A 71,503-nucleotide genomic window follows, 5' to 3' on the forward strand; every position below is an offset into this window, starting at 1 on the left:
GCAGCCACGAGTGGGTCCTCGCGCCATTGCTTCTTGTTTTTCCTTTTGGCGAAACGGTTGGAGGTGCCTTCGTCGGCACCCTCGTCCCGCCATGCCTTGCTATTGGAACGATCGAAGATTGCTCTGACCGCCTCTTCTCCTGAGGCATGGCTGGTGACGATGTCTAGAAGCTCCTTGGTGGTCCACGGACCCTTGCATCCCAGCTTGTGGACTAGAGACTCGTAGGTCGTCCTAGACAGGAAGGCTCCTATCACATCGGCGTTGGCGACGTTAGGGAGCTCGTTGCACTATCGGGAGAAGCGCCTGATGTACCCACGGAGGGTTTCGCCGGCCTTCTGGTGATAGTTTTTTAGGTCCTAGGGGTTTCCAGAATGTTTGTACGTGCCCTAGGAAGTTCCCCACAAAGATCTCCCTTAAGTCCACCCATCCTTGGATGGCGTCGGATGGGAGGTGTTCCAACCACGCTCGTGCCGAATCGGCAAGGAACAGTGGAAGGTTACGGATAATAAAATCATCATTATCTGCACCATCGGCTTGGCAGGCAAGCCTGATAGTCTTTAAGCCAAAGTCCGGGGTTTGTCTCCCTAGAGTACTTAGGGATGTTGGTAGGTGGTCGATACCTCAGTGGAAACGCGACGTTGAGGATGTGACGGCCAAAGGCCTGAGGGGCCAGTAGGCCGGGGCTCGAGCTCCGGTCCTCGCTGTTGTCGTAGCGTCCGCCGCATCGAGGATGATAGCCGAGATGGGCCCCTTCCCTCGGGTCGCTGTGGGCGTGTCTGTGGGCGTCGAGGGTGCTGCGTGCATCGCAGTTGTGACCAAGACATTGATGCACCGGGATCGCGATGTGCTGCACGTCGCCTTGTGGCGCCTGGTGGACCGATGCATCCCAGGCGGGGCACGCCGAGGGGGTTCGCTAGCTGGCGTTGGGCTCATGTCGCCGAGACATCGAGCTCTCTGCCTGCTGTGCTGCCGCACACTCAAGTAGCATGCGAATCTCATGGTGGACCCAGCAATCCTCGGGCGTCGTGGCTTCTGGAAGGCCATGAAGCAGGGCCATCGCGGTGGCGATGTTCTGGCTCGCACGAGCAAAGCGGGGAAGAATTTCATCGTCGGTAATGATCCTTTGGTTCACATCACGGGCCACGACATGTGCGTGTCCTCCATCTCCGCGGCGCCTGATCTCCTCGTCGATCCTCTTGTATTTCCAGACAAGCTGCTGTCCAGTTTCGTCTATTTCTCGTTTTCGGGCTTCTAGCTGCTCCACCCCAACATGAGGTGGGGCTGCTGCCCCTCCTTCGGCTCCATCACCGAAGTTGCCCGCCGGGGTGACCTCCTCCTCGGAGGCACTTTCGACATGTCCCTCGGAGGTTACTGCCATGAAGCATTCCCGGGAGGAATGATGGCTCCCCCAACCGGAGTCAGAACCAAAGTCTGACCCTAGGCCCTCCAGCGAGGAGGCCAGTGGAGGGATTTAGTAACGCTTTCGATCATCCCCACGAACTCGCTGTTCGTAGGAAATGGGATCACAGCGCTGGGCCACAAGGTGGCTTACGGTTGTCGCGGTGTTGCGGAGACCGAACGGAAACGCCGCTGAGGCGCGCCGTGTGGAGCATTCCAGAGAGAGGGTGATACGGTGTTGTAGGGTCGAGATGGTGGACTAGAGGGGGGTGAATAGTCTTTTCTAAAATTAATCAGCGTCGGCTAGCCGAAACAAGTGCAAAATTAAAACTATCGGTCTAGCCAAGACTACACCCCTCAGTGCCGGGCTAGCTAAAGCTCACCTAACCAATTCTAGGAAGCAATGTCACACAAATCTATGCCACTATTACTTTAAGCAACAAGGAAGCTCCTACACATGCTTGTAAGCTAAAATCACAAAGCCACCTAATGCTCACTAGCAATGCTCAATAACAAGGCAACCAAATGCCAAATTAGAGAGCGCAAATACTTAGTTACATAAACTAAGCAAAGTGACTAACAAGGTTACACAAACCAAATTAGCCACGCAAGGGAGCTACTTCTATGCTACACAAGCAAGAAGTTAACTAGTAAGCTACACAAACTAACTAATTACAAGAGCAACTACACAAGCACAATGTATATGAAAGTAATTACAAGCTTATGTAATGAGGATGCAAACCAATGGGAAGAACAAGGTTGACACGATGATTTTTCTCCTGAGGTTCACGTATTTGCCAACACGCTATGTCCCCGTTGTGTCGATCGCTCACTTGGTGGTTCGGCGGCTAATTGGCATCACCCGCCAAGCCCACACGTCGGGCACCACAAGAACCTACCCCAAAAGTGAGGGTAGCTCAAAGACATGCTCAACTAAAGTTGCTCTTCGCGGCTCCCGCGGGGCGAGCACAATACCCCTCACGAAGCTCTTCTTCGGAGCACCGCACAAGCTTCTTGTGGGCTTCAACGAAGACCACCACCAAGCCGTCTAGGATGTGGCAACCTCCAAGAGTAACAAGCACCATCGGCTTGCAACTCAATCACCTAGTGCCACTCGATGCAACCTCACGATGCAAACGCACTAGAATCGCTTTCTCACACAATCGAATGATCACTATCAAGTATATGTGAGATGGAGGGCTCCCAAGCACTACTACACAAGCCACCAAAGCTCTAGTGTGCTTAGCTCGTGGCCCAAGGCTGACCATGGCTTCTATTTATAACCCCACGAACAAATACAGCTGTTACCCCTTCATTGGGCAAAAGTCAGGACGACCGGACGCTCCGATCCGATCGACCGGACGCTGGACCTCAACGTCCGATCGTGCGATGCACGCCACGTGTCCCCTTCTTTCAAACACAGTTCGCCCTGATCTCAACTGGTCATCTGTCGACTGGACGCTCTAGCTTGAACGGACCGGATGCAGCAACCCCAACGTCCGGTCGTTTCTAGTAAGGTACTAGACATGACCGGACGTGTCCGGTCGATCGCGATCGGACGCAGCACCAGCGTCTGGTCACTTCTAGCTTCTCTGCTCTACCTGCGTCATCACACGTTACCCTGACCGGACGCACCTTGTCAGCATCCTGGTCACTTCTAGCGCCAGCATCCGATCGATGACCGACGCCTGCCCGCTGACTACCACTACTGACCGAACGCTGGAACCCAGCATCCGGTCACTACGTGACCAGTGTCTGGTCCATTCTATGAGACCCTATCTTTTTGGAACAGGGCACCGGTGGAGTTACAAACCCTTCTCACCTCCGTTCCATCGCCGAGTTGATCCACATCAACTCCTACTTCATCTTCTTTGAAATGTGCCAACACCAACAAGTGTACACCTGCTATGTGTATGTGTGTTAGCATTTTCACATTCATTTTTCAAAGGATTAGCCACTCAACTTGCCACGCCACTCAATCCTAGCGATGATGCAAAGTTAGATCACTCAAGTGGCATTAGATGACCGATATGCAAATAAGTTTGCCCCTCTTGATAGTATGGCCATCTATCCTAAACCCGGTCATCAACTTCTCTACACACCTATGACCAGTGAAATGAAATGCCCTAGGTTATACCTTTGCCTTGCGCATTTCATTCCATCTCCTCCAATGTTGATGCAACACATGCACCAACATGATCAACAATGATATAATCCGCTTCATATCATCACGTGATCATATTGGTTCATTGATCTTGACATCACTTGCTTTACATGATCAATAATGATATGATCCACTTCATATCATCACGTGATCATATTGGTTCATCGATCTTGACATCACTTGCTTTTCACCGTTGCCTTCGTCCATCGGCGCCAAGTCTTGCTCAAGCTTCACCACCACGCGGTCCATCACTCCAAAGCCTCTGACTTGCCCTTCATGCTTGCAACCGGTCCATCAAGCCAAGTCTTGTCTTGATCTTCTCCACCTTGATCACAAGACTCAATGTCATGTCTCATATGCAATGAGCTCCTTCATCATCACATGTGTGAGCTTTGCAACATCTCCAAGCCATTTTCACCTTCATGATATATGTTGCTCACACATATATACCTGTGAACTAATCATCCTATGTATCTCACATAAACACAATTAATCCTACCTAGGTTGTCACTCAATTACCAAAACCATATAAGGACATTTTAGGTGCGGGGCCTCTCTAGACAGCTGGGGTCCAAGGAAGACGCTCGGCTGGCCCTCAAGCCTCCGGTAGCTGAGGTTGGCGGATGGGGGAGACTGGATGGCCGCGTGGGCCAGCGCCAACTCTTCCTCCCAGTGTGATAATGAAGTCTAGGTCACCGAAACGCACGTGTGCGCCCGGGACCCAGCTGATTGCGTGGTTAGCCATCCGAGGCCTGATTTGGAACGCGCAAAGGCCCCTACCTGGCACGCCAACTGTCGGTGTTTCGAACAAACACCGGCAAGTAAATTTATAATTGATGCGCATTAGGCCCGGATGGTGCACTAATGGACACAAGGATTATACTAGTTCGGACATAATGTCCCTACGTCCAGTTTGCTGCTGCTGCTCATGTTATAAGTACCAAAAATGGTTCATAGTAGAGGGGTACAAAATAGTCGAGAGAGGGATGAGTTCCAAGTCTCTGATGGAATGATCGAAAAGGTTGCCGAGAGCTTGGTCGCTGCTCAGCTATGTCAGTCGTGTCATGTGTGTTCTACTTATCTCTCAAGAGTCGGTCCCCTTTGCTGGAGGAAGCACATCCCCTTTTATAGATGAAGGGAACGACTTTACAAGTGAGAGGGAAAGGGTGCGTATGCTACCGAGCCTTATTGTTCATGTTGACCGAGCCTTGTTGCCCATACCGGTGAATATCAGATAATGGTAGGCACCTACAACACTGTCGATGCCACTATAGAATGTTAGGATGGCTACAGAGTACTACTCCGTGCAGGGTATGGACTCTGGTATAGTAGTTTTGACTTATGAGCCTTGCCCTTCCTTTCTCCGCACGTCGTCTAGTTCCTATGAGCCCCGGTCGAAGGGATGCGGGGGTCAGAGTCAGAAGTAGCGCCTTGGGCAAGGCTTTCCGATCGGAGAGGACATCCAGAGGCCGAAGCGAGTGCTTCGATCTGGTGGGCCCAAGGGGTCATGGAGCGGGCGCCGCTCCTTTGGGACCACGGCGTGGTGACAGTACATCCGTCATTTGTAGAAGGCGTGAGTCTCTCCCTGAACCGTAGTGGTTGTCATATGTCTATGTCGAGTTCCGTATCTGAGGGTTGAAGGTGGTGCCTACAATACTGTTCGGACTCTGCAATGCTGGAATGGTCTAAAGCGCCTATCCCGTCGTACCTTGGCGGTACTTTTCCTACCGCGGCGTAGGGCATGGTCCTTGGTGCTACGTTTGACCCAAATGTCAAGTCGTACCCTATGCTCATCCTTATGATGGAGCATGGCATACTTGTAGGGCGAGGTGGAGTCTGCCCTCTGTCCTCATTCATCGGACGAGGCGGAGCCTGCCCTCGACCGTCGGGTGAGGCGAAGCCTAGCCCTCGGGGGTCGGGCGAGGCGGAGTCTGACCCTCGGGGGTCGGGCGAGGCGAAACTAGTCTCCTATTGTTTCGGACAAGAGATGTAGTAACGTTCTCGTCTGATCGGGAGTGTCAATGTTCGATGGTTTATCAGTTCCACCTCATCGGGTCCCCCCGTATTAGATCCCCGACACTCACTAAACCACTTTTGTGTGTGGGAAAGTCCTGCTAAAGCTAAAGTATTTAACTCAAACATTGAGAAGCTAGATCCCAAAACAGTAAGTTACTATCTCATTGGCTACCTAGAAAAGTCAAAAGGTTTTCATTTCTACTGTCCAGACAGACATACAAAGTTTGTGGAAACGAGACACATTGTCTTCCTAGAGGATGAAATGATGAGGGGGAGCATGGTAGCTCGAGAAATTGACCTTGAAGAGAAGTGGGTGTATGCGCCCACTCCATTAATTCATGAGCCATTTTTTCACTACCTGTTGTCACTGCACCAACAGTGCAAGATACTGTAGTGCTAGCACCTATTGTTATTCCGCCTGTGGCAACAATGAATGACGATGAAGAATCTGTTCTTCAGGATCCTGTAGAATCTATTGCCACACATGAGGGAGAGCAACAACAGCCTCAAATAGAAGATAGTGCCAAATGTGGAGGCCCCTAGAAGGTCTCAAAGAGTTAGAAAATCAGCTATTCCTGTTGACTACGAAGTATACAACATTGAGAAATTTCAAATGGAGGATAATCCCACCTCATTTGAAGAAGCCATGCGAAGTGATCATTCATCAAAGTAGCTTGAGGCCATGGAAGATGAAATAAAATATATGAATACCAATAAAGTTTGGAACTTGAAAATAATTCCTAAAGGAGCCAAAACAGTAGGTTGTAAATGGGTCTACAAAATAAAACTTGACTCTCAAGGGAATATAGAGAGATATAAAGCGTGACTTGTGGCAAAAGGCTTTACGCAGAGAGAAGGGATTGATTACAATGAGACCTTTTCTCCAGTCTCATGTAAGGATTCCTTCAGAATCATAATAGCATTAGTGCCACATTACGATTTAGAATTACATTAGATGGATGTAAAGACGGTATTTCTCAACGAGGATTTGAAGAAAAATGTTTATATGGCACAACCAAAAGGTTTTGTCATAGAAGGAAAAGAACGAATGGGATGCCGCCTAAAGAAATACATTTATGGATTAAAACAAGCTTCAAGATAGTGGTACTTGAAGTTTGATCAGACAATAAGAAATTTTGGGTTTAAAGAGAATGTAGAGGACAATTGTGCCTATACAAAGTTTAAGAATAGAAAGTTTATCTTCCTTGTCATGTATGTGGATGATATCTTACTTGCTAGTAGTGATGTCAGTCTACTACTGGTGACAAAGAAGTGTTTGTCCTCAAAATTTTATATGAAAGATCTTGGTGAAGCTTTGTTCGTTCTAGGGATCGAGATTCATCGAGATAGAAGTAAAGAAGTATTAGGACTGTCACAAAAGGCATACATAGAAAAGATCTTAAAGAAATTCAGTATGCACAAATGTAGTCCCTCACCTGCTCCTATAGTCAAGGACGATAGATATAGAGATTTTCAATGCCCCAGGAACCAGTATAAGATCGATCAAATAAAAACGGTTCCATATGCTTCAGCTGTCGGAAACTTGAAATATGCTGAGGTATGTACACTCCCTGATTTGGCATTTGTTACCGAGTTACTTGGCAGATTCTAGAGCAATCCTGGAACAGAACACTGAAAATTGGTAAAGAAAGTCTTGCGTTATTTGCAAGGAACGAAAAGCCTCATGGTGACATATAGAAGATCAGATTCACTCCATATAGTGGGATATTCAGATTCTGACTATGCGGGAGATGATAAAAATCCACGTCTGGATATGTATTCACTCTCACAGGGGGGGCTATTTCATGAAAAAGCTCAAAGCAAATCGTCACTACATCGTCCACAATGTATGCCGAGTTTGTAACGTGTTATGAGGCAACGGAGCAGGTGAACTGGCTAAAGAAGTTCATATCCGGTTTGAAGGTGGTTGACGACATCTATAGACCACTTAAGTTATGCTGCGATAATAATCCGACAGTACAGTATGCTCACAACAATAAATCAAGTGGTGCTGCCAAACACATTGACATGAAGTATTATGTTGTAAAAGATAAAGTCCGGGATCATGTCATAAGTCTTGAGCATATAAGTACCGAAAAGATGCTCGCAGGATCCACTTACAAAAGGCTTACCACCCAACGTGTTCAGAGAACATGTAGCTAGCATGGGTTTAAGAGAAAGCCTATAATTCCTAGACAAAAGAAGGCCCAAAATTAAGTATCTATTTCAGAACAGAGTGGTGTGTTGTAGCTGTTAAATCTATCGGCAATTGTCCGTGACGATGAAATATGCTCTATGCGCTAATCTGTAATGGAATGAACAAAAGTAAATGATATAAAATTAAAATATGATAGTGAGATCAAGGGGGAGAATGTTAGTTGATCTCCACCAATAGGCCCAACTGTTGGGCCCTTGGATTTACGCCCTAATCGGGGACGTCCCAATCCTAATATGGTTGTTGGCCCTCCTATCGCACAGCACTATAAAGAGAGGTGGAGATCAGAGCTCTAACTACGAGGTTGAGCAGAGCCGTCGTGACCCACCAACAGCTAAACCTAACCCGGTCTAAAGACAGTGCTGCCAGCGACGGGAAGACCCACTGACTTCGCCGTCGTCGTCTCTGCATCGCCACCACTACGCTAGACTCCACCGCGCCGAGCTCCCACGACACCGGCGTCCACGCGGCTGCGGTGCAACTAGCGCCAGGGCGAAGTAGAGGAACCAATTTCTACATCTAAGTAAGATGTTTACCTCTGATCTACGGTTCAGAGGTACTTTGTTTGTAACACGAGGGTCCTCCTGGCTCTATATATATATACATATAATGATGATGATAGTGTATATATATTTTTATATATAGTGCTTGTGTAGAAAGTTGCTGAGCCTCTCCATATGATGGGATGACTGAAATCTGCATGCATACACACTTGCACAGGTAGCTAGTCTTTGCTGGTGAGCCTGATGGGCATGCCTCGCTTGAGCCGCACGGTTGGGAAGTTGACGATGTGGTCCTCCTCCGCCACCCACCTGCAAATGCAATGCAACCAACAAGCAGCATCCATCAGATCAGCACGTAGCAGAGCAGGGGGGGCGGGTATCAATTCAATGCTCCCATTTGCCTGCCATCCATCCATCGATCGATCCATCTCCATGCAAATATGCAATGCAGCGAAGGCTTGGTTTAGTTTCAAAAATTTTCATCCTAAACTATTACATCGAATCTTACGACACATATAGAGAGTATTAAATATAGACGAAAAAAACTAATTGCACAGTTTGATTGGAAATCGCGAGACGAATGTTTTAAGACTAATTAGTCCATGATTAGTCATAAGTGCTACAGTAACTAATATGGGCTGATGATGGATTAATTAGGCCTTAATAAATTCGTCCCGCAGTTTCCAGGAGAGCTATGTAATTAGTTTTTTTATTAGTATCCAAAAATCCCTTTCGACATCTCCGAAACATCCGATGTAACATCCAAAAATTTTTATTTCGCAAACTAAACACCCCAAACAACACCACCGTACGAATCCATCTGCCATTATGCATGCATGCATGGTGGTCGAAATCGCCATGAAAACGACCTCATCAGGCAGGCACTGCAGGCTCGATGCTGTTGATGACCAGTCAAGTAGGAGTACGTACATCAGATGCAAGAGTGCTATGGCCTATTGGCTCGCTGGTTGGCTACGTGTTTATGCCGGTCGACAGCCGGGGCGGCCATACCCTGCTGCGGTGCTGCCTGCTGGCACGTCGTCGGTCGAGGCATGCACACCTAGGACCCTGCTCCGTTCCCAGCAGCTGCATCTGCATGCCTGGACCCTGCAGCTGGATCATGCATGCTCGTGCACCGGACCCGGCACAAAGGATGTCACCCATCTGATCTGAGTCTGATGGAAAAATATTTTAAACGAAGCAAAGCCAACACGACCACACGGTTGCGAGCGAGACCAAACAGACTAGGAGTAGAGTACGAGTACTCTCCTGCCATTGCCATACCAAAGCCCCGGCCATGCACTGAGGCGTGCGCAGCGCAGGGGCGAACGACACACGTGCGGCTGCCTGGTGCCTGCTGCTGCCGGCGCTGTAGCTGCACACGGGTGCCCCTCCGCACGTGCTGGTGCCTGGTGGTGGAGGTCTCGTGCGGTCGTGCCTGCCGCCGCCAGCCGCGGCACAGCCACAGCCCGCAGGCCATCCCATCCCATCCCATCCCCCATACTACTTCCCTGGCCGGCCATGCATGCATGCACGCAGCAGTGGCCGCAGGCAACCGCCGCTTGCCTTGGCACACACACACGTGCGGCCTCTCGCACGCGCGTACAGGCAGGCAGTAGTAGTAGTACCGTGCTCCTAGGACTGTGGTGGTAGGAACGCCCCTAGCTAGACCGAGGTTATTATGTTACGTGTGTGCACGTACGATGAGTTTGGTGGTACTTGGGCGCGCGGCCATGGGCCATGGCACACGTGTGGCCCACACGAACACCCCCCTGGCCCTCTCTACGCCTAGGCGGGGCTCCGGCCCGGTCCTCTAGTGTAGGCCCTAGGGGTCCCTCGTGCGTGCATGCATGCCTGACCTTGCATTGCACAGCGACACAGCAGCGTTGGTGCATCATGCATGGACCTCTCTAGGAGTATTAGCTAAGGCCTCCCCATCATCATCTGACTGCATTGTGCCAGCAGCAGCAGCGGCAAGATCCAAACCTCGATTCGCAAATTATTGGATTCCTATGACCTTTTCAGTTCGCGGTTAGTTAGGTGCTAATAATGCAAACTCGGTTAATGGTCGGTCGAGATCAACCGACTCATCCATCCTGCATGGGAAGGCCGGGACGGTAAAAGCTTTGTCGCGATATTATTATTGAGAAGGATAAAAAATTAAACCAGAGTTCCTTGATTCAGTATTTTAGGGAAAATGGGCAAAAAGAAACTCATATAACTAAGTGTGTCTATTTCGCTGGGTTCTTTCTCGCTCCAGCTCTAACTCCGTGCTATAGAAATCGAGAAGCCGGAGTTTAAGGAGAGAGAAAAACTAGCTTCACTTGGCTTCCAAATTATTTGAAAAAGAGTGAAAAGAAAGGCATCAATAAACGATGCAAGAACTGGAGGAGCTGTTGAGGGCCCTTCCAAACAAGACCTAAATGTGTAGCATCCACTACTACACAAACGATTTTGCGCAGCGTTGCACTTTTGCACTCCGCGGCGGGCACCTATTTTTGCCCGCTGCGGTTAATCTAACGATTTACCGCGGCGGACATTTTTTATTTACCGCAGCGGGCACTTTTGCCTGCCACGGTAAATCAATTTACCGTGGCGGACGTCTTAAATTGGTCGCCACAGAAAATGCCTATTTACCGCAGCGGGCTACTTAAGACGTCCGCCACGGTAAATCTATTTACCGTGGCGGACAACGTTAAAAGCCCGCCACGGAAAAGGCCTAGGCCCATTAGGCCCAAGCTGGCCCGATATTCATCTACACGTATATATAGCTACTTAGGGTTTTGGGTGCAGCCGGCCTCCCCACTCTCTTCCTCCCTCCCTCGCGCAGTCGCTTCCTTCCTCCCTCTGTCTCTTCCTCCCCACTCTCTTCCTCCCCACTCCAACGACGGCGGCGATGGACGCCCCGACGGCGTCCCTTCCTCTCCCTCCTCCGGCCAGCGGTGGAGGCCCCGACGGCGCCTCTTCCTCTCCCCTCCTCCGGCCGGTGGTGGAGGCCTCGACGATGGCGGTGGAGTCCCCGACGGCATCCTTTCCTCTCCCTCCTACGGCCGGCGTGGAGGCCCCGACGGCGGCGGCAGATCCGGCGCAAGGAGAGGTATGCGGCATGGAGCCCTCTCTCTTCTCTCTCAGATCAACGGTAGATCTCGTCCCTCACACTCACACCCTTGCAGATCCACGGCTGGGCGGCGCCGGCACGGATCCTCGGAGGGGGGCGGCCCCAACCCGCAGAGACGTCGCGGATCCACGTCGGGGCGGTGGCTCCCTCCCTCCCAATCGACGACAGCGCAGATCCTGTGGGCGTGGCGCCCATCCCGGGCCTTCCTCTCTCTCCGGTGGTGCGGCTCCATACGCACGAGGACGACGACAGCGAGCTCCATCGGCACGAGGAGGCGGAGGCCGGCAAGATCCACACACAAGGATGACGACAGCGAGCGCATCCGCAGCAGATCCGATGCACCTGGCAGCGGGCTCGATTGGGCTTGGCGATGGGCTCAATTGGGCTCGCTAGGGTTTTTTTGTTTTTTTTCCAAACCATTAACCGCGGCGGGCATCCTAACCTGCCCGCCACGGTTAATCGATTAACCGTGGTGGGCAAGTTGGCCCGCTGCGGTAAAGCCATGATTTCCCGTGGCCTTTGAACCACGGTGGACAGCTTTGCCCGCCACGGAAAACCGATTTTGCCCGCTGCGTAAAATCATTACAGTAGTAGTGATCTTCACCGCACACTATCACAACTCACGAACGAAGGGAAAACAACACCTGAGCACAACTAGCACACCTCCATACAACTAAACACACACACACACACACACAAAACACGGAGCAAGGAATTGAAGGACCATACCAAAAAGAAATATTGCTAATAGACTATGGTTACATGGGCGGGTGAGATTGATCCATACCTGAAGCTGGTCACCAAGTGATGGAGAAAGATGGAAGCTTCCAGCCTGGCCAGATCCAGGCCTGGGCACAGCCTCTGCCCACCACCAAAAGGAGTGAAGCTGCTGGTGCTCGTGTCTTTCTCCTATTCATCATTAAGTTGTTGACCAAATTAACGCATTATGAGGTTTCCAAGAATCAAATCACGGTCATTATTGTAAGCTTCACAAGTAGCTAGCCCCACAACATTTCACTTGTCGACACCAATCATCGGTTTAGAATTCATCTATCTATATATGGCATAGTAACTAACATTCGAGACTTTAAGCGTTCGTAAGTGAAAAAAGAGAACTAGGCAGTTGTTTCCTCGACCAATGCGTAATTAAGTACTTATTCGAAAGACCAATGCATAAGAACTAAGTTATTTCTGATAATGTTAAATATGGAGTACCGTCATTTTCAGAAACTAATTAAGCAAAGTTGAGCATGATAAGAACAGCAATATGCAGAGGTTTGACAGTGAATGGTCTCTGTTATTTTCCTTACTAGGTATTAGTACAGGGCAATTCCATGATGAGCTTACCCATATAATATAGGAGTAAATTAACCCACATGTTAGGAGACCCACAAGCCCCACTCATCAAATCCCTATTATGGTGGTGTTGCCTAAAGGAGTAGCAATTGGATGAACATCTCTACCAAATGTGGGGCTGAATCTCACCTTCCACCTCCATGGATTGAACCTGTAGGGCTCATCGTAGCGCTTGTCGTCGAGGTGGACCGATCGGAAGTACACAAACACGCACCAACCTTTGGGGATGAGGTGCCCCTTCACCTCGACGTCCCGCACCGCCTTGCGCATGATCCCGTTGATGATATTGCCCATCCGTAGTGTCTCTGTTATCACCTATATATGTATGACAAAAATGTTTTTGTTTGTCCACGTAAGATTTGATTGTTAAACTGGAAGAAAATGCATGCACTGCACATATGTCCTAAAGCCCATGATCACTGATGACGGAGAAATTTACGAGCCATGAGGGCAATTGGGTCTACTTACATGTTGTGTGAATGACAGTGACATGTAGTCCGTCCACTGCAAGGTCTCTCCCATGTCGGTTTTTCGCCTCTTGAGCTGCATGTTCTCCTCCTGACCAAGTGAGAGTGACCAGCAATTTCTTTGGTGAATTGTTGCAGCAAATGGCCACTGAAGCTAATTCTATCTATTTATTTTATTACTGAAGAGAAAGAAACCAAAACAGAGAGGCACCCCTGTTCTCTAACAGTAAAGACGCAAGCAGATGTTTCATTGAGTTCATTGTTTCATTCACGTGGCATCAGATCTGAACAAGGTGGACAGAAGAGTAATACTTAGCACTGTAGAGCTGTAAATGGAAAGTAGTAAATCAAAGGATGATTGATGCTTGAGTTGTAGTATCTTTCTAGGTAGCGGAACCTTTTGCCCTCTAGTGTCGGTATGAAAATATCCATGTTAGAGAATAGACCTATTTTGTTTGTCCAACTGATGGCACGTGCATCTGTTCATGTTCAGGCACACATCACCATCAAAAGCACTAGATGAACAAATTAGCCTTGTCATCATACAAACCAGCGCCAAAAGCAAGGTAACAAAAATTAGGTTAGGTGGCATGACAACGTCTAATTTGAAGTGACTAAATGCGCAATATATAGCATGACTATCTATCGACCAAGAAGATGGCACAGCACATCACGGCACGCTGGTGCAGAGCCTCTTGTGGAGCCAGACCATGACTACCAGTGATGACTATCTATCGACCAGGCCCTGTTCGCTTCGCTGAAATTTGGCTTATACTGATTTGTTATGAGAGGAAAACACTGTTCGTTCGCTGAAAAGTACTGCTGAGGTAGCCAAGCGAAATTGGGCTTATAAGCCAAGTTATTGTGCTATGCTGCTGTGGGGTGGGTGGGGGGTATATTTGACAAATTTGTGCTATGTATCTCTCTGTCGACAGTCGACACGGATGCTAGTGCCTGGTTGCTGTCCATTTGGAAAACTCGTTGGAAAAAAAAAACATCCTAAAAGGAAATATAGAATGCTACACTAGTGACTAGTAATTGCCAGACAACAGACATATACAGAGATACGCACTGGCATAGTCACATACCTCGAGTTGTTGCAGAGCAAGCGGGCACTCGCTGAGATACTTGACGGCGAGTGTGATGAGCACGGGCACCGAGTCCTCGGCGGGGATCATCAGGTCGATCATGTTGTCGGATATGAGCTCGTCGGTCAGCTCGTCGCTGCCGCCGCTTATGAGCACGTCGATGGCGTCGCGCGGGGGCCCGGCCTCGCCCTCGCCGCCGCAGTCAAGGAGACTCCTCCGCCGCCGCCTCTTCTCCTGTATGATCCCCTGTATCAGCCTGGCCATCCTCTTCTTGGCCTGGCAAAGTGGCAACAGATTCATTCATTCGGCTCCTTCAGTGCAGCGTCTGTGAATCTGTGATCGATCGATAGGAGTAGAAACCCAAGCAGACAGAGGTGCAGTATAGCGAGCATGGTAGAGCCTGTGTAGTGTAGTGTACCTGGAGGGATCTGTAGAGCCTAGTCCCGGGCAGCTTGATGGGGAGGGACATGAGGCCGACAATGAATTCCTGGAACTGGTGCTTGAGCTGCTGCATCTCCGGGCCTGCCTCCAGCCCGATCAGACCCTTCACCAGGATCTCGAACACGATCTGCTGCCCACACAACAATTCATTCATTACTCACTGCGTACTGCATGCACAGTGATCGATCGATAGATACATACGGAGTACATGCACAAACACCATTTCCCTCAACTGTTCTCTCTCTCTCTCTGTGTCTGTGAGACTGAGAGCCAAGCCATCACGAGCAGCCTGAGCTCCTCCTAGTCGGTGGTGTTCGGATTTGACGACTAAAATTTAAGAGTTGTGTGGTATTTGGATACTAATAAAAAAATAAATTACATAATCCGTCAGTACTTCACGAGACAAATTTTCTAAGCCTAATTAACCGTAATTAGCACATGGTTACTGTAGCATCATATTATCAAATGATGAACTACTTAGACTTAAAAGATTCATATCGCAAATTAGTCACAAACTATATAGTTAGTTTCGTAATTAGTCTATATTTAATACTCCATATATGTGTTCAAATATTTAATAGGACAACGACTAAAATTTACGAGGAGCAACCAACACCACCTTACTCTACATTGTGATGAGCACTTCGACAGTACAAGTGCAAGAAAGAAAGGAGTGCCCTGTACTGTACTGTAGGCTGAAGCTGCCAGGCACATTTTTTTTACTTGTTTTGTGGCGCTGGCCGGCAGGCTCCACCCCCACCGGGGCAGGGGTAGGGGCAGGCGTAGGGGTAGGGGCAGGGCAGGGCGTGAAGGCGCGCGCGTGGGGAATTGAATGGGGGTGACGAGAGGAGAAGGAGAACAACAGGTATGCAGTAGTGCAGTGCCAGTGTGCCACCCCCAACTTCCCCCAATCCCATTCTTCTCCATTGAAGATACTACTACTGCCATACCACCACGCCCACACACACGTACTGTACAGTCACACGGACGGATGGATACCAAGACTACGCGGAGTGGAGCATGGCAACATGGCAAATTGGCACGGTGGAGTGGAGTGGAGAGGAGGTGAGAGCGACGGGGCCGCCGCCCCCGGCCCCGCCCCCACCCCTCGGATAGCGGCTTCCATGTGGTGACACGGCAGCGCACGTGTGCGCGCCGGCCGTGCCCTTGGTCCGCGCGCCACCATGCCATGGCCATGCCGATGCCACTGCCAGCCATTCCTCTCCACGATCGATGCTCCTGCTGCTAATTCAATTACTAGCCAGGGACGGGGGCGATCGAGTCGAGGGGCAGGGCAGGTGCCGGGCGCCGGCAATGGAGGATGGTCGGAAGCCCTGAACCATTACGCTGTGGCTGTGCAGCGCGGGGTGTAGAACAAGCAAGCAAGGCAGGGGGGCCTAGTACGTGCGTACCGTCTTGGCGTGGTCCTGGAGGCGGAGCGGCGGCGCGGCGGCGCCCAGAGTCTTCCAGTCGGCGAGCGCGGGCGCGAGGCGTCGCTGCATGTCGGCGGTGACCTGCGCCTTGAGCTGCGGCGACTTGAAGAAGGCGCCGACGAGGCCGTGCACGCGCCGCTGCAGGCTGCCGTTGATGAGCAGGATGGAGGACTTGCCCATGAGCTCCGTCAGCGACCGCGGGTACCAGGGCACGAAGGCGCGCGCGTCGCTCTGCAGCACGAACCGGCTCACCTCCGCGTCCGACGTCACCACCGTCGCCGAACCGAACAGGTGCGACCGGAACACCGCGCTCCCGTGCCTGCGCGCCGTTCTCGTGCGTGTCAGCCCATCAGCATCCGTGCCAGCATGTCACGACTCACGTACGTGCGTGCAGCAAGCAAGGAAGCAGGTGCAAGTGCAAAGCAGGCCACTTACAGCATGCGGCGCTTGTCGACGAAGGCCTCCGGGCGGGAGGAGTAGGCACAGGACACGAAGTCCAGCGTCTCGCCGACAAGCGGCCACCCGAAGCTGCCGGGCGGGAGCCGTGCCGGGGCCGCCTGCTGCTCCTTCCCTCCGGCGGCCCGCTCCCTGCCGCTGAGCCTGCGGGGCAGCAGCACCCACAGGCAGACGACGACCGCCGCGAGAAGCAGGGGCGGCAGCAGCAGCACGGCGGCGCGCGCCGGCTCCGGCGGCCACGGAAGCAGCTGCAGGGTGGTGGTCGACATGGCTGGCTCTGTCTATCTCTGTGCGCGTTTGCACCCACCGAGGCGAGGCGAGGCGAGGCGCGCGAGAAGTGAGCTAGCGAGCGACTGAAGAAGCTGCGCGAGGACGAGGGAGGAGATGCACGGCAGACGCCACTTATATGTAGCGTGGCGTGGCGTCAATGGAAGCATGGAATCGAATCGCCAAGTGCAAAGTACACTACAGACTACAGGGGGGGAGAGAGAGAGAGTGGAGAGCGGAGAAGAGAGGAGAGCCCTGGATTTAATCATTTTAAAAAGGTATTTATATTAATTAATTATATATATACCGTACTGTAGTACTGCTACTATAAGAATTCAATTTCAAAGCGGTCGTAGCAGGACGGATACTAAAATATATTTTTCCGATAGATGGATAGGAATTTTAAAATGTTTTCTAGCGATTTAAAAATGTCTTGTGTATAGTCCCCACGTCTATTGATTGTGTGTCGTGGCAGGGGCAGCCGGGCACCGTTGTTTTTGCGAAGCCAGGTGAGAGTCCCGAGCAGAGATGAGGTGAGCGAGACTGCTCAGCTCCTCGTGCACAAGAGCCCAGGGGGGCCCACACCCATAAAAAAAGGCCATGACAAGGACACCTATTTTTATTTGATGATTGACCAATACCAGAAAAACTCCTAGAAACAGTACTGCCGCAGTATCCTCACGACACCAAAGGTACATACGTACATACTAGTAGTACTATTTGAAAACTGAAACTTCATTGTATTCGAAAAAAACCAGGTGAAATTCACGAATACTAGCTGGATAGAGTTGAGTTGGTTTTGAAAAAGAGCCGCCTCGAATGTTTGATAATGGTGGTCAATCCGGGGGTAGCCGGTAGCAAGCACATCCATAATCCAGTGCGGTGCGGTGCAGTGACGGGGATTTTTGGCGCCGGGAGACGAGACCAACAAACAACTCCTTGAATAGGGTGAGTCTGGGCTAAGCTGTGCAGCCTGTACATCAGCCACCAAAAAAGAGGCGTTTGGCTGGTCAGGTTTTCGAGTTTTTTTTTCAGCTTATTCTTTGTCAGGTAACACTATTGAATTATTAAAATCATTCAAAATTAGCTAGGCCTGGTTTAGATTGAGGTTAGAAATCAGTATTTAACACTATAGCACTTTCGTTTGTATTTGACAATTATTGTCCAATCATGACCTAACTAGGCTCAAAAGATTCGTCTCGTAATTTACAATCAAACTATGTAATTAGTTATTTTTTTATTTATATTTAATACTCTATATATATATCCAAAGATTTGATGTGACGAAGAGAGAGTGAAAAAACTTGCCCCAATACTATGGCAGCTCTCCTAGCTACTCCGAGACAGCTAGGAGCACGTAGGAGTACAGAGCTGGCCTCCCACAGTGAGTCAGTGACAGCCTCCCCGTACGTACTCCGTACGCCCCACGACCAAGACAAATCTGCGCGCACGTTCGGTTTTGAAAAAAAGACTTGCGGCTGCAATGGTCGCCAGTTTCGCGTGTCCTTAAACTGGACTGGATCTGTTTCTTTTTTTTTTTATTCAGAGTCATATTTTTTTCTTATAGATTTTTCTAGAATTCCTTCGAATGAACGAGGCCAATCAGAACCCATCCCTATCCGCACCTTTTCTTCTGGATTTCAACTTTTTTCTTTTTCTCGGAAGAATCAGTTACGGGCTCCAGTCAACATATCTAGTAGTACCGGCTCTTAGCAATAGATCATAGTATGATTAGATTCACATAACACTCTCACATGATCTTGAAATATGTGTACTAAGTCTAGCTCCAAGAGCTAACTTTTCTCTCTCTTCTATTAAAATATAAAAAATGCTAAGAGTTAGCATATGAGTCATTCATTGCGGCTGCCCTTATAAAAGAAAATCCTCACATCACTTGATCCACCGTTCTCTCCGCCTAAAATAAGTGTTTATCTTACTTTTTGAGAAATCAAATTTATTTAAATTGGTTAGATTTATAGAAAATATTATGAACATTTGTACTCTTAATATATTTACTATAAAAATATATTTCACTATAAATCTAAAGATACTTATCACATAAATTTTAGTATTAGTGCGTGTGTATATAGTTAAATTTTTTAAAAAAATCATTTCTCGAAAAACGAGATTCATAGTTACTTTGACGGAGGGACTACTGCTCGCAGAGTCGGAGATAACCTTGGTCTCGCTATCTAGTCGTAGTAGAAAACATAGTGTAGCATTTGTTCAGGGGTTAGCTAATGGGGACTCATGTGGTGCCCAATTCCTTCGAGTTGATCTTGTATGTCATGTCCTTTTCTTCGTATAGGCTGCCGACTCGTTGATAGTATCAATATAACAAGTGGTGGATAAGGCACACCCGTGCCAATCCAAAGCTACTGCTTACTAACATTCACATCCCCCCAGTTATGAGCTTCGGCACGACTGGCCAGGAGGTGAGGCTTAAGGCCTCTGCCTGTCGATCGGAGTTCAAGGCCTGCTGTGGACAGAATTTCCGGTATCCACCAAAAAAAATCCCCTCGTCTGTCTTGACTTTCCTAAAGCACAGGCAACGGACCGGCCCACTCACAGGGTAACGGGCCCCTGTGTAAGGGCGGGACACGATGTTCGGAGGTTTTCTCGGCCTGCGTGAGAAGGTCTTCTTCCTTAAGCACAAAATTGCGGGGGCTGTCTGCCCACCGTAGGCCGAGTTTTTTTTATAACCATGGCACCATCATTACCAGTCTGCAAACCTATATATAAGCTTCATTTTATAGGTTGCCATGAGCAATCCACAGAATTAAATCTATATGTGGGTTCGTAGACTGGCCCACTAACATCATCGTAGGGTCCATATGCCATTATCAGCCTGTTCACTTGGTCGTCAACGATCGTAAATTTTCAGCCAGAATAGTATTTTTCTCTCACACCAAACCAGCCAACAGTAATAATCCACGATCGTATACGATCGTATCAGCACCAGCCGAACAGGCTGCATGTCTTTGGTCTATCAAACAAACAGAGATAGGAGTATATTCTTTACACCGACTGCCTCCACCCCACGAAAAAAAGATCCTATAGCATTTAGAATTTGTCAAAAAAAAGGGGAAGATCCTATAGCACTCAGATTGTCTCAAAAAACAGAAAGATGATATAGGATGCAGAATTTACTCAAAAAAAAAAAGACAGTAAACATTGTTTGATACTGTGAATTATCCACTAGTACTTTTGAGAGTCATTTTGCTTGATCTTTAATTTGTTATATAGATTCTATAATATATTTCTTTGTGGGGCAGAGGGAGTATATGTAACAGAGAGAGAATGGAACTAAAGCCATGACATACAGCTCCATGCCGAAGCCGAAAGCCCGAAACGAAACGCAAGGAGTGATGCGCAGTCATCATGGAGTAGTCGGCTGCCGGCTGCCGGCTGGGGGTCTAATTTGATTGAGGCGGCTTTGCGGTTGATTGCATTATTGCATATATACAATCAAACCGCATTAGAGACATACTCCTACGTACATACATAATCAGGAAGGAAAGCAGGCGAGTATACGGACCCATGAAGAATCTGATGCAATGAGAACAGTAAGATCGAACAAACGTAAAGAAATGGAGGTAAGGCAAATCATTACACCCCCTTTCGGCTGGATAAACATTTTTTCATATCATTATTAAAATATAAAATCGTTACTCCTAGGCAACTTCCCTCCTCTATGATACCGCGCCCATCATTACACGTCCAGGAACAAGGATTTACAATTTGGGTTTACATTGACCTCTTTAGGTAGGAGTATGTAGTCTGTAGGATATGAGTCAGCAACATTTTTGTCGATTCTGCGGCGAGTGGGCATTCGATTTAGATACGATCGATAGATTTATTAGTGTTTTCGTGTGGCCCTAACGCTTTCCGGGCACCAACAAAATTAAATGACAGATGCGGCCAACCATCTACAGCCTTCGTGCTACAGTGTGTAGTATAGGTTTCTGCAAGACGAAGACGACAACGATCCTGTGGTCGACTCTACAGCTTGGACGCACCTCGCTCCGATCCCGAGCGAAGAAGAAACCATACCAAGCGACGTCGCATCACACCATTCACCAGCGAGCTCGATCAACCACGGTGCACGGACCCTCTCTGCAGCCTGCAGGCTCCCCGGCAGCAGAGAACAAGCGCAACGGCAGCGGCGGCACGGGGAGGCACCTACACCTACAGCGCGTCGTCCTGAGGCCTGAGGCAGTCCGCGTCGCACACGCCCTCTGCGGCCGGGCTGACTGACGACCAGGCCGCCGCCGTGTTTGTTTCCCGTTTGCCTGTGCCCAGGGCTAGTACACCGCCGTACGTACCGCCCGCTACTGCTCACTGGCAAGCGATCGTTCATCGTTCCCTTCCTCTGCTGCCTGCGGCATCGTCTGAAGCGGAGTCGTGTCGAAAGGGCAGTGGAAGAGGGTACTACTCCCGTTGTCATCGTTCCCCTTTTGACAGGGAGTGGTCAAACACAGCCGAAAGCAAACCGTCCTCTAGCGCCCCTCGGAAATATCGACCAGCAGCCCGTTCGTTTCGCTGTGACTTGTTTTTAGCTGAAATAGTATTTTTCTCTTACACAAACCAGTCAACAGTACTTCTTCACAAACAACAACAATATGAACCAGTATGCGCAGAGCTTGCCCGCAACCAGGACTCGGGAATTGGACGCAAACCTCTCTCCTGCACGTCTCACAGTGAAATCCAGATAGGAATGAATTTCCTAGAAAAACTTTTACAAGAATCAATTCAATTTTATAGAAGAAAAAGAACATCTCCCGCTCGAAAGAGACCTGAACAAAAGGATCCATCACTAACCAAATTCCAGATTTGTGCGGCACTAATCTTGCAGCCACCGCCAGATCCGGGGCCCTAGCACACAGTATACGACTCCTTGCCGCCAGTGGTGGGGAAAAAAATAGCAATACATGTGTCAAATGTGTCAGGGGGGGGGGGGGGGGGGGGGGCACAATTTTTTGGGCAGTGCGGGTAGCAGTAGTATCAAGCAATGATCGTGACCAGAAATGATGCACGTCGCACTCCACTCACTTGTTTAGACGGTGCTTTCATTCTCTTCTATAGTTGTATTATATCTGGCCCCACGCCTAAATCACTAGCGTTAGCCATAGTTATAGTAGTTTTCTAGCTCCAACTCCTGTGATTTGATTAAGGCAGCCGCCCCCACGGATGGCCGGATGGGGGCCAGCCGGCCAGGCATTGGTCGCTTGAAAAAATTTAGAGAAATCTGGATCAATCTAGAGAAATTTATAAGAGAAACTATCTGTAAACAGTAAAATTCCTTCGTGAACAGTGCTTTCTCCATGCCAGCCGAACGAGGCCTTTGGTTTCTTTTTTTTTTCAGGCAGCTCACCAATCGACACTGCACCTAACCTCACGGAACCTCAGTGGGAAACCAGGATTCGCTGTCCTCCTTAATGGTAGCCTAACTTAGAGCTTCTTTGGTAGGGCTCCTGCAGAGGCTTCGGCTTCGGCTCCTGTGTGCCAAACGTCTGTTTTGAAAAGGGCTCCGTATGGGGAGCCGGTCAAAAACCGGAGTTATTTTTTGTCTGTACAGGAGAAGCCTTAAAAACGAGCTTCGCGCGGCTTCTTGCTGTGGGTTCACGTCGTCTAATGCGAAGGAGCCGTTTTGCCAAACGTTTTCTAGAACGGCTTCAGCTCCTCCAGAGGAGCTGTTCTTTCAGAAGAGCCAGAGCCGGAGCCATTTTCAGAGAAGCCAGAGCCCTGCCAAAACGAGGCATGATAAGTTAGTTGATCTGCTAGCTAGGGTCACAGGGGAATCATGCACCTACGGATCTATCTAATATTTGATGCAATAACAAAGGAAAGACCAAAGAGAAACCACTTGGGTTGTGGATGGATATTTCCAGGTTCAGGTCAAATCCATTGGCAAAAAGACGAAGGCTGTGCAGAGAAGCTGCTAGCTGCCGCAGCAGTGGGATGTGTGTTCCAAAATCTTTGTTTCCACTAAAGTAGATTTCTTTTTTTCCAATCGATTTGACTCTGGACAGTAGCAAGCTGCAATATTAAGAAACGAAAACCAGAGGAGATATGCAATGACACCTTACCTGAATTTGAAGCCGACAATGAGAAAGTACAGATATGGGGGGTGCCATTGCTCTGCATTGCAAAAGAACAGCTGTTTTAGGAACCTCCAAAATTGCTCACAGGTAGTAAGCCTTAAAATTATATCCAATATATGTATCACACACGTCACTAGGAAAACTTCTTGGAAAATTATGGTGATGACATAGTAACACATAGCATGCAGAGGTGGAGATGGCCCAGTTTTGGATTGAGATTAGATTGGCGCCAATCATTGGGAGAATATCTCGGCCAAGGACCCAAGGTTATGGAAAATGCCAGCTTGATAACGCCCCGACAGTCACTGAAACATTCTTCTAACCCTAGCCCTAACAAACAGAACAAGCTAGCTAGCTACTGTACGGGAATCAAGACACCTTGAGGCTTCAGATACCGATTTGACGACGATCCGCTACCCAATCCTTGGCACGGTTAGTGGAAGAAAACAGGAAAGTCACATGCAAGAAAACAAAACAGCCCGTCGTGTATGCACAGAGGGGCATCGCATTGGGATTGTAAAGGAAGGAACAAAAGGAATCAATGATGGGCGAGTGCAACAAGGACGGAGCCTGCAAAAAACATTTCTGGGCAGCAGAGCAGTGGCCAAAGGCCAAGGGGGATCTCAATAGTGAGCTTGCACAGCCACGAAGCCACCCTCGCTCCTATAATCCTATTTGCATGCAGTTGACCAGGACACTGGTGAGTTGCAGTTTATAAGGCTTTCCGAGCAAGGTCCAAGAGACATGCACAGGTGCAAGATGGGCTGGGAGATTGATTAAGCAAGACCAGGAGCAAAGGATCTCTGTAAGTCTGTAGCATGGGGCAACAGGAGCAAGTACGGACTCACTTTCATTATCCTGCGGTCATCAAATATTATGGACTTGCTGCCTAGTGTGGTGTTTTCTACTCCCTCCACTCTAAATTACAAAACATTTTGGCTTTGTAGACATAGACATTGTGTATATCTAGATGCATAACAAAAGCTATAAACATAGATATTGTGTATATCTAGATACATAACAAAAGCTACAGACATAGACATTGTGTATATCTAGATGCATAATAAAAACTATGTATTTAGATAAGCCAAAATGTCTTTTAATTTAAAATGGAGGGAGTAGTTACCATGGTACTGCTCATAAAAGGTAAATGCGAAGGCGAAGATACCAGACAGGGCTTTGATGTGAATGCTGGGTATGAAAGTATTGTAGAATGTCAATGGTGAAAGAAAGGAATGATAGGTGAGGTAAATTTTACTCAATGACAAAGCAATTACTAATTGAAGGGCGGGCCTAGTGCAAGTGGTAGAGTCTTATCGTCTGTGATCGAAAGGTCCCGGGTTCGAGTCGCGGTCTCCTTGCATTGCATAGGCGAGGGTAAGGCTTACCACTGACACCCTTCTCCAGGCCCCGCACAGAGCAGGAGCTCTCTGCACTGGGTACGCCCCTTTTACAAAGCAATTACTGACCATGAGATCTATAGAGCAACAGTATTGTTGGCATGGGCAGGCTTGCTTTGTCTTGAGAATTATTTACTGAAGATTAAACCTGCTGGTAGTTCCTGCAGCTGATGCCAGTACACCTGGTTCTCACAGCATCTCATCTGTCCTATGTGAATATAAATGAAAATTATGTAGTAAAATGTAACGAGGAGAAAATTTACTGGGGTAGTTCAGTAGAAATAAGAGCCTGGTGCACGATTGCATCTTTTTACAAAAAAAATGAAGGCAGAACAAGGAGATAATATATTGAGAACTTAATTGTCCATGTGAATTTGTTCTGACTAAATGCAAGTCAGTACTGTACTTAATACAGTAGCCTTCAGACTTGATTTTTTTTAATTTTAACACTTTTTCGAACTTAATTTTAAATCTAACCCTCTCGTTTTTTTTAAACTAACACTTTTGGTCGCGCATATTACCCTGGCGCGGCCAAATGCCTGTGCCGCGCCATGTATGGTGGCGTAGCAGAAGGCTGACGTGGCGGCGATCAGAAGCGCTGGCCGCTGACGTGGCAGGGCTCTGCCGCCCCACCGATCTTGGCGCGGCAGTGCCGCGCCCTGATCCATGGCGTGGCAGAGCCGGGTATAACCTCCGTCGTGGCCTGCGTGCCCGAGCAGTCGCCGTTCTTCGAGTAGCGCAGCAAGGCTGGCCGCCGCGCTCGCCTTCGTCCGCGCCTGCCGGCCACCGTGCACGCCGTCTGCCGCGGCCGCGTCCGCCCACGCCAGCCAGCCCGTCCGCGCCAGCAAGCCAGGCAGCCAGGCCACCGGCCGCGGCCGTCGCGCCCGCACGCCGGCGCGCCTCTCCCTCCGGCCAAAACCTCCGGTCACGCACGCCGGCGCGCCTCCCCCTCCAGCCAAAAACTTCCGGCCCGGTCTTGCGCGCTGTAACGAGGTACTCCACTAATATAGTTAGCACAGTTAATAAAGTTAGTAAAATTATTAAAGTATAGTTAGTAAAGTTAGTTAGTTTAGTTAGTATACATAATATAATAACTTAGTATAGGTAGTAAGGTTAGTTAGTTTAGTCAGTACAGTTATAGTATGTCTTGTATAGATGTTAATATTTGATTAGTTAGTATAGTTATAGTTAGAAAACATATTAATGTTAGTATGGACATTATGTACGATGATTTAGACGACTTAATGAAGTTTTTTTAAATGCTTCTGTAGATGGATTGTTGTGTTAGAGTTTTATACGGAGGAAGTGTTAGGAGAGAGGATGGTATGTTTGAGGACATGGAAGAAGAATTAGAATGATTTGATGAACCTCCTAGCTTCAACGACCTTTATATCCGTTTGAATATAAAGTTTGGCGGTGATTTCACACTAAAGGAGAGGTTTGATACTAGAAAGACTAGGGCACACTATATCCTCATGCCCTTGCACGACCCTGCTCACTGGTCCCGCTACACTAGGGTTCTCCAAGGTTCCAATATGCCCATGGCTGAGGTGGTGGTGGAGAATGGGTACAGGATGCATGGTGTTCAGGACGGCCCGTCCATTGATGGTTTTGGAGGCAATAAAAAAGAATTAGGGGTCGAAGATGAAGCAACTTAGGATAACATGGATTTGGACGGTCAGTTCATGCAGGAGCAGTTTCATTCAACTGCAGTAGGTTGTATAAGCAATGACTTCAATGTGAATGAGTTCGAACGGAAAGAGGAGGAGCAGGAGAAGGATATGATCGGTGATGTAGTTAGCAGTGATTCAGACGATTCTGATGATGACCAAGGAGGTACAGATGCTATGACAGCAACGGCTAATACCATGCCAGTACCGGTACATACTATGCTATTACCAGTACCAACTGAGGTTTTGCAAGGTGTCCATGCTCAGGGTAGACTAGTCACAGATTTGGCTGTAGATGATATCCCCTATGATTCATGGGCCAGAATTAGCGAAGCGCAGCAGTATGTTCCACCACCACCTTACACAGCGACTGAGCTTGAGCAACTAAGGTCCAAGAACGTACCTTTTAGGGGCATTCCGAACTATAGAGATGTCAGCATGACGGATATGACAGTTTATGATACCGGTCTTCAGATGTGTAGGAATTCATTGTATAACCACGAGATAGAAACCCTTAGGAAGGGGATGATATTCAACACAATGTCAGAGATGAAACTCTTCCTTCAGGACTATGCTGTGTACCACCATAGACCGTACATCGTCACTCATTTGGATCAGGAGTTGAGATACCACTTGATATGCAAAAACGGTTGTCTGTAGAGGTTAAATGCACGAAGAAGACAGAGTAATGACAGGTGGAGGATAACTAAAATTGTTGAACCCCACACTTGCCTAGACAATAGGGGGAAGAAAAATCATCAGCAGCTCACTGTACGTTACCTTGCCCATCGTATATTGGGGCTCGTTGATGACAATAACGACATCTCGGTGTCTTCTTTACAATAGCTCATATCTAGATTCGTTAGGTACGATGTGACGTACGGAAAGGCTTGGCGTGCTAAGCAAATTGCTCTGGCGATTCGATGGGGTACTTGGGAGGAAGCGTACAACAGGGTGCCCCGCATCTTATGTGCAATGCATTATTACAACCCTGGCTTGAAATGGTTTGTGGACACCGGAGGGATGTTTTTTGGGGACCCATTGAGACATGTCCCCTATCGTGTGTTCTGGTCGTTTGCGCAAACGGAATATGCATTTTAGTTTTGTCAGCTAGTCGTACTTGTTGATGGCACTTTCCTAACAGAAAAGTACAGGGGCACCTTGATGATGGTTGCTGCTGTTGATTCTGAGGACCAAATAGTACCCGTGGCATTTGCTTTGGCAGAGGGAGAGAACAATGAATCGTGGTCATGGTTCATGTGACTTCTACGTGTACAAGTACTTGGCCCAACTCGCACTATATATTTGATCTCCGATCATCACGCAGGGCTTCTTAATGCTGCAGCTGAGCATATAGATGGGTTCCCGCCTCTAGTACATAGATGGTGCATAAGACACTTTGCCGCTAATTTCTAGCGACGTCAGCGGAAGCAGGAGGTATGTGACAAGGTAAAGGCTCTATGTTGTGTACGTATAGAGCACCAGTTCAAGGAGACAGAGAGAACTAGACAAGATGATAAATGCAGCGGGAAAGGCCTGGTTAGAGGCGTATATGGAACAGAAGGCTCAGTGGGCGTTAGCATATGATGAGAGGGGTTTCAGGTATGGCATCATGACCACTAACTCCTCGGAGTCCTTCAACCGTGTATTCATCGGAGTTCGATCGTTGCCTGTGTCTGGAATTGTTGAGTTCTCCTTTCATAAGTGCAACGAATATTTTATGAAGAGGTGGGAGCTTGCGTAGAGAAATATAGCTGAGTAGGGGCGTTTTGGAAAGGCCAGAGCTAAACATTTGAAGGAGGCTGAGAAATTAGCCAAGCAGCACACCGTCGAGCCGTATGGACCCCGCCGCCATATCTTTAGTGTACAAGGCAAGGGTGGCACAAGCCTGGGCGACGAACGTTATGGTGGACGAAACTACCGAGTTGATCTTAAAAAGGTAGAGTGTAGTTGCAACGTCCCTCATATTATGCATGCCCCTTGCTCTCATATGATCACGACCTGCAGGGTTCGCGGGTACAACTATGAGGATCTGCCATATATGTCACCCTTGTATCTCCGTTCGAACACTGTTAGTATTTGGGAGATGAGCTTCGAGCCATACCTTGACCTAGCACAGTGGCCACCTTATAATGGTTATGACTATGTGCCACATCCGGATCTAATGAAGGTAGGAAAGGGTAGGAGGAAGAAGAAGCGACTGAAGGGGGACATGGACGCTATGAGAGGGTACGGTGAAGACATGTACGGCGGGGGAGACTTCAACGAGACCCGTGGCAAGAATCTTTGCTCCGTTTGTAAACAATCTGGCCACAAGGCTAGCCGACATAGAAGACAACAGGTGATTTCATATTGTGTTCGTATTGCATAACAAGTAGTTCAAATTTTGCAATGCTATATAATGTTAATATGAAAATTGTTAATTTGAATACTCCAACCTTTTGTTTATCATTTTGTAACAGGATGGCCCCTCCCACGCCGCACCAGCTGATCCCCCTTCTTGATGTAGAGTACGACGACCCCCTTCTTGTATCGGACGACGAGGTTCATTACGTCGTGGGGCTTAGTTCATTACGTCGAACGAATATTGTCGTCGAAAACTTGTAGACTCATAAACCAATAAAAATGTTGAATGGCAACTTATCAACCATTTATTTGCTTCATATTCATTTTGTACAACACTAGTAGTTTTGTACAGCACCTCCGCCTGTAAGCCCATCTCCGCTTGTAGTTCTGTAGTTTTGTACAGCACAGACGTGCCGTGGGCTATGGCGCGACAAATGATTACATTCATTATAAAAATTTTGAACGCATGATACAAACAGATGTGATCACTTACGATCGATGATGGGTAATCCGAGTACATGATACATGGGTACAATACATTAGTAGTTCAAATGAAATATAAGACAACGCAATAGAATTTCTACTACATGGCTACATTAATCATTAATAAAGCATGGAACTAACAGACGACGTAATAAAAACCCTCAGTCAGAAACATACTGAGTAAGCAACTCGTCGTCCGAGTACCAATCCTCAACCACAACCCTATTGCTGTGGCTAGGCTCACCTACGTTGCTCTGACCTACCTGTCGCCTGTAGTAAGCGACCTCCGCTTCATCTACGGCCGCTGCGGCCTGAGTAAAGAACGTGTCGTCATCCTCCTCCGCCTGTAAGCCCACCTCTGCTAGAGCGATGAGCTCGCTCAGTCTGCCAGTGTCGTCCTCATCCTCCTTCGCCTACAAGCTCGCCTCTGCTAGAGCGATGAGCTCGCTCAGTCTGCTAGTGTCGTCCTCAACCTCCTTCGTCAGCAAGCCCGCCTCTGCTACATCAATTAGCTCACTAAGTCTGGCAGTGTCGTCCTCATCCTCGCCCCCTCATCAGACAACACAATCGGTGATTCAACGGTGCGACCAGCTCGCTTTCTATACTCATCTAACTTCTTTTTCTCGTACCTTGCACGAGCCACCTCTACAGCATGTTCCTCGCTGTATCCAATCCCTTCAAGTATAAAATACAATCAGTTAGCAACATAATTATATTACATTTACAATCAGGCAACGAAAATAGGTGTTCAAGCACTCACTGGCACATAATACAGCAACATGCTCGCTCAAGACCTGCATCTGTACTCTTGTCTCCTCCCTTGCCTCCTTCCTTGCCCTCTCCTCCTCTAACGTCATCCGTCTCTCCAATCCCCATTTGTTAAGCCCAATATCGATCGGGTTACAAATACCGCTGTCTAGCAAACTCACGCATCTTTTCTTTGTGATGTTTAACGAATAGGTTGACGTAGTCAGGTCCATATCCCCTCTTCCTTACAATTAGTTGCCTCTTCTTTAGTTTATCCAAGAACTTAGCTTGACCATCGTAACGTTTTCACCTGCATTTCATAGTGCTCTGTTCAAAAGAAATATTATATCATGTCTTAGCAAAAGAAACAAAATATGATTTCATGTTTACCACAAAAACAACGAACCTCTTCGTACTCAACCATATGGCCACAATAATGGCCTATTCTAAGCTCCGAAGGAACTAGGCCATAGTTAGAATTAACACCACATTCGTACTTGACTGGTGGTGCTTTATAAATTAACCTTTCTTTTTTCTTTTGTTTTGCTTTTGGAGATTCTTAGGGCCATTTGTTCTTAGGACCATACAACCACTCCTTAAAACGACACTTCGTCATTGAATACACCTAAATAACATGACATTAGTATATGACACATATAGCTCAATATTTAACACATACACTTTGCACTTACTTCATGCTTATTTGGACACACAAACTCTAACATATTGTCAGGGTTTATCACGGCTCGGTCTCCGCAATGGCACAGAGGAGGTTTCTCGAGTCGTCTAACTGCGGCTAAGTGCTTCTCCTTAGCTGTCATTGGAGGGGGGTTAGGGGGAGGTGGAACCCACCGCTCGAAGTGCTCTCGTGGATGTCGCCCTCTCCACCAATCGTCGAAAAGGAGGTACCTGGGATCAAACTTGTCTGCACCGTCGATCCACTGAAAAAAAACACCTCTCATAGGCCTACACAACAAAAACTCAACAAAATATTAGTAACCTAGTAATACAAATAAAGAAGAAAAATATACGAAAACAATTACTTACATTAAAACGACTGCACGTGTAGAAGCAACGAGCCGCTGTGTCCGAATGTCTCGATTGAAACATGTCGCCCGAACGACCACAGTCACAATTAGGGACATGAAGTTCAGGAGGGACGGGGGCATTTTTGCTAGACTCGTCGGGGTACATTTCTCTAGGACGACCCCGTTTTCGCCATAACTGCTCCCGAAACATGTCTTTCATCTAATAAAATGGTTCAAATTAAACACCAATCAAAACAACGCAAATTAATGTAAAATATAATCATTTGCAATGCAACTAAAATATTATAAACAACAATTATAGCAACAAAAATATACATGGCAAACATACTTCTAACTAAATAATTAACCTTAACATTGATAAAATCATACTAATATCTTCACCATAGTTCCCAAATATAATTTTCCTACTAACCTTAGCTCCCATTCATAATATTCTATCCACCATTGAAACGAAAATAAAATGTGCGTCATTACCTTGAACTAGAACGAGGAGGGAGGGAGGTGGCCGGGGAATGGAAGGGAAGGGAGGGAGGCGGCAATGGAGGGCCGGGTTGCCGCCGTTCATGGCGCGGCGGCCGGCGTGCTTGGCGATGGGCGGGAGCGGGAGCGACGCCTAGGCCGCTTTGCTGCTCGGGCAGCGGGACTGGCCGCGGCGGAGGTTATACCCGGCTCTGCCGCGCCATGGATCAGGGCGCGGCAGAGCCCTGCCACGTCAGCGGCCAGCGCTTCTGGTCGTCGCCACGTCAACCCTCTGCCGCGCCACCATGCATGGCGCGGCACAGGCATTTGGCCGCGCCAGGGCAATAGGTGCGGCCAAAAGTGTTAGTTTAAAAAAAACGAGAGTGTTAGATTTAAAATTAAGTTCGAAAAAGTGTTAAAATTAAAAAAAAAATTCTCAGACTTCAGGAAGACACTACTACCTAATATAGACTAATGCAAACAATGAAACTGTGACAGTGGTAGAGAAAGGACCAACAGTCCTTGTCAGATCCGGTTGATACAGCAAAACATTCCTAGGGCCAACTAAAGCATAAGCTAATTAACAACTAATACGGATCAAAGCAATTAAGATTACAAACTACCAGACACCAAATCTGTAGATTGTCTGCACCACAGAATCAATTGTAAAGAACCTAATAAAACTAGCAAATTGGGAGACATTTGGACCCTCATTATTTATAGCACACAGTGTTTCACTATTACCATGTTACCGGTCCCTGCAAGCTTGGAACAAGGCCACGTTTTCAAGTGTTCACCATCTCAATGTGTCCACGACATAGTTCAGGACACCAGCTTACGGCTGGCACCTCTTGCTTGCATCATGCTGCCAACTATATTGAAATAGCAATGGATTGCAAGATCATTGTGCTCCTACTGTGTTGTATTTATCACTAGGTCACATGCCACCTCAAGTTAAACGCACAATACATTCATGCAATAGGACGCGTAAACAAGATGACAGTATGCAACAGACAAATAGTTCTGCCAAAATATTTGTTAAAAAGTGTAGTTTTTATGAGGTTTCACAGTTGTAGTGTAGTGTGGTGAAATAACACAATAAAATTAGATTCAACTAAGAGCTAGACAAACATGGTCGCTATCAAAGCATCAAGCCATTTGTCCTGGCTGTTTCTGAAAGTTACAATGCAGACAGTATCACAGCAATGAGTCAATCATATGTGAACTGAAACAGTAAAACAAGATAAAAGGTGTAACAAAAAGACAGGTGGTACAAGTACAGGTGTTACCATTTAAAAGCATCAACTAACCTTATACTCTTGAGCCCTGCATATTTGGACGAATCCAAGTTATCTCATCAACATTACTCTGGAGTCTGGATTCCCATGATATAGAAGTTATAGGAAATCATCAATGCTGTTGTTTTCCTGGATCCACACTACTATTCAGTGTTCACTTAGAAAATCTGAAAATAGTCAAAAAACACATACATTGAATTTCAACATAGAGATTGCCAGCAACATTTTCAATTTTAACATGTCCTATTCGGCTCCGTGCCTTTGACTTCTAGGATTCATGCTTTATATATGACAAAACTAATCACTATTTCAAGGAAATATCTGCAGTATCAATAGAACAGTATACATGTTAGATAATACATACTAAATATGAAGATGTTTTTCTATAATATAGTGATGCTTATTTGCCCTATAAGGCTTTAACTGGTAAGGTAATTCAATACAAACCTAGCACATGTTGCTGAGAAGTGACCATAAAAGCCTTCCCACTGCACCTGTTTCTCCAGCATCTACTGTTTTCATTAGCTTGTGACAAAATACTTGTCAGATAGCGAGTATGGCCCATCATGGATAATGAAACCAGGCAGAATAAGAAGTTAACAAAATTGCAAGGTCATCATGGGGTCACAGCAGCTAGAAATGCTGATGTTGCTACAATATTATTTTGATCTACAGCACCTGTGCTTTCAGCAAAACAAGTATTTGAACACTTTCCTGACAGAATGAGCACATTCAAGTTAACTCAGCCAGAAAGGCCTTTAATTATGTGCTGGCATAGCATCTGCACAAAGAACTTCAAAAATAATAAAATATGTGCAGGAGAACGAAAGAGCAATGCAAAGTATTGAGGAGATTCGATAAACAACAAGATAAGCTGGCTCCAAATACAAAAAAAGGAAACATAGTCTTTTCTTAAACAGAAAATGCCGGGGCAACGTTCTATAGAATACATCAAATTTCTAAGATTGAATGACTGAGCGATGCAATTCTTGCCAAGAGGTACAAGACAAGCAGCAATTACATCCCTGGAGACTCCTCATGGACTTAACCATGTCTACATAATCAAACACATGCAGGCCCACTAGGATGCAAGCAAATCAAATGACTATTTACAATCTATAACCAATTTTTGGGTTGCTTAAGTGCTATAATTTCTCTATATTATCAAGCAAGAAACAAAACAGGCCATTACCACATTGTAACAATGGATCATCAAGGCTTAACTTTTCCAACAGGGAAAAATAGGTCTGTGATTATTAAATCGCTACAAAAGTACTCAAATCTAGATCACTACAAGCGTTTCAAGAATCAGATAGATTGTCAAGACAACCAGTTAAACCAACCAACAATCAAGTGTAGGGTAACAACTAAAAATGTTAGATGCCAATTTGATCAAGACAATAGATTGAGCGCATGTTCAGTTCCACCCCAAAATCCCAAAAAGTGCTACAGTACCTATCACATCGAATGTTTGCGGCCCGTGCATGGAGCATTAAATGTAGACGAAAAAAAAAACTAATTGCACAGTTTGGTGGGAAATTGCGAGACGAACATTTTGAGCCTAATTAGTCCATGTTTGAACACTAATTGCCAAATAAAAACGAAAGTGCCACAGTAGCCCAACATTCCAACTTCCTGGAACTAAACACGCTCTGATTATATTTCAGTCTAAACCAGAAAAATGCCAGGTTAAAACCAGTTACTTTTTGTTCAATCTCTCATGGACTAAAAATTTAATATCAGAACATTTGCAATCTTATTGAAATGTCACTGCTTTACTGTATTCTGAATATTTCGTACATTTGCAATCTCTCAAGACAGGATATATAACTTTTCAACGCTCATTGCATCAATAAAGACCAGATAAGCTTACTCAAACAAAAGATATAGGAAGCGTAATAAGCTTAGGTTCAGCAAATGAAACCAATAATATTAGATTAAATCATTAAATTTAAAACATGCAGGATACAAAAGAAAGGATAACTATAGAATGTAGAGGCAAACACTGACAAAAGCAGTAGGTGCATGAGAAAATGTTGCTCCATTTCTAGATGAAAGTAAAAAAGTGTATTGCCGACAAATAGTCCTTTGGTTAGTTCAACTATATACAGAAAGAAACTGTTTATTATTGTGTCACAAGGACCCATGAAGTCAGAACGATATACATTCGACTCTCTTATGTAGTCTTCAGCACAAATTCAAAATCTTTGCAGAACTTGTCATGGTCATATTTTACTTGTAAACATGGAACGGTTCAATCATACACCTAGTATTTGTGAGGTACCAGGTGTGACGCAGAAGAGTAAAAGGATCCACAACATAATCAGAGAAGGAAGAAACCCTACCTTGGTCACCTAAAAAGTGAAAGAACACTATTCTGGCTTGTTAGCTTTCATTATTGAAGCTAAACAAGAGAGCAGTAACAGCTTTTGTTAGCTGAAACAGTACCAAATGATGATAAAAGCGCAGAAAAAGAAAAACAGAGTACCTCTCAAAAAGTACAAATAGTAAAGGTGTAGGAAATAACTTATAAATTGCAAGGTGGGAAAAATTCACTGCTTGCCTATATGATATGGTACCACACAATTTGCTGTTACAGTTTCATATGTTGGGATGAGTAGTTGAGTGCATCTGTATTTATGAAATAGCACATATTCAATTGTCTGGTTCATTGCCAGGTGAAAAATGATATAGGACCAAAACAAAATATACCATAATGTAATACAATGGTTAAAATGAGTACCATGAGACATGGAGCAATGCATATGTTATCAACAGACAAGCATCAGCATCAATTAAGGAGAAAATATGGAGCTCGAACGAACTCCTATGAAAAATCCAGAACAATGGAGCAGCCAAAAGTTTCATTTGGATCGTGTTCCCAAATGTTGTCTCTAGAGAGAAGAAACTCTACTAGCAGCAGTTTTGTTCAGATACAGTGAACAACCGATGGTTGACAGAAGTCTAATTTAAGAGGTACAACAACAACCAAAAGAGAACACCAACAGGCATCCGTGTGGCCTTACTCCTACAAACCACAGCTCATACTATCCATGATCATTTGCTCGGCAAAAGAATCGTGCCAGGGAAAGAAGCTGAACCATTGTTCGGAGCGGGCTTCAAATTGAGAATGGAAGCCATGACATTGTATATCTCCACATTCTCAAATGAGGGCACAGTTCTACCACCCTGAAAACGAGGTCCATGTGCAGCAAATATGGTCCTCATTGAGAAGAAGGCATTGTCGTACCCATGTGCCCCTCCACACTCATTTTTCTTGGAGCGTTTCATCTCGATCTTATACCCTTCCTCCACCAGCCCGATGATTGGTGGGATCCTGTAACTCTCTGAGTAATGTAGGCGAGTAGGCAGCTGTTCTTTTAAGTACATCTTCAAATATTTCCCATTCTCCACCTTCCCAGATCCAAGTCCCTCATTCATCTTGGCCACAACCTCAGCTGGCGCCACACCATCTGGCGGCCTGATTGCCAGCAATGGCGTCACTGACAGAACCCAATCTGACTTCAACTTGATCCATGGAGCCAACTCTTCGAGAAACACAAGCTTCGTGTCGCAGGTCCGAACCATACCGTGATCACCTAGCAATATAATGTTCACATCCTCAAACACTCCCCTAGCCTCCAAACCAGCAATGAGCCTCCCCAGCATCTCGTCGATATGTACAACCGCATCAGTGATTGCCGGATCATCAGGACCCACCTGGTGCCCCTGGTGATCAGGATCCTCAAAGTACAGCGTCAGGAACTGTGGCATTTGGTCAGACGGGAGATCGAAATAGCCAAGGATGGTGTCGACCCTCTCCTCAAACGGCACCGAGCCATTGTAGTGTTGGCAGTACTTCTTGGGGCAGTTCCAGGAACCCTTCGTAACCTCCGAACCCGGCCAGAAGAATGTGGCGGCCAGGACCCCCTGGTTGGCAGCGGTGGCCCAGAGCGGCTCCCCGAGCCAGAACTTGGGATCGTGGTTTTGCATGTTGAAGTAGTCCCCCGAGATGGGGTCGGGGAAGTAGTTGTTGATGATGCCGTGGGAGGAGGGGTAGAGACCGGTGACGATGGAGTAGTGGTTGGGGAAGGTGAGCGTGGGGAAGACGGGGATCAGGCCCTCGGCGGCGGAGGTGCCATTGGCGAAGAGGCGGCGGATGTGCGGGAGCGGGGCCTTGTACTGGTACCCGAAGCGGAAGCCGTCCGAGGATATGAGCAACACCACGGGCTTCGGGAGCTTGGAGAGCGGCCGCGCGGCGGCGGAGACCGCGGTCACGACGGTGAGGGCAGGGGGCGGGCGGAGAAGGACGAAGGCCGTGGCGGCGACAAGGGCCACGGTGAGGAGGAGCAGGAGGCGGGGGGCAGACGAGGACTGGGGTGCGGCCACGGAGGAGGAGAGGAGAGCGGCGGTGGGCCGCGGCGAGTCGTCGGGGGTCCGGAGCTCGGCGGAGTGGAGCGGAGACGCCATCGGCGATTCGGCGGGCGATTCTTCGGCTGCTGGACTTGGGAAGAATCGGAGTGGACTGGATCTGGCCTCTGGGAGAAGTGCGTGCGGCTGGCGGCTGCACACGAAGTCCCAACGACGAGCCGTGCTTGATTTAAATGGGCCCCCAGCGTCTCCGTGCTGGAGAGAGAGAGCCCAGGAATTTACGCCCGTGGACCAGCTTGTTATTTTGGTGCCCACACGACGTGGACCACACGTGCATATCTGATCTGAACATTTATTTATAAAAAATTATATCAATTAAATCATTTTTTATTAATTAAATCAGATTCCCCTAAAAAATCAATTAAATCAAATAAAAAATAAAGCTTGCCTACTCTATAAAATCTCGATGCAATTGAAATATGTTAACAAAAAAATACCCGCGCCAAGCGTTTCAAGAAGGATACAGCGGATGTCATAAACATAGGCCTCGTTCGGCTTATCCAGAAACCGACTGATTCGGCTTATTTTTCAGCTAGAACAGTATTTTTCTCTCACAACAATTCAGACAGAACAGTATTTTTCAGCCAGTTTCAGCAATAAAAGTATATAAACTTGAGCGTGTGCTAGAAAAAAGTTTGAAATCACTAGTCATATTTTTCCCACGCCTAATGATCAGCAAAGTTCTCTTTCTTCTAAAAAAAAACAGGATAATCTAGTTCAAAAGTCCTCAACCGCTCGATTCACCTACTCGAGATACTGCACTGGTTGCCATATCCGTCTCTGTCGAACCGGCAACGGGTATGGTTCCCGTCCTTGTCTTGTTGGCTCTCGAAACTCACGTGCAGAACGCATCAAGCATCATCCTTGCGTGCCCACTCGTTGATCTAGATAAATTAGTGCAATAGACAACTTTTATAGAGGTGGTTGGGTAATTTACCTGCCCTTAAAAATAAAAATAGGTTCTAAAAATCATTTCGTGTAGCAGTGGCCGCCAGCTATGTCTAAGTATGTCAACATCCTCACTACCCTCCACCTCCGCGAGTCAGATATATCATGTAATAACTACTCTAAACAATCATTTAGGGCAAAAGCATACACTGCATTGTTAGCATTGTGGCAACATTGCAAAATCAAAATCGAGAGCTAGTGAAGCCAGTGATGCCGTGGCGGAGTAGACGGTTGGTGGCTCAGCCCCTCGCTTGAGTACCTGTTTCCAAGCAAGGTGAGGTGCTGATCATACAGCGTATGCCCTTCACCAAGGGTCCATCAGCGCCATCCGCGTCAGAGCGGGGCACTGTGAGCTGTCCAACAAGATGGGCATTGTCCAGCCTGACCCATTGACGCTGACGTTGTACCCGGACGCCACGCATGGTCGTGACATCACAGAGGACCCGATATTGGAGGAGTTCGCCACCTCGCTCGCCAGCAGTCGGATTGTCGCGCGCCCTTCTCCTGAGCGCCTATTGTCACCTCCGGTGGCCCCCCCAACAAGATGAGGCCGCGACAGTGACGGCCCCTCAACTGGAGGATGAGGACCCGGTGGTGGTGGTCTCATGTGCGTTGCGGACACCACCTCCGCGCTCCATTCACTGGGTAGTGGACTCACCGCCGATGGATACCCACCTAACCGAGGACAACGACGACTCCGCCAAACGCTGCCTCGATAGCTTCATCAACGAAGTGACACGTAAGAGGGACTCTCCACTGACTCGTGAGCCTTCAAAGCAGCCTCCTGCTAAGCCAGTGATGGTCCAACTATGGCTGTGTTAGGTTGACCTCATTCGGCGCTCGATACAAGCGCGTTGTATGTTTGTCTAAACTCTTTTACTTAATACAATGATACGTAAAGTTTTTGCGTATTCAAGAAGAAAATGTATATTGGGTTGAACTATTGCTTTGCAGTGAATTCATCTCTTAAGCGTGTACTTTGCCCTTACGATGTTGATCAATACCTGTACCGTAGGTAGCCTCGTCAGCGGTAAAAAGTGACTCCCAAAATGATTGATCCACTAGGTACGTGTGCTAGCGCCCCCACTGGATATGGGTCTTTGGCAGGCCGAGGACCCTTCCCCTACGACTGCTCGGAGGACGCTTTGACAGAAAAGCCATGCTTGACAACATGGTTCGACCTCCCCAACCATGGATTGCACGTAGCTCACAGTATCACCCCAGCCCATCAGTTGTGTTGTTGTCTCAGCTTAGTTAAATATTCGGGGCAACTAGCATCTAGACGTCCGGCCCGAGGCCTGCGTCCGGGCGCTCGTGTTTCAATTCTTGCGCTCGCACCAGCAATCCACGTTAGCGCTCGCAAAAAAAAAAAAACTAGCACACCCCACCTGCGCATAGGTTTCACGTGTCCATGCGGGGCCCACACTGCCCGAACGCCGCCCATGTCGCTAGACCGCGCGTGAGGACCACTCGCATCCCCCTCCGCTTCTCTCGCGCATTGCAACATGTACAATAGCTGATCTACCTTTGAAACATCCAGATGCAACATTTGCAGCATACGTCTAAAGACAAATGAAATACTTGAAACATGCCTCTGAAACACTTGCAAAAACACTTGAAAACCATTGCAAACATAAGCAATATCCAGATAAAACACTTGCAATATATGTGTGAAACATATGCAGCATCCAAAGAAACATACTTGCAACAATGCGTCTAAAAACACAGATGAAACATTAGGAACAAACTTTTGCAATATACGTGTACAACCATTGCAACATATGCAATATTCTGATATACTTTTGCAACATTCATCTGAAACAATTGCAACATACCTTTAAAACCTCCGAAACACTTGAAACATACGCCTGCAACATGTGTTTTCAGCACATCGCAATATCTCATTGCTGCTTACGAAATGGAGGCTCGCCAGCGTGTGGAGTTCACCGGAGGCAGCCACGCCGCCACCAACATCGACTAGATGGACTCTGTCTACTTCGAGGCTGGCGGGGACCTCTTTCGTGGCCGCTGGTATCGTGGGCTCGACACGTAGCCCCTGCAGCCGGCACGACAGTCCCCACCACCATTGGACCTCTCGCTACACAGTGGATCTGGTGGAAACAACAGCGAGGCAGAGTGGGCGGAGGTGCACGGCGTGCGATGCGGGTGAGGGGCCACCCCGCTGGGGGGCTGCGCGCGCACGGCTGGGGCACTGCCAGGGCAGCGGTGTGCAGGTGGCCGCCCTTTGGGCCACGTCGGGAGAGAGGGAGAGAGAGGAAGGAGAGGCTGGGCGGGAACGCGGTCGGTGTGGAACCAGCGTCGACTGTGCGGGGGTGGGAGCGGTGGTGTCGCTTGCGGTGGCCACGAATACGTAGCAGAGTGCGCGTCGATGGTTTTTTTTTTTTGCGATGCGAGCGAGCGGTGCCACGCGAGGTAGGCGAGCGGGCTGGTCCGTCCGGACGGACACCCGGCTCTGATCATTATCGTTAAATATTAGGAAAGACTCGGTATTTGGAACCAACGGTTTCATTATGACACTATCAAGTATGATTGTTTCAGTGACAATTATAAAGTTAGTTTGTTTTAGGACCTATTAATTATATTTATATCAAGTATGGTTGTCGTAGCCCGCCATGATCGGCGACCGACCACATCCACACTGGTTAGCAACTAGAGTTAGCTAGAACATACTAGATAGCGCATTTATTTTAGGTACTTTTTTAATCACAATACAAACATATATGTACGCATACTCAATAAATACATGCACATATATTTTACAATAAATTTAGAAAAAAAATGATCACCCTCATCAAGTCAAAGTTTTGAACCCGAGTAAATAAGTTTTATCATAAAGAATCTATATCAACTGATAAGCTAAACTTAGCTCATTGATATTGTTGATGTTAGTATATATTTTCTAAAATTTAGACAAATTTAACATAAGACAAAGCTAAATTGACCTACAATTTGAAATAGACGGAGTATTTTGATATGGTATAAAAAACATGTGCATTTGTTTGGAAAACAATCATTTTTTATGAGAAATTTTTTTATACTTTGACGGAAAGAAACAAGACTTTTACTATTTATCTGTTAATAGATTTTTTTACTAATTCTGTTAATTTCTATATGTTTGATTGTACTTTGGGATCTATGCTCCAACTGTCATTTTAATAGGTTTGTAACTAAACCGGACAGATTTGACAGTACAAAATCTGTGGACACGTAATTAGACGCTCCTCTGGGTCGTGGCCCGCTCGTGTCCTGGACCGCTCGATGCACCTACTCGAGACCCTTGCACTTGCACCGGTTGCCATCCATCTGTATCGAACCCGGGGGATGGATTGGGTTCCGGTCCACGTCTAGCGGCTCTGGAAACTCACGTTCCATTTGTTTTAATAGAAAAAACTCACGTTCCCGTGTCGCGCAACTGGCACCGGACTGGACCCCGTCCCGTACGGCATCGCACCCCCACCCCGCAGTCCTCGCGTGTTCTGCCCTCTGTGCCTGCCCATTCGTTGATCCCATCGGCTTCCGCCGGCTTCCCCTTCCTCCTCCGATCCAATTCCGCACCCCGCGCCTCGCCGCCGCCGACGCCGCCGGCCATGTCCAAGTACGGCACCATCCCCACCTCCTCCTCCGCGGGCGGCGGGGCGCCCCTCGGCGGCGCCTCCCCGCTCGACTTCATCTCCCGCGCCAAGGCCCGGGGCGCCTCGGCGCTGGCGACGCGCCGGCCCTGGCGCGAGCTCGCGGACGTCCACGCCGTCGGCCTGCCCCCGAGCCTCGGCGACGCGTACCTCCGCGTGCGCGCCAACCTCGCGCACTTCGCCATGAACTACGCCATCGTCGTCCTCGTCGTCGTCTTCCTCTCCCTCCTCTGGCACCCCGTCTCCCTCATCGTCTTCCTCGTCTGCATGCTCGCCTGGCTCGTCCTCTACTTCCTCCGCGACGAGCCCCTCGTCCTCTTCGGCCGCGTCGTCGCCGACGGCTACGTCCTCGGCGTTCTCGCCGTCGTCACGCTCGTCCTGCTCCTCCTCACCGACGCCACCGCCAACATCCTCTCCTCGCTGAGCGTCGGCCTCGTCCTCGTCCTCCTGCACGCAGCGCTGCACAAGGCGGAGGACAACGCCGCCGACGAGGTCGACCGCTGGTACGCGCCGGTGTCACAGCAGCCGTCGCACTAGGTGTGAGATCCCTCCCTCTCCCTGATTGTCACCGTTACTGCTACTGCTTGCTGATGTATGATTTGTTAATGTGTTCCTGTCAATTGTTATGCTGTTGCACGAGAACGAAATGTTTACAGATACTGCTTTGCTATGAATGATTTGATCTTAGTGTTGCTTCTCTACTCGTTCCACGAATTTTAGTTGTCTTGTATCCATCGACAGATTAGAGCAGCCGTTTGTGCAATTGGAGCTCCAATTCATACATTCCTGTGACTCATGTGCAATTGTGCTGATTTTAAGAGCAATACTTTATAATAGTGCTGATTTTAGTCAGTTCCTTGAAGGACAAAATCCCATGGTCAAACAGATCGCCTCTCGATCAAGGATTTCCTATGCCATATCGTCAGTCGCTATCGACCCTTTGCCATTGTAGCCTATGAATTCCCCAAAGTGATGATTGATAAGTAGCTCCCTTTCGAACATAGATTGAGACATCTTGTATTTCTATGTGCCGGGTTTGTCAACACTGTGCAACATATCAGAAACGTGAAAAAATTTAGAGAATATGCGGAGACAGACAATGTGATTCCAAGCACTTGTCACCTTCTTCTTTATCTTACCCAAATGTTTTCAAAAACAGTTCTAGCAATCATGTCATCCCTTTCACATCTGTCTATAATATATTTCTCCTGGCCCCTAATTTTTCTTTGGGCCAATTTTATATCTGTTTATCAGCTTGCCTTAAAGGTCATTTCAAGTGCCAGCCAAAAGGGTATGGACGTGGGGCAGCTGTTTTGAGATTGTTAAATTGATAAACCTGGACCAACAGGGTGTACTAACTTTATTGAGAGACAGTAGTTTGGCAAGGAGTTGGGGGATGCTCCTTCCCTACTTTTCCTGGCATTAGGAAGGTACAGATAAGCTGTCACTGAATCCAGCTTAGCTGTTAGTTGGGCAGAATCCTGACGTGTTGCCTAGGGGAACAAACATTCAAAATTAGAGTATAAGATCATTTGGTCTAGTTTCCATGAGGCCTTATGTGCTGACTTGCTTGCAGAAGCATTTCTTTTGTTCCAATTTCCTTTTTCTATTTCCTAGCTTTCATTTTGTTTCTGGGCTTAATTCCAAGTCGATTTCCTAGCAGCCATAATTTATGAAACTTAATAATTATATTTTGACATAGTTTTCCCTTATTGTGATTATTGTGATGGGCCATTACATTCTTAATATGTCCGTTCATTACACTGTTCAGATACATTCTAGACTTGCTTTGAGTCGTTGACATCGCCATGATGCCATTTAGGGCACTCCCAATGCAGAAACCAGCATGGTTTCTATCCCTATTAATTATCCTGCCACCTAGATATTTTGCTGATGTGGCAAGTAATTTAATGAGAGAGGAAAAAATGGTCAACCATGGAAGCCATTTTCTTAATAAGACAAGTTATGGAGCGGTATAGGGAGAAGAAGGAGGACCTACACATGGTTTTTATTGACTTGGAGAAGGCTTATGATAAAATACCAAGGGATGTTATGTGGTGGGTTTTGGACAAACATAAAGTCCCAACAAAGTACGTCGGGCTCATTAAGGACATGTACAACAATGTTGTGACTGAGTTCGAACAAGTGATGGAGACACGGATGACTTCCCGATTAGGATAGGACTACATCAAGGGTCAGCTTTAGCCCTTATTTGTTTGCCTTAGTGATGGATGAAATCACAAGGGACATACAAGGGGATATCCCTTGGTGTATGCTTTTCGCGGATGATGTAGTGCTAGTTGATGAAAGCCGGACATGAGTGAATCAAAAACTAGAGTTATGGTGGGAGACTTTGGAGTCCAAAGGTTTTAGACTCAGTAGAACTAAAACTGAGTATATGAGATGTGACTTCGGCACTACTACTCGGGAGGAGGAAGATATTAGTTTGGAAGGTCAAGTAGTGCCTAGGAAGGATACCTTTCGATATTTAGGATCAATGCTACAGAAAGACGGGGATATTGATGAAGATGTTAGCCATAGAATCAAAGCAGGGTGGATGAAGTGGCGACAAGCATCTGGTGTCCTATGTGACAAAAGGGTACCACAGAAGCTAAAAGGTAAGTTTTATAGGACGGCGATTAGACCTGCTATATTGTATGGTGCAGAATGTTGGCCTACGAAAAGACGACATGTTCAACAGATAAGTTTCACGGAAATGCGTATGTTGCGATGGATTTGCGGTCATACAAGAAGGGATCGAGTTCGGAACGATGATATACGTGATAGATTAGGGGTAGCACCAATTGAAGAAAATCTTGTCCAACACCGGTTGAGATGGTTTGGACATGTCCAACGGAGACCTCCAGAGGCACCGGTGCGTAGTGGAATCCTAAGCCAGGATAGTAACGTGAAGAGAGGCAGAGGAAGACCGAAGTTGACTTGGGTAGAGGCAATAAAAGGAGACTTGAAAGGATGGAATATACCCAAAGACTTAGCCTTAGATAGGAGTGCTTGGAAGACAGCTATCCACGTGCCTGAACCTTGATTGCTTCTGCTGGGTTTCAACTCTAGCCTACCCCAACTTGTTTAGGACTTAAAGGCTTTGTTGTTGTTGTTGTAGAGAGGAAAAAATGAAGAAACCGTTTCTAACTTAGACTCCGTTTCTTCACGCGCAACGAAGGAGTCGAAACCATCGGAGATTGCGTTGGGAAGGAGTGCATGATTTCCATCAGCAACTACGGGTCCTATGCGCGCGGCCGCCACGGATCCTCGCTTGCGTGTCGCCGACCTCGGTGCCTGTCCGCGAACTTGAGCACCTCCATTCCATAGCACAGTCCAGGAGCCGCCGCGAGTACCCTAGGTCGTCGTCGCGAAACACGATGGAGCCGGCCGCCAACGCCGCTGCGGTCTCGGCGGAGACGTCGGACCTTGGGTGCGTTGCGTCCACCTTGTACACGCCTACACGGTGCGCGGGGTGTCCATGTCCTCCGGCGCCGTCGCGGAACTCGCGCAGGACGCCACGGCTGCTGCGGAGCTTGCGCAGCCTCACCGCCGGAGTTCGCGCGGCTGCCTCGCACGCGCGCCGCCGCTGCAGGAGCCGCCTCGCTTGCGCGGCCACGAACGGAATCTCGCGCGCCGCCGCTGTGAAGCCTCGCGTGGCCGCCGTCGAGAGCTTGCGCATGCCATGGACAACCGCCGCCAGACGTTCCCTGCTCGAGCCGCGGCCTCAATCATCCGGTTGGTTGTTTCTCCGTTGCCACACGTAACTGCTCTGCTCTCTCAAATTCCTGTCGACGTTTCTAGAGCCACTACTGGGTAGGCCGTAGGAGCAAGCCATCATCGTGGATGTGCTCCTTCCGTCCTTCGCCTTGCGCTCGGAGCCTGCCCGCACAATATCCAGAGGAACAGAGGAGAGAAGAGGTGAATGATTGGTTTGATTTATTTGCTGGGCCCTTAAAAAATACTGCATTGGAGAGCATAGTTTCTATGAGTAGTGTCTTGTGGCATAGAAACTATCGGGTAGTTTCTGCATTGGGAGTGCCCTTATTCTCATTCTCTTTTTGCTGCAGTCTGCAAATATTTCTGTGTTATGATAATTGCCAGCAAATGCATTTCTTAAACCTTTGCCTAAATTTATGTTGAGGGTGAAAGTAGTCTGACTGTTACCATGATATTTATCTACAAACTTTTCTAAATGTGCCATACATGTTTTCTTTGTTGAATGCTGACACTAACAACCCAGGAATGAAATGTCAATAATCTCATTCCTTCATCTAGAGATTTCACTTATCGAGTTTTATTGACCTGTTCATATTACTATTAAATAATGGATCATGTGAGCTGTGTTTGATCTATCACCTACCAAGCTGACTTAAAGGATGATTCAGAAAAGAAATCCTTCTCATATTCTGCTGCTTTTTTAATTCATGCACAGCATTCCCACTTGAATCTTCCAAAGAGGGATAGAATGACCTGATGAAGGATTCTCAAAAAAAAAAAAGAAAAAAAGAAAAGAAAAGAATGACCTGATAAAGGGGACAGATTCTCCACTTGCTCTTCTCATGTTGTAATTTATATGCAATAATAAACTGAGACAAATAAAGCATAAGTGGCTGGGAGCTTCAAAATTGGAATACACAATGGCCTGCAGTTCTGCTCAATCAGCTAGTATATTTCTCTTTCTGTTTTCTCACTAAGTTTAGCACTCAACAAACCAAATTTGGGTTTGAAGACTGAGAGAAGCCCTATTTCTGTTTTGCAGGATCTGAATGCGGCCATTCTTCGCCTTGCTGTGATCCTGTCCTGGACTCCCTGTTTCCAAGTATTCCTACAGCCGTGCAAGTTGGGCCATCCCTATCTCATTTGCAATGAAGAAGTGCCCCTGTTGGTTGTGATTCACCTGCCGGTTCCATTGGAAGTTTTGGATCCAGCGACCATGCAGGGCTGTTAAAGCTGTTCTCCACGCCCAGTTCCGTTGTTCGTTTAAAGCGTCTCATTCACGTGTATCAAATCCGGACTGAAGTCTAGTGTACATTTTGAGTTGGAGAAATGTGATGCCAGGGACCTGTGTTCAGATTTTATCGACGCCATGTATGTAGGCAAGCAGCGCTGATATTTCAAACATGGTTTTATTGTACGTGGTGTCTTCAAACATGGTTTTGAGCATGGGAACTTGGGAAGGAATCTCATCTTGCTTGATTACGGGTTTCTTTGTTTGAAATAAAAATACGGTGTAACTCTGGGATTGGGCCGTATCCCAGATGGTTCAGCTGGGCAGGCACCAACCAAGTGCTACTTACGCTACATTCCTACCGCGTCAAAATTTTACACATCAGAAATTTATATCCTATTTGTAAATTTTGCTTGGAGTAAGATGTCAGCTTTTGTAATTTGATGTAATGAAAGTATTTATCCCCAGAACATGCATGCTTGTCTCATCGTCATGTCAGACTAATCAAACTCAGCAAAGCACGACACAGTTTGAAGTTTAAACTGTATTTCTCAATACCAATGCTCAGCTAACTTCTACCTTTCCAGGGTTCAGTGGAGCACTTTTGTTTTGAGACAGGTTCACAGAAATATACAAGGAGAGTGGACTGGACTTTTGGGAAGGCCAGTGTGGTTGTAAACTGAGTACTCTTGTAAAAGCAGATGCCTTCTTGCTTAATCTCCATTGCCCAAAGTGTTGCGCTTATTCAGCTTCTATGTCTAATATTCTCCTCAAATATTCCAATTGTTCAAACTCACCTTGTAGGTCCTCCCACTGTAATGGAAACAAAATAATCATGGTAAGTCTCAGAACAAAAAGAAAACCTTTCAGCTATCCAACGGGCTCAGTTAATCTACTGAAATTCAAGCCAGAACCCAGTGTACGTCCAAATCTTGATGAGGGGTGGTGACATATTACGCTACTCCTTGGTAACAAAGTTTGTTAAGAGTTCGTACGTCAATGGAAATTGTAACACAATGCACATCAGGTGTTTGAAGTTTAGAATGGAATTAAGTGCATGCAGAAATAACTCAGTGTGCTTTCCAGCAAATTACTTGAGGTGCCTTTGTTTCAAAAACAAATAAACTTTGTTACTAATTTCTAATGTGCCTAACTTCAGACCTTTTATTATGAAACTCTGGTCTGAAAAATCCTAAGGGTACAGTAGGATAATCCAAAAATAATTGCAAACCATAACCAGGTTATAGCACAACATAATGGCTACTAATTAGTGTCACATATGACCATGAGCATATGACTAACCTCTTGAAGAGACAAGGAAACCAACTTCCACCCAGAAGCTGCAATGTAGCGTCGTTTAAATGCTGTGTGACCTAATGGTGTACCTGCAAAATCAGCACACTTCAATTAGTTTCTTCTTTGATATTTCAGAAGGATGTTGATGAAAATGTCAGCCTGTAGCTCCATCAGAATGGCACACAAAAGCAACAGAAGTAATACCTAAATTCCTAGAGAAGTGTGTCGGCCCATCTATCTCAAATGCAAGCTTCTCATCAACTAACACGGCATCAACAGTGTAACCATCGATTGCATATTCTCTAACCCACTCATGCCCTGTACTATAGAGAAGACGGCCAACCTCCTTTTGAAATGAAGAGGTTGTCTTCTGATTGAACCTTTTGCTCTTTCCAGCTTTTGTTATTTTCTCCTCAAGATCACTTCTTAAGCACAGTCCAAGGTTTCGGTATTCAAGCTTCAAAGACTGGTTTGCAAGATAAACTTGTGAAGCAAACATCATGTCTTCTCTATACTGATCCGAAATCCGTTGCTCTTCGAATTGACTCAGAGTTTTCCACATATGCGAAAAGAATGGACGGTCCATTTGCCCAATAACAGCATAGGACCAAGCAATATTCCCAACCTGATCTCGGCTGAAGTTCAGTGTACGGGCACTGCTAGTGCTACCACCCTCTCCACCAGAAAGTTCTTCTGCTGAGCTCTGATGCGCGCTTGATTTTAAATCAGATACATGGCACTGAAAACTGGTATCATTCTGAAAAGCAGTATCTAGTGCATCAAGCAAGGGATGGGGGCACTCGTTCAGAGAAGCACAACCCCATAAGAATTGAGCAAGCTCTTGCTCCTTGAATGTTTGCAGTAGTTGTGCTGCTCTCAGGGCCAGAGCCGGAAAAAGTCCCGGTGCTGATTGGCGCATGGAAGCGAACGCTCCTGCAACATTGGCAACATTCTGTGCATTGAAGTCTTGAACCTTAGCCATGGCCACATCGGCTATCCTATCCATCTCCGGCAGGTATAGCAGGTCACCTCCAATCTTGGACAAAGCCCAGGCGATGTTGGAGACACCCTGCGGCGAGCACTCAGGCAGGGCCACCATGGCCAGACCCACGAGCATGGACATGTCCCTCTGGCGCGCAAAGGCAAGGCGGTGCGTCTGCATCATGGACACCGCCTCCATGTTCCTCGCTATGCGGTGGAGCGCAGTGGCGATGTTGAGCGGCGTGAGCGGCGAGGGGCTGAGACCCTTGGCGACAGCGGTGATCACCTCTGCCGTGAGGTCCAGCACCTCGTTGGCAGTTTGCGCCTGGACGATGGAGCGATTCAAGGACACGTCTTTGCTCCGGTTGGACGGCGCGGCCGAGAACCTGGACAAGGTTTGGACGAAGGCCTCCCTGTTTCTCTGGCGCTTTTCGTCGAACATGCCGTCGGCGAACTGCGCGACCCGGAGCTCCAGATCGTCCATGTTCTGCAAATTATCAACGACGTCATAGTCATCGTCGTCGTCGTCGTCTGCCTCGGCATCATGCACCTGCTTATTGCGGCGCTTGAGCTCGGCGGCCGCCTTCTTGAATTCTTTCTTCTTGGCAGTCTTCTTCTTTTTCTTCTTCTTGGGCGGTGACACCATCCGCTGCAGCGAGGGCGCGAGGCCCCGCTCCTCGATGGAGCGCAGGGCAGAGCGGCGCGCGCGGACGCACCAATCGGTGGCCTCGGCTGGGAGGAGGTCCTCCTCATCCTCGTCCTCAGGCGTGTCGGGGGTCACCGCGCTCGCCCCAAGAAAGTCGAGTTGCCACTGCGGCGTGGCGTCGGCGTGGTCCTCGGAGACGGCGCGGGACGGGAAATGCGTGAGCTTTCCGGGGACCCTGCCGAAGCAGCTGAGGCTGGGCTTGGTCGAGGACTTGAGCAGTACGGAGAAGCTGCAGATGCCGGTGCTGCCTCGGGGAAGGGTGACCCCGAGGGGGATTGCAGCTTCCATTCCTGCTGGGCGTCGGCCGCAATCGGGAAATGCGCCGCTTTCGAACGTGCTCGCCTCGCGCACAGCCGCGCTGCACAGGATAAGCTCCTCGCCGTTGCAGCCTCACACGTGGTCTCCGCTGCCACCACGCGGGGCGCGCCGATGCGGCCGCCGGAGCCTCGTCCGAGAGCACGAGGTTGGGAAGATTTGAAAGGGTCCGGCGGAGTTCGCGCGACCTGTGATGTGATAATATTACAGGATAAGGCTGGAAAGCAACGTACGGACGCGATGGACGCTGGCAAACCAAGGAACGGGCAGGATTGTGCTGTTAAGGCCTCCAGCGAGCTCGATCGGACGCCTGTGCAGTCTGTCCCCGTCCGCTGATTTTTCCTATCCTGCACGCACATCTCGTCTTGTCGCAGCGCTCACGTGTGTGCAGGACTCGCCTCGCACTCGCAGCCTGCTCTATTCGTCTCGATTCGAGGCCGAACACCCTGCACTCATGCCCCACCCATTGCGCCTTGACCATTGACCCCGAGCGTGCCCCATCTAGAGAACACCAGCACGCTGCACGCCCCGTCCGCCGACCCCTAGTTCGTCGTGCCTCATTCCTCGGTGTTCCCATCGTGGCATCACTCCCCGCCCCCCGCCCCCTGAAACAATATGAAAGATGTGCAACATGAAACACTTGAATGTAACATACGTATGTAATAGATGAAACATCTGGAATATACACTTGCTACACATATGTGAAACATATGCAACATTCAGATAAAATATTTACAATTTGCAACATAAAAACAATTACTGCGACATAAGACTGAAACATTTGAAACATATTGTTGCAACATATATATGAAACATATACAACATCCAGATCAGAACGCTCAAAACATACGTCTGAAACAGATGAAATATTTTTTAACAAACCTCTGAAACACTTGTAACACGCCTCTCAAAAAATTACAACATATGCAACATGTGCAACATCCTCCGATCTATTTTTGTAACATACATATAAAACAATTGCAACATACCTCTAAAATGTCTGAAATACTTGAAACATACGCTTGCAATATGCACTTTCATCGCAACATCTCATTGCTGAGGTCGCGCATCGCGGCGGCCATGGCGTCGATAGCGGCCACGACCTTCTGGTGGGGAACGACGACGTCAGCAGCACCTCAGCAACACCCCAGCAGCACCTCGGCACACGTGGGGGCGGGACACGGTGTGTAGCAGCGGGGGCGCGCGCGCAACGAGCTAGAGCAGGCGCGGTGGGGATGGAGCACGACGTGGCGATGGAGGGGGCGCGGCATGGGATGGAGCGCAGCGCTGGATGGGGGAGCCACGTGGCGTCAGATCGGGTGCGCGACGGGGAAGACGGCAGCAGCGAGCGCACGACGAAAAGCAGCACGCGATGGGCGAGAGCGATGGGGATATATTTTTGAGAGAAGATATGGGAGACACAGAGGATAAGCAAGCCTGTTGGACCGGTACGCGCTGGCCTAGAAAGCAATGTCCGGACGGATGACACTCCAGAGCATTACAATTTTGAAACGTTGGAGAAAAAAACTATATCAACTTGATTCCTACCTGTCTCTCAAAAAATGACTAATTGGAATGGATTGAAGTAAATTAGTGAGCAACCAAACAAACCCTAAGCCCCTAACATGGATTCACCATCTGAGACAACCATGGTGATCTCGTTACCACACGCAACATCGGCTCCAGAGTGGATGGAATGATGGATACGTGTGTACGTTGTCGCATATAGAAGTGGAGGTGAGGAGTCCTATGCGGTAGTGGCACTGGAGTGTTGTTGATGGAGGTCATAGTGTACGTGTGTGTAGATGGGAGACCTTCCACATTGTGCAGCTATGGCTACCGGAGAGGAGTGTTGGAATATTCAGTGATCATATCCAGAATTTCTGGTGTATAGTGTATACGTGATTGATTGCTTTCCAAGGCTAATTGGTGTGGCTCCATAGGATATTTCCTAGTTTGTTGTTTTCTTGTGTTGTATGCTAGATGAGATGTCTCTACTTGTTGTACAAGATGTAAATGCAATGCTAGGGGCTTTTCCTAGTTATATTAACACAGAGCCGTGAGCCTGAGAGGGCATCACATTACAACCATTCTCACATGGTAATCAGAGCTAGGTTCATCCACCAAATCGCCAATGTCTTCCTCCACCTCCGCGCCTGCTACTACTCTCTCGTTCATCGGCTACTCAGTAACCGAGAAACTAGCCAAGAATAATTACCCCCTATGGGAAGCACATGTGCTCTCTGCCCTGCGCGGTGCTCAAGTCACGCATTACATCAATGCCGACTCGTCGGTTTCATCAAAGGAGATCCCAAAGTCGGCTAAGAAGCCAACCGAGCTCATCTCTAATCCCGACTATGAAGCATGGGTCACCAAGGATTAGCAGATCTTCAATTATCTGCTCTCCTCTGTCTCCATGGAGATCATGGTACAATTTTCTACCTGTACCACCGCTGCTGAGATTTGGAAGGCGATTCAAGACATGATGGCATCATAGTCCTGTGTCCACATCATCAACATGTGCATGGCCTTGGCCACTGTGCAGAAGGGTTCATCTTCCATCGTTGAATTCTTTAGCAAGATGAAATCGCTTGTAGATGACATGGCAGCTGCGGGCAAGAAGTTAGAAGATGAGGAGATCGCCTCCTACATCTTGGCCAGTCTTGGCGTGGAATTCAACCCCGTCGTCTCTGTCATTGCAGCACATATGGAGCCACTGACCCTTGGCAAACTCTAGACCCAGCTAGTGAGCTGGGAGCATGGATCTGTTGCACGGCAACTCTGGGTCCTCTACCAACGCCATTACAAGTGGTGGTCGCGGTCGTGGCCGTAGTTGTAGTTATGGCAACAACAGCCACGACGAACGCCCTGGCCGTAACTCCTCCAACACCGATCGCCCTACTTGCTAGCTCTACAATAAGGAGGGCCACACTTACCTACGTTATTACAAGCGCTTCAATGCCTCATTCACTAGACCCCTGAAACATCGCTCGGCGTTGATGGCCACCACCTCCTACGGCATGGATACAAATTGGTACACCGACACCGGTGCTACCGATCACATCACGGGTGAACTAGAAAAGCTCACTGTGAGGGACAAATATCACGACACCGATCAGGTGCATACCGCCAACGGCGCAGCTATGAGAATCAACCAAATCGGTCGAAGTTTTATTTGTACCCCTAAACAAAATCTTGTCCTCAATAATGTCCTTTATGTTCCTAAAGCTAACAAGAATCTTGCCTTCGTTCATCGCCTTACATCCGATAACAATGCCTTTATTGAATATCATCCCAATTATTTTTTGATTAAGGACCAGACAACAAAGAGAACTCTGCTTAGAGGGGATTGTGATGGAGGGATCTACCCGCTAAAGTCATCTAGGTCTTCTTCTAATAAAGTGACGTATGGTGCCATCAAGCCTTCCACATCCAAGTGGCATAGCCATCTAGGTCACCCATCATCATCAGTAGTCCAGCAGGTCCTTAGCAGAAATCGTATTCTATTTGTGTCTGAGTCTAGTAAAGAACAACTGTGTGATGCCTATCAAAAAGGCTAAAGTCATGAATTGCCTTATCCTGTGTCAACAAGTGTTTCACCGAGTCCTCTTGAACTTGTTTTTTCGGATGTATGGGGCCTTGCACCCACCTATGTTGGCAGAAATAATTTCTATGTTAGCTTCATCGATGACTTTACCAAATTTACATGGATTTATTTGTTGCGCCATAAATCTGAAGTTTTCCAAAAATTTTAGGATTTTCAATCTATGATAGAAAGGCAATTCAACACAAAAAACCTAGCTATCCAAATGGATTGGGGAGGCGAGTATCAAAAGTTGAATGCCTTTTTCCAACGCATAGGAATTTCTCATCATGTGTCTTGCCCCTATGCGCATCAGCAAAATAGCTCTACCAAACAAAAACATCGTCACATAGTAGAAGTTGGTCTATCCTTGCTTGCTCATGCATATGTGCCTCTCAAATTTTGGGATGAGGCATTTATCACTGCCACCTATTTGATTAATGGGCTTTCTAGCAAGGTCATTCATGGCCAAACCCCTCTTGAGTGCCTCTTTCATCAAACATCAAATTACCTTACGCTTAGAATCTTTGGATGTGCATGTTGGCCAAATTTGTGCCCATATAATTCCTGCAAGCTTCAATATCATTCCAAGCAATGTGTTTTCCTTGGCTACAATAACATGCATAAAGGATTCAAGTGTTTGGATGTTGCTGAAGGTCGCGCTTACATATCTCGTGATGTCATTTTTGATGAAAGTGTCTATCCTTTTACTCAACTTCACCCTAATGCTGGTGCCCGTCTTAGATAAAAAATCTTGCTCCTCCCACTCACCCTTCTTAATCCATCATCTGGTTTTTGGGACAACAATTCTTCTGATCTATTTCTTAAAAAAACAATTCTTCTGATCTATTTGCTAATGGTTCCCTATGCACTAATCCTTCTGTTGAGCATGCAGGATCTGCTAAAAAGTTGGTGCATTTTGATCCCAATCCGAGGCAAAATGGCCATGATTTCATGCACCCAAGAACCTTTCTATTTTTGGCAGGGACAAACACAGATCCCGACATGGATCCGCCTACCACCGCTGCCAATTCACCTGTCGTATCTGCCTTGGATCTTGGCTACACCCCTGTTCTCTATGTCAGGGCATGGTGCCTCCTCTCCGCGTGCGCCACCTGTCCTACACGATCGCCATTCGGATTTTCGATGATGGGGGACAGGAAGCTTGCGCATCATCCTCAACTGCTGCACCTAGATCTTCTATGCTAGAGTCTATTGGTGTGGGATCCCCTATGCTGGGCATGCCTAGGTGTGTTGCCACCAGGAACCCCTGCGCCATCTAATCCTATGCCATCCACTATGCCTCTGCAACCTGTGTCACCACATCGACCTGTCACATGTCTTCAAAAAGGTATTCGAAAACCCAAGACACACTGATGGTACTATCCAGTATGGTCATCTATCTGCTACTTCTGAAGAGTCTCCCACTTTGCAGCATGCTTTAGTTGAAGGAAATTGGAAGCATGCCATGGATGTTGAATTCGATGCATTGCATAGAAATAAAACCTGGCATTTAGTTCCACCTCAGAAAGGAAAGAATATAATAGATTGTAAGTGGGTCTATAAGATAAAGAGGCGTTCATATGAAAAAATTGATAGGTATAAGGCATGTCTAGTGGCCAAGGGTTTTAAGCAGAGGTATGACATTGACTATGAGGATACCTTTAGTCCTGTGGTTAAAGTAGCTACAATTCAACTTGTGCTATCTCTTGCTGTATCAAGAAACTAGTGTTTGAGATAGCTTGATGTTCAAAATGCTTTCTTACATGGTTTTCATGAAGAAGTGTACATGAAATAGCCGCTAGGATATGAGGACCAGACTAGGCCACGTTATTTGTGTAAGCTTGATAAAGCTCTCTATGGCCTCAAACAAGCTCCTCGAGCTTGGTACTCACGCTTCTATAACAAGTTGCAGAGTCTCGGGTTTATTCCTTCCAAGGCCAACACCTCTCTTTTCTTCTACCATAAGGGCAACCATGTGATTTTTATGTTTGTCTATGTTGATGATATTATTGTGGCTAGCTCTTCACAGGAAGCTATCGATGCATTACTCCAGGATCTAGAGAAGGAATTTACAATTAAGGATCTTGGATCATTGCATTATTTCTTGGGCATTCAGGTTCAAAGAAAGGTGAATTATTATTAACAAAGAATGATATGGCTCTGAAATACTACAAAGAGTTAATATGTAGCTTTGTAAGCCTATCAAGACACCACTTTGTACATCTAAAAAATAGTCTATCACCAGTGGAACTTAGTTGGGAACTAAAGATTCTACAAGATATCAGAGCATTGTGGGGTCACTCCAATATCTGACATTAACATGACCATATTTATCTTTTTTGGTCAACAAAGTGTGCAAATTTCTTCATTCTCCAACCACTATTCATTGGGAGGCTATAAAGCATATTTTGAGAAATGTACAAGGTACAATTGGTTTGGGTCTCAAGATTAGAAAGTCTAACTCTATGCTTGTTAGCGCTTTCTTAGATGTAGATTGGGCATACTTGTGGCAGAACCTCCTAAGGAATTGGGCCCACGTGCACCTATCGTTGTCTTAACAGACCTCGGATAGCGTACATGAGTTCCCAACAACTCAACAGGTCTGTCGGGTGTCCTCGAGAAACTCGAATCATCCACGATTCTCTTTTCAAACAGGATCCCAATCATAGACATTGCAGATTACAACAGTTTATTCAAATATATACCAGAGTAAAAGATAGCAGAAGTCTTAAGATAACATAGTTACAAACCAGTTGTTTTCAAACTTACAATACCATAAGTGTCATACAACTATAGTAGCGAGATAATATTACATTAACTTTATTTATCATACAAACTAGTGCCTTGTCCAAAGGCCATTCATCACTCCTCATTGTCATTGACTTCAAACACAGACATGCAGCAGGGACCAAAACAAGCCTATGCATGCGACTCACCTGCAACAAGGGTTAACAAACCCTAAGTACAAAGGTACTCAATAAGACTAACCCGATGTAACGGGGTGTAAGACTTTTAGAGATGCAGGGTTTGGGACAAGGTAAGGATGTAGCAAAATTCAAAGTCCTTTGCTAAAAGCATACTATATTTGTCCTATTCTCAAATTTTACCCCTAAGTCCTTTTAGTTCATTATTTCAACTAAATGTACATTTCCCATATTCCATTCCTTCTCATTCCATTCTTTTCTCATATTTTAGTAATTCACCAGTCCTGCATTGCTTCTGTAATGAATCGAGTCTCCATATCCACGAAGCACTGGCAATTCAAATTGATTCAAGTCCCAGCTGGGGATTCCTTATCACATGACATATGTAGAACTTAATCTTGCATATATCAACCTCGCTACCGGATCCTCCTATACTAAGCCGTCTCCACGCCACCTGAGAGCACAGCACACCTCAAATTTGGCCACATTCTAGCCACGAGGGTACACGCTACTCTCGCCATCTCTCCACTCCCAGTGCATGGGCATTCGTCTTAGTATCGAATTAGCCAAGGTAGGCTTACCGGAGAATGTGACCAGTACTACAAAGTGTCTCGTTCAGAAGATCCACAATGAGTGGCCTTTAAGTGACATAGTCGGCAACATTACCCAACATTCAAGATAAGTCATCGACTAGTCTCAAGTTCATTCTACCTTCTTTCTTTCTTTGGCCAGTATGCCATCTTTGATAGTATCAAAACTTTTACTTTGAAAGCCTACCATAAAGCATACTAAGCATACTATGCCTTTATAAATGAAAACATCTTCAAGGATGGTAAACAATTAACAAGGTAGGTAATGCATCAAGTAGGTAACATTTGAATAAATCAACTTAATGCAATAGATAACATAGGTGATAAAATTTTCAAAGTAAACAAGGTAAGGGTTTAATGCATAAACTGGGGCTTGCCTTCATTGATGATCTCAGGTTCCGGATCAGTACCACAATTATCGAATCCTGTGACAACCGGGGATTCTTCCAGAACTTGCTCAACTAGAATCGTTTCGTTCTCGAGTTCTACACAAAATGATAACATATGCTTTAACATGATGATAATGTAAACATGATGCTTTCATGGTACATGAAATGTAAAAACACCTCGCAAAGGATTTTATTTCACGGTATAGTTGCAAGCCAACAAAACCAACTTGCAGTCCTACCATCAAGAACCACACATGTGACTTGACCAAATGGATCTTGAAACCCTACTAGTCACAAAACATGACCAAAACAAGATCCAACACTAATCAAACACTTAGGGTTTGTCTTTATTTATTTTGAATTAATTTGGAATTAAGCCCAAAAATGAACTTGTTCCAAATGATCTAAAAATTTTATGTAAGCTTCCTTATGACAAATTAGTGTACCAAAACAAATTTCATAATTTTTGGAATTATACAGTGACCTACAAAAATCATGGAAATTACATTTATCAATTAATGGACTGAATATTTGAACATTAAAAATTTATTCAAATATCAAGTTTCAAATTTTTAAACCATACTAGAACATGTACAGAAGCTACACACAAAATTTTAGAATTTTTGGAGCTATGAAGAATTTCCTACAAATTCCCAAAGTTTTAGCACTATTCACAAATTCAGAAAATACAAAATTGCACTGTTCTTCTTCCTCACTTGCACTGACAGCCAGGCCCCACTGTCAGTGACTCAAAGCAAACGCACGGCGGCGTGGTCAGTTCCGATCGACAAAACACGCCGGTGGTGAAGCACGGGCGAAGCAGACCGCACCTACATGACCTACTCCTTCCCCTGAACCGATCTCAGCTATCAGAAAGGAAAAAGGTACACTGGAGACACCTCCACGCCGGGCATGGCGGACTGGGCACAACGGTGTACGGCGTAGCCATGGTGACACTGCAATAGGGACTAAAGCGAAACGGTATTCACATTTGGGAGCTCACCGTGATCACGTAGGTAGACTCGGTGAAGTCGGAGATGTACTGGATCGACGGGACCACGTGAGACCGAGGATGGCGGAGCTCCGACTGGCTCCGAAGAAGACGAAGTCGCGCTACGGCACTGGACTTCCAGGGGCGACACGATCAGGCTTGGGAGGAGCAGAAAGACGAGGTGGAGCTACTGGCGGATGCTACTGACTTAGGGTGCTACGACGGCGGTGAATTTTGCGAGCATAGTGAGGTCATCGGCGGCGAGTAGAGGCAGGAAAAGAAGAGAGGGACGACGACGGTACGACTATTTATAGCCGGGAGGAGCTCGTCTGGCTTCGACAGCACACAACAAAGATGCCATGGCGATGATGACGTGCCAGGGCGCAAGGAAGCGGCGCAAAACGCTCGGCGGCGGCAGAGGCGTGGCGTCGGCGGCAAGCGGTGATGTAAATCTTGATTTTTGAATTATTTATAGAACTGCCACTGAGTCTATTTTTCAAATTACTCCCAAATTTTCTAAAGAAGTTGAAAATCTCCAAAAATGAAAGTTGCTCAACTTTTTAAACTCTACAACTTTACTTCAAGGAACATTTTCAAATTCTGCCTCCATTTTGAAATTTGAATTTGGGGTGCATTTGAGCATTTGAATCATTTCAAAATTACTCCAAATTTTATATGTAAACTTGAAAAACTTTGAATACCAAAGTTGATCTACATAAAATAATCTCCAACTTTCCTTTTTGCCTCAACCCCAAATTCCACATGGATTTTGAATTAGTTAAAAGGGGCAAAAAGGACTTTTATGATTTAAATTTGAATTCAAATTTGATTTGTCTTCCTTTTACTTAAATTTGATTTTTGACCAGTAACATGGCCCATTAGGGTTATTTAAGTCAAATGACACATGACCTCACATGATCACATGAATTTTGACCCTTGTAGTCATGATCTTTATTTAGGGTTTTGAATCACATCACATGAAATAACAACATTGTGAAATAAACCTTATTTAGTGAATGCATTCAAAACTTTATACTATATGAATGCTTTGCAATGCATATGATGACATGTCAAATTTTAATGCTAGGTCAAAACACCAGAGGTGTTACAACCCTTCCCCCTTAAAGAAATCTCGTCCCGAGATTTAAATTTTAAGGCTAAGTAATGGAAAAGGAAACGTGTCAAGCTAACATATCAAAACTTTATTCAAAAGGCTAGTGAGGGGGTTTTCCATTCGGTTAACAACAAGACAAGATACAATATAGACAAGGTATTGCAACTAGATAGAAGCGAAGAAGTCAGAAAAGTTCTCTTCTAAGTAATCCTCGGACTCTCAAGTAGCTTCATCTTCCGTGTGTTGATTCCATTGTACTTTGTAGAACTTGATTGTACGTCTACGAGTGACTTGATCTTTCTAATCTAAGACTCTAATGGGGTACTCGACATAAGTCAAATTAGGTTCTAGTTCTACATCACCAAAGTCGATTTCTTGGTCAGGCACTTGAAGACACTTCTTTAACTGAGACACATGAAAGATATCATGCACCGCTGACATGTGATCTGGTAGCTTGACGCAATAGGTGACTGGTCCACATTGTTGTTGGATCTAAAAAGGACCGACATAATGGGGCACCAACTTTTCTCGAATCCCAAAACGATGAACTCCTTTCATCGGTGATACCTTGAGATAGACATAATCTCCCACTTTGAATTCTAGCGGTCGTCTCCTCTTATCAGCATAGCTTTTCTATCAGGATTGAGCTACCTTCATATTGGCTTGTATGAGTTTAACTTTCTCTTCAGCTTCCTTGACCACATCTGGTCCAAAGAACCAACGTTCTCTAGCTTCTGACCAATTTAAAGGTGTCTGGCACCTACGGCCATATAGTGCTTCGAATGGTGCCATTTTAATGCTCTCTTGATGGCTATTGTTATATGAGAATTCAGCTAAGGGAAGGCATTCATCCCATTTAGCACCAAAGGAAAGGACACATGCTCTTAGCATATCTTCAAGAATTTGATTTACCCTTTTAGTCTGTCCATCTGTTTACGGATGATAAGCAGAACTACGGATAAGTTTAGTTCCTAAAGACTCATGTAGACTTTTCTAAAACTTAGATATGAACAATGACTCTCTGTCAGAGACAATGGTCTTGGGTGCTCCATGCAGACTGAAGATTCTATCAAGATAAAGTTTTGCATACTGTTCCGCTCAATATTTATCTCTAACTAGTAAGAAATGAGCTATCTTGGTTAGGCGGTCAACAATAACCCATATTAAATTGTAGCCTGCAGATGTCCTGGGCAATCCCACGATGAAGTCCATACAAATATCTTCCCACTTCCAAGATGGAACTGGCAATGAATGTAATGGACCTGCAGTCTTCATATGAACCACTTTGACTCTCTGACAAATATCACACTTGGCTACATATTGAGCTATTTCTATTTTCATTTTGGTCCACCAATATTTCTTTCTCAGATCATGATACATTTTGTTGCTACCCGGATGAATGGAGTATCTTGTAGAATGAGCTTCATCAAGAATCTGCTTTTGCAGCTCTAGATTTTTGGGTACTACCAATCTATCCTTGAACCATATGACATCTGATTCATCAATCTTGAATCATGTTGGTTTTCCAGATCTGACTTTATCCTTAATATGGGCTATGCCCTTAGTTTTCTGTTGAGCAGCAATGATCTGATCTTTGATTGTGGACTCAACTACAATATTGGACAGGGAACCTTGTTCTATGATTTGTAAATTCAGATGCTCCATCTCTTGACACAATGTTCATTGCATAGGTTCTACAATTAGGCAGTGACAATGACTCTTGCGATTTAGGGCATCGGCAACCACATTAGCCTTGCCCGGATGATAGTGCACTTCTAAATCATAATCTTTAATAAGTTCCAACCATCTTCTTTGCCTCATATTCAATTCTGACTGAGTGAAGATGTATTTCAAACTTTTGTGATCCGTATAGATATGACAGATATTGCCCAATAAATAATGTCGCCAAATCTTGAGTGAATGGACAACAATAGCTAATTCAAGATCATGGATGGGATAATGTTCTTCGTGCTTCTTGAGTTGTCTAGAAGCGTATGCTATGACTCTACCTTCTTGCATCAGAACACAGCCAATACCAATTCTAGATGCATCATAATAGATATCAAATGGCCTCTCGATATCAGGTTGTGCTAATACTGGTGCAGTTGTCAGCAACTTCTTCAATGTCTGAAAGGCCTCTTCACATTCTGTTGACCATATAAACTTAGTTTGATTTTTCAACAATCTAGTAATTAGCTTCACAATTCTAGAGAAGTCAGGGATGAACCGACGATAATACCCTACCAACCCTAGAAAACTACAAACTTGATGAACAGTTGTAGGTGCTTTCCAGTTAAGGACTTCTTCTACCTTGCTCGGATCAACAGCTATACCTTCAGCAGATAGCACATGACCCAGAAATTGTACTTCCTCTAACCAAAATGCACATTTGCTGAATTTAGCATATAATTGGTGATCTCTTAATCTTTGTAGAACAATACGGAGATGTTTCACATGTTCCTCTTTACTCTTAGAGTAGATAAGAATGTCATCAATAAACACCACGACAAACTTATCCAACTCGGGTATAAAAACTGAGTTCATCAGGTACATGAAATGAGCCAGGGCATTGGTCAGCCCAAAAGACATGACTAAATACTCATATAGACCATATCGAGTAGTGAACGCTGTCTTCGACACATCTTCTCGTCTGATCTTAATCTAGTGATAGCCTGATCTCAAGTCTATCTTTGAGAACACCTTAGCTCCCGCAAGTTGATCAAAAAGCAAATCAATTCGGGGTAAGCGGTATTTGTTCTTGATGGTGACTTCATTCAACGGCCGATAGTCAACACATAACCTTAAGGTTTGGTCCTTCTTCTTCACGAAAATAGCAGGGCATCCCCAAGGTGATGAACTGGGTCGAATGAAACCCTTGTCTAACAACTCTTATAGTTGCATTTTTAATTCTGCTAGTTCTTTGGGTGGCATCCTATATGCTCTTCTGGATACTGGTGCTGTTCCTGGTTTCAGATCAATTCTAAACTCTACGTCTCGGTCTGGTGGCAGACCAGGCAGATCATCGGGAAAGACATTCGTAAACTCACATACCACTGAAATTTTCTCGGCTCCTTCAACAATAGTTGCACAGACTGTTTCCACTATACTCTTAGGAAAGGGATGTTGGATGAAAAGTTGGGTTTTGCTGCTAGGTGCATTTACCCTTATGGTTCTACACAGGACATCTATGATAGCCCCGTGTTGAGTTAACCAGTTCATACCAAGGATCACATCTATATCTTGATCCTTTAATATTAGCATATTGGTAGGGAACTCATAACCTCCCAAATTAATAGGTACATGCTAAACTACCTCCCTTGTACAGATTCGTCCCCCAGGCGACTGTATATGATAGGGTTCTTTTGTTTCCCCAATAGCTATCCCATGCTTCACAACAAATGTACGATTGATGAATGAATGGGATGCACCAGAATCAAATAAGGTAATTGCAGGATGCTTAGCAATGGGAAACATACCCATCATAACTGGTTCTCCTTCTAGAATAGATTCCACTTGAGTATAGAATGCCCTTCTAGTTTTCTTCTTAGCCTGACCCTTTTGATGGTTCTGAGCATTGCCCTTGTACTGATTCTAAGCTTGATTAACAGGGGCTTTGGGTGCATCAGGATTGTTCTTCCTAGGATACGGGCATTCTCAGGAAAAATGTCCGGGTTTACCACAATTATAGCATGGAAGTGATTTTGGGGAGTAGCATTGCGGTTTGCATTATTTGTATTATTTTGCTGCTGCGGTGCTTGATGAGTATAAGGCGTATTAGTTGCAGGGCGAATGAAGATTTGCTGCCTGCTTTGGCCTTATTATGGATGGAATGGCATACGGCCATGATTCTGAGGATGGTATACTATCTTCTGACGCTTGCCACTTGATGATCCGGAAGCAAATATTTTCTTCTTCTTCGCCTCCTTGTGTCGGCGGTAATTCTCTTCCGAAGCGATAGCAATATTGATTGTCTCATGGTAAGTTGCGTTACCACAAGTTACCATCATTGTCTGAAGTTTAGTGTTCAGGCCTCTAAGAAAATGATTCTTTTTCTTCCTGTCAGTATTCACATACTCAATAGCATACTACGACAGGTGGTTGAAATGCCCAACATAATGCATCACTGGGTGCTCCCCTTGCTTAAGAGCCAAGAACTCTTCTAATTTTATGGTCATCACACCGTCTGGAATATAGTGTGCCCTAAAAGCATCCTTGAACTCCCTCTAGTTGATTTGGTGACCAGCGGGCTGTACTGCTACCAAATTTGCCCACCAGGCACCAGCAACTCCTTGGAGTTGCTGTGCCGCAAACCTTGGTTTCTGAACCTCAGTACAGTGAATCAGCTTGAACTTTTGCTCTATTGTCCTAAGCCAATCATCTGCTTCTAAAGGTTCTTCTGCCTTAGAGAACATAGGCGGATGTGTGTCAGTAAAATCCACATAGGTTGACTCGTTTCCATTATTACGACGGCCACGATTAGGGTATGGTGCCTGCTGGTTCTGTGCCAACTCCCTTAATAGCCTAGCATTCTCTGCCGTTGCGTTGATGAGTGCGGCTATGGCATCTGCCATAGTCGAGGGCATTGGTGGAGGATTTGGGCACTCATCATCGTCATGCGAGCCACTAGCACCAGTTCGAGTGATAGGATGAGGCATCTGTTAGAGAAACACATTTACTTACATTATTTTTTATTGAAAGCATTTAAAAGGTTTTAGGCTACAAAGGGTCCTTATTTATATTACATGTCTTGTATCCCACAAGACAACCCTGGTTTTCTAGGAAAGCAGTAAAGGAACTACTACTACTCCAAGCTCTCAGTCTTCGACATCCGTGCCCATATCGAACGAAACCTCATCGTCATCTGAGAAGTACACTAACTCCTCAGGATCCTCCTCCTCTTCCTCATTTTTGACTTCTCCTAGATCTACAATCATTTCTTCATCTGTAACTTCACCATCCCCATGAGGAGGATGAAGTTGAGCATACAGCATGTGGACATTCTCATGCAGAATGGCATTATCCATCTCTAGGTCCTCTACGTAGAACTCCAACTCATTGACGCATTCGTTGGTCGCATCCTCTTGTGTCCAGGCTTCATTCAGCAGCTCCATGGTCATGGTGATGCCCCTTTGCATTTCTGCCAAGTCCTCTTGATCTTTGGCATGAGCTCAACAAAGAGTGTTGAGCTCCTTGTTAAGGTTCTCAACATTGGTGGGGTTGCTTGAAGATCCTTCCTCTCCTAGGTTCTTGGAACTTCCTTCACTAAGCTCGTGGTTTCTTGGTGCCAACTGGTGACGAGGGACTCCATGAGGTCCGGTGGACTTGCGTGCAGTTTTCTTGGTCTTTGCCATAGCCTGTAGAATTTAGGGTAGGACTATAAGAATAGCTTGAGGATAATGGAGGTTAGCAAGAATGGGATTGACATTACTTACCCAACCACTATTAAGGGGATTTATTATGCAATGTGCTTAAGCATGATGCATGAATCGATCTTACGAATCTAAATACAAAAGATTTATATAATCATAAGTACTAGATTTTTAATACATAGGACAAACCTAATCATATTATCCACCATAAACTTTCAAATAAGATAGGATTGAGTCTAGATCAAAGGTAAGAAGAAAGAAATTGAACTTTCAAAATATCATGTTTACTTTCCTTGATCCAAATCATTTTGAAGGTTTTCAAAAGTAACCTACAATGATCTTAGATGGGAACTGCTCTGATACCAGCTGTGGCAGAACCTCCTAAGGAATTGGGCCCATGTGCACCTATCGTTGTCTTAACAGACCTCGGATAGCGTACATGAGTTCCCAACAACTCAACAGGTCTGTCGGGTGTCCTTGGGAAACCTGAATCATCCACGATTCTCTTTTCAAATAGGATCCCAATCATAGACATTGCAGATTACAACAGTTTATTCAAATATATACCAGAGTAAAAGATAGCGGAAGTCTTAAGATAATATAGTTACAAACCAGTTGTTTTCAAACTTACAATACCATAAGTGTCATACAACCATAGTAGCGGGATAATATTACATTAACTTTATTTATCATACAAACTAGTGCCTTGTCCAAAGGCCATTCATCACTCCTCATCGTCATTGACTTCAAACACAGACATGCAGTAGGGACCAAAACAAGCCTGCGCATGTGACTCACCTGCAACAAGGGTTAACAAACCCTGAGTACAAAGGTACTCAACAAGACTAACCTGACGTAACGGGGTGTAAGACTTTTAGAGATGCAAGGTTTGGGATAAGGTAAGGATGTAGTAAAATTCAAAGTCCTTTGCCAAAAGCTTACTATATTAGTCCTATTCTCAAATTTTACCCCTAAGTCCTTTTAGTTCATTATTTCAACTAAATGTACATTTCCCATATTCCATTCCTTCTTATTCCATTCTTTTCTCATATTTTAGTAATTCACCAGTCCTACATTGCTTCTATAATGAATCGAGTCTCCATATCCGTGGAGCACCGACAATTCAAATTGATTCAAGTCCCAGCTAGGGATTCCTTATCACACGACATATGTAGAACTTAATCTTGCATATATCAACCTCGCTACCGGATCCTCCTATACTAAGCTGTCTCCACGCCACTCGAGAGCACAACACACCTCAAATCCGGCCACATTCCAGCCATGAGGGTACACGCTACTCCCACCATCTCTCTACTCCCAGTGTGTGGGCATTCGTCTTAGTATCGGATTAGCCAAAGTAGGCTTACCGAAGTATGTGACCAGTACTACAAAGTGTCTCATTCAGAAGATCCACAATGAGTGGCCTTTAAGCGACATAGTCGGCAACATTACCCAACATTCAAGATAAGTCACCCGACTAGTCTCAAGTTCATTCTACCTTCTTTCTTTCTTTGGCCAGTATGCCATCTTTGATAGTATCAAAACTTTTACTTTGAATGCCTACCATAAAGCATACTAAGCATACTACGCCTTTATAAATGAAAATATCTTCAAGGATGGTAAACAATTAACAAGGTAGGTAATGCATCAAGTAGGTAACATTTGAATAAATCAACTTAATGCAATAGATAACATAGGTGATAAACTTTTCAAAGTAAACAAGGTAAGGGTTTAATGCATAAACCGGGGCTTGCCTTCGTTGATGATCTCAGGTTCCGGATCAGTACCACAATTATCGAATCCCATGATAACCGGGGATTCTTCCAGAACTTGCTCAACTAGAATCATTTTGTTCTTGGGTTCTACACGAAATGATAACATATGCTTTAACATGATGATAATGTAAACATAATGTTTTCATGGTACATGAAATGTAAAAACACCCCACAAAGGATTTTATTTCACGGTACAGTTGCAAGCCAACAAAACCAACTTGCAATCCTACCATCAAGAACCACACATGTGACTTGACCAAATGGATCTTGAAACCCTACTAGTCACAAAACATGACCAAAACAAGATCCAACACTAATCAAACACTTAGGGTTTGTCTTTATTTATTTTTGAATTAATTTGGAATTAAGCCCAAAAATGAACTTGTTCCAAATGACCTGAAAATTTTATGTAAGCTTCCTTATGACAAATTAGTGTACCAAAACAAATTTCATAATTTTTAGAATTATACAGTGACCTACAAAAATCATGGAAATTGCATTTATCAATTAATGGACTGAATATTTGAACATTAAAAATTTATTCAAATTTCAAGTTTCAAATTTTTAAACCATACTAGAACATGTACAGAAGCTACACACAAAATTTCAGAATTTTTGGAGCTATGAAGAATTTCCTACAAATTCCCAAAGTTTTAGCACTATTCACAAATTCAGAAAATACAAAATTGCACTGTTCTTCTTCCTCACTCGCACTGACAGTGAGGCCCCACTGTTAGTGACTCAAAGCAAACGCACGGCGGCATGGTCAGTTCCAATCGGCAAAACGCGCCGGCGGTGAAGCACGGGCGAAGCAGACCGCACCTACATGACCTACTCCTTCCCCCGAACCGATCTCAGCTATCAAAAAGGAAAAATGTGCACTGGAGACACCTCCATGCCGGGCATGGCGGACTGGGCACGATGGTGTATGGCGTAGCCACGGTGATGCTGCAGTAGGGACTAAAGCGAAACGGTATTCACATTCAGGAGCTCACCGTGATCACGTAGGTAGACTCGGTGAAGTCGGAGATGTACTGGATCGATGGGACCACGTGAGACCGAGGATGGCGGAGCTCTGGCCGGCTCCGAAGAAGACGAAGTCGCGCGGCGGCGCTGGACTTCCAGGGGTGACACGATCAGGCTTGGGAGGAGCAGAAAGACGAGGCAGAGCTACTGGCGGATGCTACTAACTTAGGATGCTACGATGGCAGCGAATTTTGCGAGCGCAGTGAGGTCGTCGGTGGCGAGCAGAGGCAGGAAAAGAAGAGAGGGATGACGACGGTACAGCTATTTATAGCCGGGAGGAGCTTGTCTGGCTTCGACAACACACGACGAAGATGCCATGGCGATGATGACGTGCCAGGGCACGAGGAAGCGGCGTAAAACGCTCAGCGGCGGCAGAGGCGTGGCGCCGGCGGCAAGCGGTGATGTAAATCTTGATTTTTGAATTATTTACAAAACTGCCATTGAGTCTAATTTTCAAATTACTCCCAATTTTTTTAAAGAAGTTGAAAATCTCCAAAAATGAAAGTTGCTCAACTTTTTAAACTCTACAACTTTACTTCAAGGAACATTTTCAAATTCTGCCTCCATTTTGAAATTTGAATTTGGGGTGCATTTGAGCATTTGAATCATTTCAAAATTACTCCAAATTTTATATGTAAACTTGAAAAACCTTGAATACCAAAGTTGATCTACATAAAATAATCTCCAACTTTCCTTTTTGCCTCAACCCCAAATTCCACATGGATTTTGAATTAGTTAAAAGGGGCAAAAAGGACTTTTATGATTTGAATTTGAATTCAAATTTGATTTGTCTTCCTTTTACTTAAATTTGATTTTTGACCAGTAACATGGCCCATTAGGGTTATTTAAGTCAAATGACACATGACCTCACATGATCACATGAATTTTGACCCTTGTAGTCATGATCTTTATTTAGGGTTTTGAATCACATCACATGAAATAACAACATTGTGAAATAAACCTTATTTAGTGAATGCATTCAAAACTTTATACTATATGAATGCTTTGCAATGCATATGATGACATGTCAAATTTTAGTGCTAGGTCAAAACACCAGAGGTGTTACAATACTGTCCTGATGATAGACGATCTATAGGAGGATTTGCTATCTTCCTTGGCTACAGTCTAGTATCATGGTGTGCTAAGAAACAGACCGCTGTTTCGAGGTCAAGCACTAAAGTCGAGTACAAGTCATTGGCTAATGCAACTACCGAGGTAATGTACAAAAGTTACTTGATGAATTAGGTATTTCACATCCTCGGGCAGCATGTTTATGGTGTGATAACATTGGCGCCAAGTATCTCTTGGATAATCCTGTCTTCCATGCTCGCACAAAACATAATATTGAAATTGATTATCATTTTGTGAGAGAGCAAGTTGTAGCCAAGCTTTTGGACATCAGGTTCATCAGTACGACAGATCAGATTGCGGATGGGTTTACTAAAGCACTTCCTGAAAAGCAAATAGTGAAGTTTAGAAACAATATCAACTTGACAGATGCGTTGTGATTGACAGGGGGTGTTGGAATATCCGATGATTAGGTCTAGAATTTCCGATGTATGGCGTATACGTGAATGATTGCTTCCCAAGGCTGATTGGTGTGGCTCCAAAGGATATTTCCTAGTTTGTTGTTTTCTTGTGTTGTAAGCTAGATGAGATGTTTCTACATGTTGTACAAGATGTAAGTGCCACGCTAGAGGCTTTTACTAGCTATATTAACACAAAGCCATAAACCTGAGAGGGCATCATATTACAACCTGAAGGGACCGTGACGCCTAAGAGGGGGGGGTGAATTAGATAACTTAAAATTATAACTCTAAACTATGGCCTCTTTTTCTAACCTTAGCAAAATCTATGTAAAAGATATGCTATCTAAATATGCAACCACAGTTTTGCTAGTGTGTTGCTATCTCTACCGTAAAAGAAGTAAAACAATTAATGTAAATGCGGAAGCTAAAGAGCAAGGTAGAGATATGCAAACTCCCATCGACGACTCCAGTATTTTTACCGAGGTATCGAGAAGCACGCAAGCTCCCCCCTAGTCCTCGTTGGAGTCCCTCGCAAGGAATCCCTCATAAGGGCCAAGCTCCTGGTCGGGTAACTCCATGGATAGCATCGGGCCTTCCCCACATGCAAGTGAGTCTCCAATGTGCCTTTCGGCAAGCCTCTCCTAGATGCTCCCCGCCGTCTTCACTATCAAGCTTTCGACCGAAATGCTGTGGGTCTTGTTCCCTCTGGTACACGGTGGTGGCCACACCACAACCGCGGTTGGTGTGATCTCGTAAGACTACAAGCCCCTCTGATGTACAACAATGGTGCGCGCAAGCACCGAGTGGTAAGAGGTGTGCAAACCTCACTAAACACTAGGCCTAAACCTAGAGCAAGCGCATAAGCGGTGGTCTAATCAACCTAAGCACTTAGCAAAGCACCTATGCTAATCACCTAATGAATCACTAAGCACTATGCAAGTGGAGATCACTAAAATAGTGTATCAACACCCTTGATATGTTTTCTTAGCTCCACCCTACTCATTTGACTAGTTGGGGGTTGTATTTATAAGCCCCACTGAGAAAGTAGCCGTTGGGGACGAAATCCCGCTTTTCTGCTACTGACCGGACGCTGATCACATCCTGACTGGACGTGTTCGATCGTCTCGACCGTTGAAGCCGCGAACAACTGATTAGACGCTGCCAACATCTGGTCACTTGCCACCGGATGTGTCTGGTCGTAGTTTTGCCACTCTGGAACCTCTCTGTACTCAACCAGACTCTATTGTCCTATGTTCGGTCGATTTGCTCATTCAGCGTCCAGTCACTGCTTCTACCGAGCCTCTTGATCGAAGCGTCTGGTCACTGTGCTACCAGTGTCTGGTCTAGCATCTGGTCACTTCTGTGAGCTCGTTTCTTCATGATCTTGTGTCCGGCTTGGTTCCTATCTCCGTGCTTGGACTTTGCTTGATATCTTGGGTCTTTCCTTGTGCTTGTAAGGTCTTACTTAAGGTGTTGATCATTGGATCATCACGTTGCCTTCGTCCAAGCCACGTCTTGCACCCTATTGAACTACAAAACAATCACTTGCAAGTTCATTAGTCCAACTTGGTTGTGTTGGTCATCAAACACCAAAATCCAAAGTAAATGGGCCTAGGGTCCATTTTCCTTACAATCTCCTCCTTTTTGGTGATTGATGACAACGCGACCAAAGCAAGCAAATAATAAAATTTTGAAATTTGAAAACTACCTACTTGCTAGGATGCAATGCAAGGGGCAAGTTTATATGGTGCTAAAAGATACTACTTGTAAGACTAAAAGATACTACATAAAAACTAATCTTGCCCTTGCAAAATGTCCCCATGTGGCATTATGGATTTAGGCCTTGCTTCCTACAATTTCTCCTCATTACATAGACTAATCCATAATCCACTATCCACCCTTTCTCGGACCATTATCACTTGTAGACACCACTTGTAGACCATTATCACTTGTAAATTGTTATGATCTAGCTTTTGGTCCTACAAATTAGTGCTTGCTTTTGGTCCTCTAAATTCTCCCCCTTTGGAATCAAACACCAAAAAGGAAGATATTAGTAGCACAAGGGAGGGTCAAACTTTGTGATCCTTTGTGTGTAGAGTGGAATAGGTCACAAAATTTGACTCTCTATTGACAAAAGATGCTCGACAGTCTACCGAGGGGTATCCTACAATGGTAGATTTGTCGTAGAGGTGAGAGAGATCAGGAGCGAGATGGTAATACAAGCACCAAGACACAAGATTTAGACAGGTTCGGCTGTCAGTATGATGTAATACCTACATCCTGTGTTCTAATATATTGCATTGAGATATATGGATCATGTCCACTAGGGGACCCCTGCCTCTCCTTATATACTCTAGAGGGGTAGGGTTACAAGGAAAGTAGCCTATTTGGTACTATACAATATCTTGCAGTGTACGTCGAGCAGCGCCGTGCACACCTTGATCTTGTGGGTTG

General features: G+C 46.0%; 4 protein-coding genes and 1 long non-coding RNA gene across 8 annotated transcripts; 1 reads left to right on the forward strand and 4 right to left on the reverse strand.

Moving 5' to 3' along the window:
* Window positions 1–8,353: 8,353 nt before the first annotated feature.
* Window positions 8,354–17,123, reverse strand: LOC136449445 (cytochrome P450 90D2-like). Of its 3 annotated transcripts, none has more exons than XM_066449470.1 (8): window positions 16,635–17,120; window positions 16,179–16,518; window positions 14,744–14,896; window positions 14,326–14,601; window positions 13,239–13,328; window positions 12,900–13,085; window positions 12,202–12,323; window positions 8,354–8,605 (listed from the first exon to the last, which is right to left on the reverse strand). In XM_066449470.1, exons 1-8 carry the CDS (start codon window positions 16,922–16,924, stop codon window positions 8,518–8,520), a joined length of 1,545 nt encoding a protein of 514 aa, XP_066305567.1. In that variant the 5' UTR covers window positions 16,925–17,120; the 3' UTR covers window positions 8,354–8,517. The 3 variants fall into 3 exon arrangements, with proteins under 3 accessions (XP_066305567.1, XP_066305568.1, XP_066305569.1); XM_066449471.1 differs by having other exon boundaries at window positions 14,744–14,893; window positions 16,635–17,117; XM_066449472.1 differs by having other exon boundaries at window positions 8,587–8,724; window positions 16,635–17,123.
* Window positions 17,124–28,986: 11,863 nt separating this feature from the next.
* On the reverse strand, window positions 28,987–32,476 carry LOC136451440 (uncharacterized). Of its 2 annotated transcripts, XR_010758598.1 has the most exons (6): window positions 31,196–32,476; window positions 30,720–30,920; window positions 30,365–30,638; window positions 30,079–30,297; window positions 29,686–29,999; window positions 28,987–29,600 (listed from the first exon to the last, which is right to left on the reverse strand). It is a non-coding gene; the product is annotated as an uncharacterized lncRNA (long non-coding RNA). The 2 variants fall into 2 exon arrangements; XR_010758597.1 differs by having other exon boundaries at window positions 30,079–30,638.
* A 2,768-nt stretch (window positions 32,477–35,244) lies between these two features.
* LOC136451442 (uncharacterized) lies at window positions 35,245–37,059 on the reverse strand. The gene has a single exon (XM_066452143.1). The coding sequence runs from the start codon at window positions 36,946–36,948 to the stop codon at window positions 35,536–35,538; it is 1,413 nt and encodes a 470-aa protein (XP_066308240.1). The 5' UTR covers window positions 36,949–37,059; the 3' UTR covers window positions 35,245–35,535.
* A 4,257-nt stretch (window positions 37,060–41,316) lies between these two features.
* Window positions 41,317–46,673, forward strand: LOC136449449 (PRA1 family protein F3-like). The gene is made up of 2 exons (XM_066449475.1): window positions 41,317–42,044; window positions 46,270–46,673. The coding sequence occupies exon 1, from the start codon at window positions 41,466–41,468 to the stop codon at window positions 42,042–42,044; it is 579 nt and encodes a 192-aa protein (XP_066305572.1). The 5' UTR covers window positions 41,317–41,465; the 3' UTR covers window positions 46,270–46,673.
* A 446-nt stretch (window positions 46,674–47,119) lies between these two features.
* On the reverse strand, window positions 47,120–49,945 carry LOC136449447 (RAP domain-containing protein, chloroplastic-like). Its single transcript, XM_066449474.1, has 3 exons — window positions 47,959–49,945; window positions 47,761–47,843; window positions 47,120–47,271 (listed from the first exon to the last, which is right to left on the reverse strand). Exons 1-3 carry the CDS (start codon window positions 49,727–49,729, stop codon window positions 47,200–47,202), a joined length of 1,926 nt encoding a protein of 641 aa, XP_066305571.1. The 5' UTR covers window positions 49,730–49,945; the 3' UTR covers window positions 47,120–47,199.
* Between the last annotated feature and the right edge of the window lie 21,558 nt (window positions 49,946–71,503).

Source organism: Miscanthus floridulus, chromosome 5 (genome assembly GCF_019320115.1).
Source record: "Miscanthus floridulus cultivar M001 chromosome 5, ASM1932011v1, whole genome shotgun sequence".
NCBI classification, from domain to species: Eukaryota; Viridiplantae; Streptophyta; class Magnoliopsida; order Poales; family Poaceae; genus Miscanthus; species Miscanthus floridulus.

Excerpts from the sequence above, each read along its gene's own strand:
- LOC136449445 (XM_066449470.1), bottom strand. The coding sequence starts at position 16,924 with ATGTCGACCACCACCCTGCAGCTGCTTCCGTGGCCGCCGGAGCCGGCG. Across the intron at positions 13,086-13,238 it reads CACTGTCATTCACACAACAT|GTGATAACAGAGACACTACG; the intron begins GTAAGTAGACCC and ends ATACATATATAG. Across the intron at positions 12,324-12,899 it reads TCAATCCATGGAGGTGGAAG|GAGAAAGACACGAGCACCAG; the intron begins GTGAGATTCAGC and ends AATGATGAATAG.
- LOC136451442 (XM_066452143.1), bottom strand. The coding sequence starts at position 36,948 with ATGGCGTCTCCGCTCCACTCCGCCGAGCTCCGGACCCCCGACGACTCG.
- LOC136449449 (XM_066449475.1), top strand. The coding sequence starts at position 41,466 with ATGTCCAAGTACGGCACCATCCCCACCTCCTCCTCCGCGGGCGGCGGG.
- LOC136449447 (XM_066449474.1), bottom strand. The coding sequence starts at position 49,729 with ATGGAAGCTGCAATCCCCCTCGGGGTCACCCTTCCCCGAGGCAGCACC. Across the intron at positions 47,844-47,958 it reads ACACTTCTCTAGGAATTTAG|GTACACCATTAGGTCACACA; the intron begins GTATTACTTCTG and ends CTGATTTTGCAG. Across the intron at positions 47,272-47,760 it reads TTTCCTTGTCTCTTCAAGAG|TGGGAGGACCTACAAGGTGA; the intron begins GTTAGTCATATG and ends TTTCCATTACAG.